Genomic DNA, 63541 nt, shown 5'->3' on the forward strand with positions numbered 1-63541 from the left:
GGGGTAGCGGTCATGTCCGGTTAGGGGCTCTGTTGGCTCTCCGGTGACTGTTTCCTCGCGGCTGCGTGCAGCGGGGCTAGGGGAGGGTCTGTGCTGACGGACGTGGGTTACTGACCTGGTAGCCTGGCTGCCCCTGGGTGGGTCCTGGGGGCGCTCCGTCTCTGGGCTGGGACCCGGACCGGGCCTCGGGGGCTTGGGTCCTGGTTGGTGTGTTGCCGGGGTTGTGGGCGGGTGGGTGCATGGGGGCCCAGCCCTGGAGCAGGGTGCCGCCGGTGCGTCGAGCCACCTGGGGGGCTCTTCAACTGGTGGGGGAGATTGTCACATCTTGCAGGAGCTTTCCTCTCCTCAGGAGCTGCCTCTGCAGGAGGGGGAGATACAGGAGAGGTGGAGGAAGATCTCAGCCTGGGTGTTTATTGTCTTATGTAGTCTGGAAGATGAGTGGATGGTGGGGTGGGTGCAGTTTTCTCTGTGGTGGGGTTGGGTGGACTGTCCCGGGCTCTGTGGGGCCGGGCGGCGCTGCTGCACTGGGCCCGGTCTGGATGGGCCTGGGCCCCCTTTCCCTGGCGGGTCGCGGAGTATGGGGGTGCCTACTGGGGTCAGCGGGGGAGCTGGCCCCAGGGAGGGGTCACCTGCCCCTCCCTTCCTTCCCTCCCCATCTCCAGCTGCCTCCCTCTTCCCGCTCCACCACAACCACCCACACATGCAGGGCCTTGGAGTAGGGGTATGTCACCAGGGTGCAGAGGAGGCTACCCCCCCCCCCCTCTGTCTCCTTCTGGCTGCCTCTGCCTCAATTTTATCCCACAACTTAGACATTCACATTACTCACACTCTCATTACACATACATATAGGATCTTGGGGGTGGGCACGATACACGGAGTCCAAAGTACCATCAGGGTGTACACCCCACCCCTGGCATCGTTGCCCACCTCTCAATTTTAAATACACGTAGACATTGAGGGCTAGCAGGAGGGACCATGCGCTTACCTGCTGCTCTCTGGCAGGTAGCTCCAAGCCCTCCTGGGTTTTAAATGCACCTTAGAACACACATGCATCAACATTACAATGAGCGGGTGGAGGGAGGTTCGGAGTCTTCTCTCACCCCCGTTCTCTGCGACCTGCTGGAGCAGGGGGGCTAGGACTAGGAGGAGGAGTTGGCCGTCCGACTGCGGTCTGGAGTGTGGAGCCTTCCTGCTGCTGCGGAGTCGGGGCGGTCTGCCTCCCCCCACCGCAGGGAAAAGGGAAACACCACCTGGGTCTGGGTGCAGTTCCCCCCTCCAGGGGCGGGGGCACCTAGACCCGGTTTGTAGAGTACGCTTGGGGAGTGTGATCGTGTGTACAACGTCTCTTTATGTCTGTCTCCACGTTGGTTGAGTGTGGAGTAAGTGCATATGAGAGCATGAGGGTGGGAATGGATGTTTGTATCTGTGTGTGCCTGTATGTCTGTGTCTATATGTCAGGTTGGGTGTCAGGCGCCACCTCTCTGGGGACATCTCAGGCCCTCCAAGGTTTGGAGGCCTATCTCCCCCTACCACCACTTCCCCTGCCAGTGGCGGACCCCCTCAGACATCGGTGCGTTGGTGGTTCTTTGTGTCCGGGGATGGGCGTCCAGGTACACACCGGCTCACTCCTTGGCGGCCGCTTATCGGGGCCTGGAGCCTGGGGCTCGCTCGGGCCACTTCGGAGGTGGGGTGCCCCCGGCCTCTCGGCCTGGGGCTCGGTCACTCAGGCGCAGCTGGCTGCCGGCGGAGCTCACGGGCGCGTCACTGCAACTCCCCCTGGCTTCTGCTCCGCGGCTGCTGAGTGAGCCCTCATCTGGGACTCTCCTCAGCTCTTTCCGGGACAGTGGCGCAGCTGCCCCTCTGTTGGTCTTCCTTGGTCTCTTGTGTTCTGGGGGCCTCTGGATGTCTGGAGTTTTGATCTCCTCCACACCTGCTTCACGCCCTGGAGGACGGGGCTGTGGCCCCCCCACACCCTCTAGCAGATTATTACATGAAGGAACCTTTTAAAAAAACAAAAAACAAGCGCGTCCATGCTCACAGGTGTACACACGGGTGATCACACCCACAAACTACACCCTTTTTGGCTCCTACCTCAAAGCACACTGTGTTCTGTTGATCTTATGTGCTGCACAATAATGTTTAACATTTAGTATTTACTGTCATATTCCCATATATCATTGTGATGTTGTTTATTCTATTACTCTTGTTCTCTTCTGCTTGCTTTCTTTTCTCTTTCTCAGCAGGTGATCCAGGTGATTGATATATGCATTTTTTTTTCTCTGCCCGTTCTGTTGGTTTTTGTCTTTTGCCCTTCTCCCCCGTCCCTCTTCTCAGCTGTTTCTCTTTCCTTCTTTCTTTCTCCCCTTCTTTCCCCCAGTCAAGTCTGTCCCGTATTCAGTAAGTGAAAATAAAATAAACAATAAAAGGTGAATCAAATGGACCATTACGGCAAGGCTGGGATGGTCAGTTTGGTAAAGTAAATCCGTTGGGCATCTTTCTTTGCCTTTAGACAATAATTCTGATGGCAAAAGAGCCAAACGGGACAGGCCAAAAAAAAAAAAAAAATGATGAAATCTGCCGCAAACAGCTCAAAGCCAATTTTATCCAAGCCAAGTCCTGTTTGTCTTGTGAGAAACAAGAAGCAGCAGATCTGACAACAGGTACCTTTAGGGGTCTCATAGGAGAGGTGGTTTTACAGATTTCTTGATTTTAATATTGATAACTAAGGCTGGAAAAAAGAAAAGTTTAGTTAAGTTGAATATCTGATGTGGATGTTATATTTTGGTGTTACCTAAGACTTCTTCACACTCTTTATTGTACTTAAATTGCAGGTCTAGATTGTAGCCTTACTTTTTTCAGGTGGAATCGTGTGAAAGGCTATCACAGTGCTGCTGGACATTCATGTAAATATAGTGCTTTTAGCAAAAAGGGTGACATCCAGTTCAAAAACTGGCATTTCAGGTACAGTTACTGCAGTGAGCTGCATTTGAGTTAAGTGGCTTTGATTATTGCCAGGTGTATTCACTATATTCCTATATTGAAGCAGCCGATCCATCCTGGCAGCAGTTGTGAGAAAACAATTCATTATATTTCTAGCTATTCTTAGTTTCAGCTTTTACTTTTATGGGATGTGATGAAATATAGCAGATCATGAAATATAATGAAAAGGTTTGATCTGTGCGAACCAAAAAGCAGAGTAGCTCATGCACAACAAAGCCTGTGAAATGAATTTAGAAGGAGGAAAATGAGGCACTTGAGGAGTGGAGAAGAGCTGATTAATGGTAGGGAACAAGTGTGATTGATTATATGATGAAGTTAATCTTTATTTCCCTCCCACTCTCCCCCACCCCTCCCATTTTCAAATAAGTGCCCCCCTTTGCTGACCTCAACACCCACACAAATGTTTGAAGCTTCTTTCTTTCTTTTTTTTTTTAACACTAATTTCACAGAAGGATGTGTGATTATCTCCAATCGCTGCACTTCAAATCAAGTGCAGTTCAACATGTGCAGCTGATCGGCACAGAGATGCACAGCTGTATCTTTTCCTTTTAGCCCCAAATCAGCGTTGCTCCCGTTATACCCCAAAAAGCAAGCATAAGTGAAAAGCACATTTTCAGAAAAACTGCTTAACTGAAAGGAGAAACTACTGGTGTAGTTTCTTTGGAATTAAAAGCTGAGATTTATTATTAAAAACAGAGAAAATGAGTTCTGAGAATGAAACATCTCACTAAATGGTCAGGTAAATATTGAAAATTTAGTATTGATCAATAACCCCATTATGAAGCCCTGCAGAAATATATGTTATGATTTTATTATACTTATTATCTAAAGACTTACTGAATTTTTTCAGCCTTTAAACTCCGGCTATTGAGCGAAGACGATTTACAACCAGGGGATGGCATATTATAGACAGCATAATGCAGTTCACACTTGACATACGAAGTGCAGGTTCTACAGATGGAGCTCCAACTGACAGAAAATTATATATTCACTCTGTGTATAAGTTGGTGGTCTAGCCTGTGTTCAAAGACAACCTATCTGTGGTGCAATCTTGTAATATCCACCAGCAAATAATGCATTATGTAGGAAGGATTTTTTTTTTTTTGCAAAGGGTACGTAGAAGTAACAGGAACTAGTTATTTCATTGAAACCGTTCAGTTTCAATACCTATAATTCGATATTCTTTTGTATCCATTCAAAGAATTTCTCCTTATACAGAAAATTGAGAGAACATAGTTTGTCAGAATTAGAATTAGTGTTTTCATAATGTCAGACTTTCAATACACTGTTTTCATGATGCATTTTAATGTTAATGTCAGTAACTGTAATCTTACACTTTGTTTTCCTGCAAGTGAATTACTCTCAAAATACAGATTTAGAGAAGACAGACTCTGTAAACAGAACTGCAGAAAGTTTACAAAACGAACAAATATATAATTATTTTAGATAATATCTTTTTTTAATTATAAACATGATGTCAGCATGTAATTATCAAATATCAGAGATTTCATCAGTAGCAGTTATTACTCGTCAAAATGAAGGCAAAAAAAAAAATGTTGGTTAATGAGTCAGTGCAAGTCCCGAGACAGCTTCAGAGCTGACTGCAAACAGAGCATCTGACACCATACTCACAGACTTATGTGGCCCTACATCATTTTTTCCCTCCTGCATGCTTTATTCAGCTCTGACTGATCGTGAAGACACATTTCCTACTCCGTGTCTCCTCTGTGTGGCTGCATTGTGCTTTCTGAGTCAAAAGTGTCAGGAGATTTTTGTTCTAAAAACCAAGTATTCTTTGAAATACCTTAAGTGAGATATGCTTTATTTCAGCAAATAAAAAGCACACTGTATAAAGCAGTAACAGAGCTGTGGCTGTAACATTACTAAGAAAAGAAAGTAATAAAAGTTAAGGGGCTTATAAAACAACAAACTTCAAAAGTAATGGACCAAAAGAGCCAAAAGACAAAGCCACTATCAATGTGGGAGAGAGAAACTAAATAACAACAAAATCTGACCGAGAACAAATGGAGTTACATTTACACTATACAGTTTTTTACAGACCTTCAGGAAACCTCACATTTCTACGTTATGTTTACAAAACACCCTTTTGAATAATTGATTCAGATTCTCACTGGAAAAATTCACCAATAATACACACAGCAGTTGATCGACACCTATAAAGCTGCCTGAACCGAAAGAGTACATTATTGCTAAAGGACATAGTCTCTCTAATCAATAGATCATCACCATCGATAAACATTGCGTCAATATTAAATGGATTCTAAAAATTTGTTTATTTGTTTTGTTTTTTTAAATTGATAATGTGTGATAGTCTGACTTAAAGAACAGAAACTGTATGGTTCTTCACATCTGTACTTATCTGGAAGCTCAGTGCTGTCAGTTATCAAAGTTATTGCCCAAAATGAACATTTGAAAAAGGAAGCTTTATCCCTCTGGATAAAATGAATACACCGCATTTCCATTGATGGATTGCAGCTGCAGATTGACAAGATTGTCTGTCAGCAGGATGTTTGATGGCGTTCCAGCTCCTCTGTATTCCCAGGAGACTGTGAATCACACACACAGATTCGCACAAACATGCTTCAAAACATAAAGAATAGTTTAAAACTGCACCGCATCAAATTACAGCGTTGTTGGGTCAAACAACAGCGAGAAAAATAGTGGCGATAAACAGAAAACGAAAACTCAATAACCCCTCTGTTTTCCTTCAGGTTGCATTTTCCTCTCGTGTTCATCTTTCGAATTTAAAACTTTTCAATGACTCCAAAGTTGTCTGCGGGCATTCGAACAAGAACACAAGAGACACACGCGCGCACACACACACAACACAGTTTCTGACTGCCGTGAACCTGAATTACAGAGGCTGTTAAGACTGTTAGTCTCCTGTTTCAAGTTGGCGATAGATGCTCCTGCACTGCTTATAAGCAAAGCCGGGCTATGACAGGTAATCACTATTACTCGTGCGTTTCCATTTGAGTTACTGATCACAGCATAAAAGCCCATAGCTCTGATTTGTGCATACTATAAAACTCGGGGAGTGAAATGAAAGAGAAAGTGAAGTGGGATGTGGGAATGGTATTGAGAAGGGTGGAAAGACAGAGAGATATAAGTGTTAGAGTAGGTGTGATAATGAAAGAATGGAAGCATGGATATATGGAGGTGGAAGGAAGGGGTATCTGAAAACTATTCTCAAATGGAGATGTGGAGATTGGACAGGAGGGTGAGAGACCGGAAGAATGACAAGTGTGTGGGCCAATCAATAAGATCCTGTCAGAAAGATGGCAAATTGGAGAGTGGCGTGACACTGAGACAAATTGACACAATCAGATCTACGAAGATGAACAGTCATTGGAGAGTATGTGTGTGTGTCCGTGTGCGCGAGCATGTGCATGTATGTGTGTGGGACATATAGCAGACAAATAGCCGAATCACCACACACATGGACAGATAAAGAAAGTGGGCGCTGGGCAGACAGGAGAAGATGATGTGAGAAATGGGAATAGAAAAGTAGGAAAAGACAGACAGCAGTCATAGCTGAAAAAGGAAATGAGAGCAGAGCAAGAAGCGAAGGTGTGTGGCTGAGAAGGCGCGCATATACCATAACCTTAAATCTGTCAGCGCTGAGACCAATATTCTCTTCCTCTGTCCTTGTGTCACTCACACATTCCCTTTCCATCTCAGGCTTGCACGCATCCCTCTTTGCAATTGCGCATTAATTTTTCAGTGTCAATCTGGCTTGTGCCCTTAGCTCTGTACTATCTTTCTCACTCTCAGCTTTTCTCATTTCTTTGCCATTTTTTTCTCAGTTCCCATATTTTTGCCTTCTCTGCCTCAGTATTTTGTTCCTCCGGATTTGTTTTCTTGTTTTTGCCGCATGCCTTTGGTTAATGTGCGTTTGTGCTCGTGTGTCTGGGCGCCTGTTTGTACCCATTCAGCTTTAGTTTATTCAGTCAGCACCATTTGTCTCTTTTGTTTGTTTGTGAGCTAGAGATAGATAAATATAATTAGACAAATGAAATAGCGTCTTCCCTGTTTTATCTCCCTTTGCTCTCCCTCTGGTGGGCATAATCCATCTCTGGCTCCTTCTTTCGTCGCCCCTTTTACCCTTCCCTGTCTTCTCCCCCTTGTTTCTCTCCCCCTCCTTCCTAGTCACTTCCTCCTTCCCTCTTCCTTTCCTCTGTCTCTTGCCCTAAACTATTTTCATTTGGGCTGTGAAAGTTGCTGTTTGAATAGGCATATTTGTCCTGCTTAATAGCATACCACCTCGCTCACTATGTGATTTAGCTCCTTGGCCTTATCTCGTGCAAACACAACCACTTCTCACTGTATCTGGAGGCTTCTCTCTCTTTCTTTGCCTGCTTTTTTTTTCTTTCCCCCTCTTGCGTGGTTCTCTCTTTCCGCCCACACCTCTGGCCATTGCAACGCCCCACAGCTTTATCGAAATAATGTTAAAAGCGACAACCATGCGTTTTGTATGACTAGATATGATAACTTTAGCATTTTGTCATTACACTAGTATAGAGAGCAGTTCAACCTTTATCTAATGAGCAGCAGGTAGCTGGCTTTATGAACTTTCTTGTGCCATTAAAAAAGCCCTGCGGCTTTGAGTTTTTGATTTCTTCAACCTAAGGCTGTAAAATGGCATATTTCATGTATACAAAGAGGAAAAATGAGCAAGCAGTTGAGGATTTGCAGTACTGCTTCAATAGTTACCACAAATTTCGAATTCATTTTTCCTCTAATGGGACATTATGCATTAATCTGAGCTCATTTGACAGCTTTTCTTACAATGTGGCGTGCTTTACTCTGACCTTTAGGGAGAATGTAGGTGGGAAACAATACAATTCTGCCCCGACCTGCTGAAATCATCTCCAAGGTTACAGTGTGTCAACCGCACCAGTGCAGCTACTTGCAGTTCAATACCAGAAGACCGCGTTTTCACTGGGGAGCTTCCTGCTGTGGCTGAGTGTAACAGTGAATGTGAATGAATATGAGTTTCACTGAGAAAGAAAATCCATGGCTCCATAGTTTTTACAAGTTATGTTTAGAAACACATGCAGCTAGTTTTCCTGTTACATATCTGCTGCACTTGCCAGTATGCCTTTTCCTAAAATAACTGATTTTATGTTGTGGTTTTCTACTGGCTTTAATTAAAGCCAATATAAACACAGATAAGCCTAAAAACAAATTGTGAATTTCTTTTGTATAATACGCCTCTAGCTTTACAGATGTCAACAAAGACCCTACAGCACTGATTAGGAATATCTGCTGTATGTGTAGTTTGTCTCATCTTAAATGTCAGCGGTTTTGCAACAGGATGCTCTTTCTGTGTCACAAATATCAAAGAGGCAAACATGGAGCCATTCCTCAGGAGAGCAACGATTCCAAAACCCAATTACATTGTCCTTCCAAACCATCAGTCAGGGATTGCGTGCATCTGCACAAACTGGGGGAACAAACCAGAGTGTTGTTCTGTAGACTGAAAGAACATACTGCATTTTTTCCCCTTAATGGGGTTTCATGAACTACAAAGAATGAAAATTCATTTAGAGCTTCTTTTGTTGTTTGTTTTCAACATTTTCCAAATACGTCCGAGGGATCTTTCCCATTCCTTCAGTTTAATACTTGTGTCATTCTGTTACGAGGCAGTGATGTCGTCTATCGGTGGGAATTTATAGACTGCAGACGTGCACCACAAGACCCGTACATTGTAAAGACATTGTAATGCATGCCCACACATGGACTCATAAACACATGTGGCCAAATGTACACTCACAAACTCACACAATGTGACCCTCATGCAAGCGAACACACATTTGCAGTTTCAAGCGGCACACAAATAAACACTTATCCTTGTAGAATTCTTATGTAAGGAGATTTACGTAATCAAAGTCTGAGACTGTGGCTCTACTGTCCGTCTTTGTCCGGTCTGTGGATCGACAGCGCTGGGAATTGCAGCTGCATTGTAGCTTTGAAAAGGCAGTGAGAAGTGGGACCTGACCTCCTTTAGCCTAATTGCACTGATCTTGGTTGAAAGTGTGAGCATAAGTGATATCATGTGCCATTGTCTTTTCCTGAGCTTCTATCAGAAAAAGTCCCCTTTTGTACTTGAGGTTAAGTTTTCACTTTTGTTTTCTTTGGACCATGCAGAGTGAAAAAGTCGTTTATAGGTTTCATGTCCTTTCATGTTTTTTTGTTGTTGTTTTATTTTAAATCAGTGCCAGACATTTCCTGGCATATCCTGTTTTAGAAGCCAGAAATCCCCTAGCTCCCCGAGCTAAAAAAACCCCCCAAAACAAAACTAGCATAATTTTAGTAAAATAAAAGTCTTTTCCATACAAAAATCCTATTTATTAAACTTTTTTCTCAGTCTATATATTTCTGTGGTCCTCTACGCCTCACCTTCAGTATGTGACAACAGAAAAAGTCACATAAATACTACAAGAAAAAAAAGGATCTTTTGATAATGACAATAACTGACATAGTGTTGAGTTACCCAAGTCCTTCACATATTATGACTGACCATGAGATTTAAAAGTCTTGCTGTGAAAGCCACAAATGTGTGAAATGATATATGTTTAATTTGAGCACTTGTAATGAATGATAAAAATGTATCACTAAAACACACTCTGTAACAGTAGATTCAACAGCACTGACAGCAGTTATTCAGTCAGACTGAAGTTGTATAGCTTGCCTGTAACCTACACAAACAGATCAAAGCAAATAAAGCCGTATGAATAAACCACTTGCATGTGCACATAGTGTAATAGAAAGGGCTTGGCTGAAGCATTTAGAGGTCAGGGATAGTGCTCGAGGTTGAAAAAGAAATCAAAAGGATGTTGTAACAGAGATGACAATAAAAGACAGTCACCTAATGACTGCCGCATATGGGTGTATTTGAGAGGCCTTAATGTTTTTATGGGATAAGGCACACCTACTATCTCAACTCTGAACTGCTGTCAGCGTTTCCTAATTCACATCGACGATTCACCATTTCCCAGAATCACGTATTTGCATGTCCGTGACACTGTGCTGCAGGTACACTGTGTGTGGGTGTCTATGTTTGGCACAGAGCTCTTTCTCTATATGCCAGCTCGCCACTGTGATTTTTCCCGGGGACAAGGCTAGGTCATGTTTGTACTTGTTAGTTTCGGGTAGCAGGCTGTGAGTGTGTGCCAAGGTGTGACTCTGGGTAATTTAGCATGTGAGCCTGTCTCTGTTATTGACAACCTGTTTCTGTTTCTCTGTCATTACGCACTGTATGTTTGTCTCCGTTTATGCCACAGCTGGTTGTATTTGAAAACGGTTTTATAAATATGGGTGAAATTTAAATCATCCGCCATCACTGATCATGACGTGATCAGTCATAGGCTACCAAATAAATTCCTGTTGTTCCTAATTATATATTTCAACACGTCTTGTGTGCTTTTGGCAGCAGTGTAACGCTTTTGATTGTTCCGTATGCCACTGCTGAATGTTAAGGAGTGAAATTGCAGTATCTGACTTGATGAAAAAGCTTAGAGATGCACATATATTTCGTTTAGACGCTGAGCTGAAACGGTGTAAAAGATTGATTTAAACGAGGTGCAACACTGTCAACAGAGGAGTTCAATCAGTCCTTCGGTGTCTGACAAACAGCCTTATGGGCTCATATTGTAGGTCGCTCTGGCATGTATTCAAATCTGCAATAACTGATGTTTTTCTGACTCAGTACCCACTGTGTAAGATGAAGTATTATATGAATTCAATCAAGTAAAAACTAAAAATTACAATAAATGTGTTCCCAAGTAGTTGCTAGACATCCAGACCAGAACGATCATCCTGGCATACCTAGGGACTTTCATTTTCTGTCCACAACAAGTGGAAATTGTAGATGTAGTGAGAATAATTTGGGAACGGAGAAGTGAATCTGTTCCACTCACGTTGCATTAACAGATGAGATGACCCTCCAGTGGGAGTGAATATGCATCTGGACATCCCCTGATGTATGCTCATGCGCATTAAGAAGGAGAATCTAGCAGTTCTGGAGAAGACACAAGCACATCATGATTCTCAACCATTATGGAGCTAAAGGGAGAGAAGCACTGGCAGCTCTTCTTGGTGCAAATATGCACTGTCACATCTGGAAGGTGCTATTGTCCATCCTTTGGTGATAGGCCAGTGGCTTTGGGTCTGGCTCCAAAAAGGTTAAGCCTGCTCTCCTGGCTGGTATGCACTATCCAAAGAGCAAGATTATTTTTCTAATATAGACGGCATTTTCAAGTCTTTTCAAATGGGCGTGGATATACCACACTGTGTCCTTGACCTTTTTTCCTGATATTGGTAGATAAGAAACTAGCTCTGCCTAGCATTATGTTGAATGTCACTACCATCTAATCTGTTATCAAGTTTTTCGGCAAGATATCCTTTTTTGCGTATCCCTTGTTTAAGTGCTTTTTTTTAAGTAGTCAGATGAATAAGACCTGCTGTGTGCTCTTTGGCGCCTCAGTGGGATTCACTCCTGATGCTGCACACTGTGGTAAAACAATTGTTCAAGCTGATAGCAGAAATCTTTCCCAAGATGCTGTCTTTAAAAAACAGTGCTCCTTTTAGAACCGATTTCAGGGAGTGAGTGACTTTTGTGTGTTATCACTTTCGTTATCTTGTTTTTCTGTCAAGGGAGACAGGACTTTTTCTACTTTACAGGCAAATTGCTCTTTTACATCTAAGAGTAAGATCAGCACCCCTTTCCCCTTGTTTCATAACGGTGAAGTAGGAGGAATCATCACACTGTATGTTCTGTTTCATCATGCTTTGCTGTATGTGGCTAAATATCAGCCACATACAGCAAATGTCCGCACACTACAGAAGATATTCACAAGGTTTGCTCCTGTCAAAACAGCATTGTACTCACTGGCTAGATGATCCTATCACACACGCCTTCATGACTGTGGGAGTAGAGCCTCTGCAGGATGGAGGTGCCTTAGCCTTAATCTCAACCACAGGCCTCCTCAAAGGAGGCATTGGCAGAACTGCACATCATGGGCCTCACTGTGCCCTTTTATTCTTTCTTGTCTTTGCAATCTGTCTGAGTCTTTGGAGACTAACCCAGTTTTAACAATTCAAGACAGTCTATGATTTATTGTCAGATCTGGCACTTTTATGCACATGCTTGAAATCTCATCATGGGTTAATGAGAATCATAAGATGTAACACCTCACTCGCCTGGTACGACAGGTTAGCTGTGGGTCTAATTTTCACTCTGTTTTTTGCCGCACACTAACTGACGTGGTAAATGAGCATGTTGTAACTCATTGCCGTATACTTTGTAGGCCTTTTTCACAGGAGGATTTTTAACGTGTTATTGTTGAGTAATTAATAATTGCACCGTTCCGTTTAAAGGGATCAGGGAGGAGGGCCGAATGAAAAGCTTAAATACACTACCAGGATGGTGCTGAAGTTATAAGGTGGCTGTCATTTATGAAGCAGTGGATGGAGTGCAACTGTAATAAAGAGAAAGAGACGGAGAGATAGAGGCCAAGATCCACACAGGCCAATAGTGCCTCTAGTGACTGATTTATTGATATTAGTTAATAAAAGGGGGAAAAAACAGCTTTACTTTGTGGTATTGGTTTAGGTATTGTCCCGGTGAGCCAGGGTTTAGTGATGCAGACTGCAAGGAAGCTACCAGCAAATCACATCAACAAAAATTTTAGATGGGCTCTGAAATCCAGTGTTTATCTGTGTTAGCGACCCCGTCTTTGAGTAGATGACAATAGGCAAAGAACAGAAGAAAGGATGTCAGTTATTGTGAGTCACGTGTCCTGCACTTCAGTGTTGAAGGGAACCACTGCAACTCTGTTCACAGTGCTTAACAAACAATACCATTTTCTAAAACGTTTAGAAAGAAAATTGCTGTTGGAAATTGAAGTCTCAGAGTTTCAGCGAGATAAAGTAAAGCGGGTGATGCAGTAATTGGAATGTGCTTCTCATACCACTAAGTTTCTGTAAGTTTTAACATGAATTTTCTTGTTTTCTTTTTGACACACTTCTTTAATGAATTCCATCTGTTAGTGCTCAACTGCTGCCTGTCAGACCCCCCCCTCCCCCCATCTTCCTGTCTCTCTGTGACTATCCCTATCCAATAAATGCATAAATATTCAATAAATAAACAAATAAATAAATGAAGTAAAACTTATTTCAAATAACTGATTAACTCCCCAAACTGATCACTAGAGACGTTACTGGCTTCATGTTACCTCTGTTCTCTTGGCTGTTGGTGTCCTCTGTCTCTCAGCAGCACTGCAGTCGCCCACTCCAAGTTGTCACACAGCTGTTGACTCAGTCTTAGTAATTTAATTTTTTTTTTATTTAAGCCTTTTGGTTTTAGAGGTTTTTTTTCTTTTTGAAAGTTTCTTTACTAAAGCTTAATATTTTTTGAACATCTTAGAGGTTGAACTAACACTGTTTACAGCTGGGGTAATTTTTCCTTATCAGTTTTTTCTCTTTTTAAAAAAAAAAAAAAAAATTATTCTTGCTGAATTCTTCCAAGACACAAAACATTTTCCTTCAGGGTAAAAAAGCTGAGCATTTGTATGACTCCACCAAGCCGCATGCCCCATGAGCTACTTCTATGTCAGGTGAAGAAAAAGCGGGTTTAGTGGAAGCAGAACTCAGGTCACGCAGGTAATACCTCCCACAGAGTCTAACCCAAAGGGGATGTGTGCAGAGAAACAAGTTGAAAAACCTCTTTAGTAATCTGGTGCTGTGGCACATATTCAACATGATATAACTGGTCATCTGAGAAAAAGCTTTTAATAGTCATAATTTTTAGATCTTTTTTTTTAGCTTTTAGTCTCCACCAACTTACAAAGGAAATATTGGCTCTCACCAATGCTAAAATGCTTCCACTTAATGCCAGCGTTTGCCTGTTGTGTCTGAAAATGACAATGATTAGCTGTAAGACTGCACCAAAACAATAATCCTGCAGACCTTAACACTGAAATGCTTTGAGCTAAAATGCTAAACTGCTCAAAAACGCTCGGTACTTATATTGTGTAATTGCACCTATGAGCAACCCTTCATAGATTAAGCATGATCCATTTTTCCATGATTAATATAAAACTATAAAATTATTGTTTTTATTTACATGAAAGTGTTGGAGCGAACCACTGCAACTCTGTTCATAGTGCTTAACAAACAATATATTGAATTATTGTTTTAAATAGGTGGAAAATGACCCAGAGCGGTGTAAACCATTTAAAAGAAATTACATACTCAGTTGTGGCTGGAATTCATTTTTCTTGCTTATTTTATTATCTTTCTGCCATGTCATTGATTCAAAATGATGTATTCACTGATTATTTAAAGGATGATTTGAGGTTAATTGTAAATCTAGGCTAAATAATAATGAGCAGTAGACTTGCTGTGGACACTGGAATAATAAAATCCCAATTGTCTGTATGTTTTTACACAGAAAGTGTGAAAACACATCATGACACCTGACAGTGCTGTTTATTTGCAGTGCTGTATGCATGCTTGCTCAGTGTGTGTGTGCGTAAGTGTGCTCCATGTGGAGTGAATGAAAGAGGGAAATTTGGGTTTCTATATCAGACTGTCTACTTGTATCAGTGCCAGAGGTGATGTCTTTCGTGTGAGATTTCTTGTGGACATGTGTTTATTTATATTGCTCTACATTTGTATCAAAGTGTCAAACAGGATTAATGTCACTAAGTTTGCAAATGTCTGGGGTGACTAAGTTAGGTCTTGAGTGTCAGAGATATGCTTTATCAAATGTCTGCTTGGATTAATGCCTTTATAGTATATTTTATAGTGCGTACGTAAGGCAACAATGTTATATTAAGCCTTATGGCTTTTTTCATGAAGTTAAGTCATTCACTTGTTGCATGTATGCACACTGTAGAGTAGGACATGAGGCTTCTTTAGCAGGCTCAGAGCCATGCGTCTCCCTGCTGTTCATAAGACTGTCTCTCCGTCTGGCTGTATGTCTCCCTGCTTGGCTAATAGGCTTTATGCTTGCTTGGATCACACTATCTGTGGGTGCTTGAAAGCCTGAGAATGCTTTAAATTGTCTAAGTGAAAATGTCCTCAATACAGTTAAGAGACTCCATTTTCCCTATGGAGTTCCTTAATGCAGAAAGAGTAAAAGAGAAAAAGACCAGTAGTGCAGTCAACATCTTTATAATTGTAACGGCATTACTAAAGCTGATTGCACTTAATGTTCCCTAACAATTCCCTGGTGCCCTTTTGTTTATATTGCTAATGTGCATTTCCAAATTATAATTTAGCTGTGCTATAAGAAAATAGGCAGTTTTTTGTTATCTTTGATTGGAATAATGTAAAAAAGAGTGGCATTAAATACATTCGCAGATAGATGGGAAGGAACAAATTCATGCAACCTTGATTGCATGTCTCCGTTTCCCTCTCTGTATATGTTTGGTCTGAGGGGATGAATAGATGGATGGACAGATGAAAAGATAGCCTCTTCCGGTCTTTGTGGCCGTCTGCATGTCCAAATAGTTTTCAGGGCTTGCTGGCAGGCTGTCTGTCTGGCATTTGCCCAGAAACATTACTTCTCAGTCCCAGTTTCCTATGTGAATGTTTAATAAGAGCAGCCTGCATGCTAATAGGGCTGCTGTAATTACGTCTCCCTCTCCTTTCTTCCCATTTCTCAGACCACAGCCGCCCAATCCCAGTGGTATTGCCAATGTTATTTTTAGATGGCAGTAGTGATAACTCTGTCACGTCACAAACATTTCCCGCACGGTAGCTTTCAGAGTCAACCCTAACCTTCACTTGTTCTCGCGTTTGGTCACCTTTTTCTTTTTGGTGTTCTCCCCCACTCTTTTTCCATATCACCAGCTCATTCCTCTTCTCTGCCCACTCTTTTCTAATCCCCTCTTTCCCTCTTTCATCTCCTCTGTGGAAAATGGGATATCAGCAAACATTCTGCCTTGCTCTCATTTCTCTTTTGCTTCCTTCACCACCCCCCTTCCCACATCTATCCTCCGCTGTACCCCTTGGCCACCCACATGTGCTTTCTCTTTCTTACCTTTCTCCTCTATTCATTCCTCACACCTTTCTTGTTGCTCTGCAGCCCTCCCTCCCATGTCCTCTGTAATAGCCCTAAGTTTTAGTGACTGCACGAATGTGTCAGCCTGAGCGATGGCCTTTTCCTTTCTCCCTCCATCTTTCTGCGTCCCTTTGATTTTACCCTATCTCTTATTTATCTTTCTTTTATTATTTCTTCCTTGTAATTCTTTGCCTCAGAGGGTGAACCTCAATATCCTATTGGATTTATTTTTTTTTAGTATGACATTCATGGCGTCAAAGGCTTTTATCACAGCACCACATCTACTCCTACCTCTTGCTTGCATCCAGTCTCTCCTCTGTATGCACACCCTCTCAAAACTTCACCACACATATTGCATTGACAAAGGGGTAAAGCCAAGCACCTGTAATACCTCTAATTCAGATACTAAAGAACCAACTTTTCTTTTGGCTCTCAACTCACCTTTAATTTTTTTCTGCACCCCTTCTCTTACTCTTCATCCATGGCCTCCACTTTTAAATCCCTGTCTGTGTCTGTTATCTCCTCTTGCGCTCTCTACTTTCTCTCAGCATGTGCTCAGATTCCATTTGGATTCCTGTCAAAATGAAGATATCCGTGTGTAATTCAAAAGTGGAATAATAGAAAAATGAAAGGCAAGCAGGCTGAATGAGTGAAAGAGGGAAAAAAAAGGCTTGTTGGAAACTTGAGTAGGGCAAACTGTCTTGTTCGTGTTCGCTGCCATTCTTTTACTCTTTCTTTCTCAGTTACCTCTATTCTCTCTGTCTCTCTCCCTCTCTCTCTCACGTTATCCAGGCCTCCAGAGGGATCCACTTTAGAGCTGCATGAAAATCAATCACTCCCAGTGTCCCATCCACCCCCCTTTCATCTTGTCGTGATGTGTGTGTGTTTTGGGGGTGGTGTGGGGGGTTCTTTCAACCTTCTTTTGTGCTTCCCTTGTTCTTTTTGGGAGGCTCAATCCCATGCATTTAAAAAACAAATCACTTGGTATTTGCTTAAGGTGGAGGGGGCTGATAAAACAAAGCAAACCCAGTTTGGCCTCTCTGTGCGCCCCTCTGAACACTTGGCTCCATGATCTGCATAGTGATTGGCTCGTAAGACGGTGGGACTCTAATTCATGTTGTTTTAAGGTGTGTCCTTTTTAATTCTTAGAGTGGCTGCCTGGTCTGTAGGACCGGTAATCCAATAGGTTGCCCTGTTTAAAGGACTAAATTAACCCCCGTCTTACCCCCAGTCTTCTTCTGTCTTCCTCGGTCTGTCTTATTCCCTCAAGCAGTGCTGGAAAGGGAGGGAGAAGAGACAGAGAGGGGGACAGACACTCCATTTCAAACAAAGTTATTGTGTTGCAGAAGGGTTTGAGCACAAGTGTGAATGTGTATGTGTTCCAGTGCTGCTATCCTTGTGTGAACCAGTCTGAGCTCGAAACCTTGGAAGCAAGGACGTCTCTGGCAAGTGAAAATGGTTTCATACAAAGTGAATTTTCAGCTCTCCACTTCAATACAGGGACGCTTTGTGATGAAGTACTGAAAATGTAAAAGTTACGTTTAAAAAAAAAGAGTGTTCTGTGAATAATGAATCGATACAATTAGATATTATAAAGTGTTTTTTCTACACTCAGGTGAACCCTGTGATATTTCTTGTTTTTTTTCCACCCATGTACGGCGCGATTGGCGGAGCATTCGTGCAATGCCTGAAACTCATCGACTGGAAGCAACTGAGCTACAGTGTCAAAACATGGCCAAGAGGAGCACCGATCCACTGATCAATAGATGGCTCTACCTTCTGAATTTTTTAAATGTCATTTTTCAATGACGTGAACATCATATGAAATCCAATTCTCCTCCACCATAAAGGGTTTGAGGCAGAAATTTTACAGATGGACATTTCACAACATAAACCCAGTAAACCCGAGGATGTCTGCCACCAGGAGAAGAGAGAAAATATGTCTTTCTAATTTTGGTGAGTTGCTCTGTCAGAGGGCAACTCTACAGAGTTACTAATCAGAGCCTGTTAACAAGTCTTGAGAAGTAGTACTGCGTGTGCAAAGAGAAGCTGATGGCGATTGAGGCTGAATGCTGCAAAGAAATATCAAAAAACTGTGGTGTATTCATAATTGTCTCTGGTACATTTGTTGTATGGGCAGTATGTGTTCACTGTCTGATTGTGTAATTACGTGTTACGCACTGGCAATGCATGCCGGTAGATGGTAATACAGGAAGTAAAAGAGATGGTCTTACCGCACACAGTGGTCCCGCGTACTTATTCAGATTCAGAGTAAGAATCACACATGGTGTCAGAAGTGCTGTGTGACTCGTAAGACTCCATACATCTGCCGAGTGTGAGGAGAAGGGGAAGGTGGAAACAAAATGCCGAATGACGACGTAGACGATCGTCCGAGGGCAGGAGTTAGCACCGCGGCTAGCACTCCCAGCGCTACGTTTAGCATCCAACCACCGGAGCCCTTTGATTTTTCCAAACCACACGAATGGACAAGATGGGTCCGTCGCTTCGAGAGATTCCGTCAGGCAAGTAATCTGTCTGCGAGCTCGGAGGAAAATCAAGTGAACACTCTCATATATTGTATGGGAGACGAAGCGGATGACGTCCTGAGAGGACTAAAGTTAAGTGATGTAGACCAACGGGACTATGCTAAAGTGAGAGATAGCTTCCACAACTTTTTCATTGTCAGGAAAAATGTTGTTTATGAGCGCGCACGTTTTAATATGCGCAAACAAGAGCCGAATGAGACTGTTGATGCATTCGTGACTGCCTTGCATGCATTAGCAGAGCACTGTAACTACGGACCGCTCCACGATGAGCTGATAAGAGACAGAATAGTAGTGGGCTTGGCCGACACGAGGCTGTCTGAGCGCATGCAGATGGAAAAAGACTTGGACTTGGATAAAGCTATAAATATGGCCAGGCAGTCAGAAGAAATCAAAAAGCAACAGTCAGCTTTGAGAAGTGAAACAAATGTAATGCATGTAAATGCGAAAACAGTTGACAGAGTGATACAAAAGCACGACAAAACAAAGTTCAACATGTTCAAAAATAAAACTGTCAAAACACAACAGCAATATAGCAAGAGACAAAGTAACAAATGCTACAAGTGCGGAGGCTCTCCACATCCGAAACCTGAGTGCCCAGCAAATGATGCAAAATGTCATTTATGTGGAAAAAAAGGTCACTACCAGCGAGTCTGCAGACAAAGCAAGACAGTGCAAAGTATTGAGGAGGAAGAGGAGCAAGGTTTCTTCCTAGGCTCAGTTTCCAGTGACGGCCAGGCGTGGACAGCCAACATACAAGTGAAAGATGCAAAAATCACTTTCAAACTGGATACTGGAGCAGATGTGACTGTAATAGCTGACTCGGACTTATCAAAGATTTTTGCTAACGAACACAGACCAGTTCTCCAGCAGCCAGAAAAACCTTTGTTAGGCCCTGGAAAAACACCACTGGACGTTGCAGGTTTTACAAAGCTACAGCTCAACTACGGAGCGAAACAGACAACAGAGAAGGTCTATGTTGTAAGAAACCTGAGCACTCCACTGCTAGGCCTGCCCGCCATTACAGCTCTTGGCCTGCTGGTGCGAGTTGACGCGGTTTCAATGGATACTCTGAAGACTACTTACCCTAAACTTTGCAATGGTCTAGGGAAAGTGCAGCGGGCCTATCACATTAAACTCAAACCGAATGCTGTGCCGTACTCACTCAAAACTCCGCGAAGGCTTCCTCTGCCTCTGATGGGAAGGGTAAAAGAGGAACTCCAACGAATGGAAGAGCTTGGTGTCATTACCCGAGTTGAGGAACCAACGGATTGGTGTGCCGGCATGGTTGTTGTTACAGCCCTAGGCTAAGACTTTGCGTAGACTTTACCGGACTAAATGAGTATGTGTGCAGGGAAAAATATGTGCTGCCATCGGTTGAACAAAGTCTCGGAATGCTCGCAGGAGCCAAAGTGTTTAGCAAACTGGATGCCAACATGGGCTTCTGGCAGATTCCCCTGTCCGATGAGTCTGCCAAACTCACCACCTTCATCACACCCTTTGGGCGGTTCCACTTTAACCGCCTACCGTTTGGGATCAACTCAGCGCCCGAACACTTTCAGCGCATGATGGCGGAGGTCATCGAGGGTCTCGAAGGAGTGGTGTGTCACATTGACGATGTGTTGGTGTGGGGACGTAACCATCAGGAGCACGATTCCCGTCTCCATGCTACACTGCAAAGACTGGAAAAAGCAGGCATAACGCTGAATGTTGAAAAATGCGAGCTCTCCCAGAGCAAGGTTGCTTTCTTGGGTCACATCATAGCGGATACAGGAATCAGTCCTGACCCGAAGAAAACGGAGGCAATTACAGAAATGACAGAGCCAACTAATGTGTCAGAGTTGCGCAGTTTTCTGGGCATGGTGAATCAAGTGGGCAAGTTCATCCCCCATTTAGCTGAAAAAGACAAAGCCCTGCGAGATCTTCTTTCCAAAAAGAACGCATGGTATTGGGGAACTGACCAAGTGAGAGCTTTCAAAACATTACGAGATGCCCTGACCTCACCCCCAGTGCTCGCAATGTATGACCCCAACAGAGACATTAAAGTATCAGCAGATGCTTCATCCTATGGTCTCGGAGGTGTTCTTTTGCAGCTGTGGGAAGAAGGATGGCGACCAGTGGCGTATGCATCGAGGTCCCTTTCTCCTACAGAACAACGATACGCACAAGTGGAAAAAGAGGCACTGGCATCTACATGGGCGTGTGAGCGTTTTCGTGATTTCCTGATTGGTAAACATTTTTGTCTTGAAACGGACCACAAACCTCTCGTTTCCTTACTGGGAGGACAAGCTCTGGATCTCTTGCCACCCAGGATCCAGCGATTCAGAATGAGACTCATGCGTTACTCGTACACTGTGCAGTACGCCCCAGGGAAATCGCTCTGGACAGCAGATACTTTGTCCCGCTCACCTCTGAAAAAACCAATGAACCTGTCAGACAAAGAGCTAATGGAAAGCACAGACATATATGTCGACAGTATTGTAGCAAACATGCCTGTCAGTTCATCATATATGCAAACACTGAAGGAACAACTGAAAAGCGACAGTGTGTGTGCTCGCGTCATGGACATGTGCACCGAAGGCTGGCCAGAACATGCAAAACAAGAGCCTTTACTGCGAAATTACTGGCCTGACCGAGCCACGCTCACTGTTGAAGACGGCCTTTTGTTAAAAGACACACGGCTTGTCATTCCTTCAGCAATGAGAAACGAGGTGCTGGAAAAACTACACGAAGGACATCAAGGTGTTGTAAAATGTAAAGCTCGTGCACGCCAAACAGTGTGGTGGCCCGGGCTGAGTCAACAAATCTCTGAGATGGTGCTCAAGTGCAAAACGTGTATTCAAGAAAGACACAATAACAGTGAGCCACTCATGCCAACAGAATACCCTGCCCGCCCATGGCAGAGAGTGGGCACAGATCTTTTCGAGCTGGGAGGGAAAACTTACCTTCTCGCTGTTGACTATCACTCTAGATTTGTTGAGATTGCTTTGTTAAACAGGACAAAATCAAACGATGTCATTACTCACCTGAAATCTTTCTTTGCCCGTCACGGCATCCCAGAGGTCCTCATGTCTGATAATGGACCACAGTATTCAGGTCAAATCTTTACAGACTTTGCAGCAGCATACGGCTTCAAACACATCACAAGCAGTCCCAAGTTTCCGCAAAGTAATGGAGAAGCAGAACGTGCTGTGCAGACTGTAAAAAATCTTCTGAAAAAAGCAGCTGATCCTTATCTAGCTCTTCTTGCCTATAGAGCTACACCACTGCAGTCCGGATACAGCCCTGCAGAGCTTTTAATGGGCAGACGTCTGCGAACCACACTGCCGATGCTTCCATCGCAGCTGGAGCCCACACTGCCGGACAACGCACTGCTCGCTCGAAAGGAAAGGGAGAAGAGGATGATGGACATGGCAAACTTCAACAGGCGCCACCGCGCAAAACCTTTATGCAGCCTGTCCCCAGGAGAGCAAGTTTGGGTGACTGATGTCAAAACTACAGGCACTGTTATCCAAAATCACTCTACACCCCGATCATACACAGTGGAGTTACCACAAGGGACTGTGAGGCGTAATCGTGTGTATTTGATTCCTTTAAGTTCACCTGTGCATGAACCTGCTAATGTGCCTGTGTTGCAGAAGCCTCAAACACCCAGTGTGATCCCTGCTACACCTGTTAACACTGATGTGGTCAGAACCAAGTCAGGGAGGCCAATAGTTAAACCTAAAAAGTTAGATCTGTAAGAAAAAAAAAAGGTTGTTGTTATGTAACTGTGTTATAAGGGTTTTGTAGAGCACAGTAAAATAAAGCTAAAAAGAGTTGTTAAGAAAAGAAAAGAACAAGAAAACAAAAACAAAAGGTTAAAAATGTAATGCAGATTGTTTGCCAGATGTTCTTGTATGGCTTTGAAAAAGAGAAGTTCTGTCCTGAGAAAAGGAATATTCTGTTTTTGTTTAAAAGGGGAGATGTGGTGTATTCATAATTGTCTCTGGTACATTTGTTGTATGGGCAGTATGTGTTCACTGTTTGATTGTGTAATTACGTGTTACGCACTGGCAATGCATGCCGGTAGATGGTAATACAGGAAGTAAAAGAGATGGTCTTACTGCACACAGTGGTCCCGCGTACTTATTCAGATTCAGAGTAAGAATCACACAAAAACCTTGCATTGCAGTGCCAGAAACCAGTCATCTTTCCAGATTTCTATAGCCCGCTCTTACCTTTTGCTCAAGATTAGTGGCTCAGCAGGCTCACTGGTTATTTTGCTTTGTGAGTAATATCGATACCAAGATTTGACAAAGAATACAGAAAATACTAACTTTAGTTTTACAATGAAATTTTATGTAAGAGGTCGTTATTAGCTCAACAAAGTTGCATTAAGTGCTTAGTATGTGTCTAGCATGGCTTTAGCTGAAGCCAAGTGATGCTAAAAATGGTTATGAATGAGTTGTGGGTGAGGGAACAATCAGCGGACAGGCTGTCGTATATTTAAAAATAAGATGACAAGATGTTTTTGTGCACCACTCCAACACTAAAATGCACTCATAGAAATACATACAGGAACACAAAGGTTTTTTTTTCTTTTTGGATATGAAAGCAGAGGCAAAATAAAATACTCTATACGCTCCCATAAATGCCTGAAGCGATGGAAGATTTATTTGTAAGACGTAGTGCCAAACCCCCTGGAGCTTTCATCGTATTAAAATTGTTGTATTCACCAGTCACACACACACACACACACACACACACACACACACACACACACACACACACACACACACACAAGGACACACTCCGTTTTGCATTCCATAAAAGAATCCGATTTTTCCCTGATTTTCACAACACTTTCTTTCTTTCTTCTTCCTTACTTTGCGGGCAGGTAGAGCAGGTCATCCACTCCCCAGCAAAGTCTGCGATGGTATCCCACTGATGTATATTTTTCTTTGTTTTTTTCATATATCAACTATTGTGTTGAAGTTTGGGGGAATACATATGAGAATACCATAAAACCTTTAAACCTATTACAGAAGAAAGTTATACGAATAATTCATAATGTTAAATATAGAGAACATACAAATAAATTATTTATAGAATCAAAATTATTAAAATTAGGAGATTTAGTGAAATTACGGACATTATTAATTATGTTTAAGGCTAAAAATAATATTTTACCTTTTAAGTTACAAAGAGTATTTTTGATGTGTTCAAGGGGAGAAGAGAATAGAAGGAAATTTTATTTTAAACATCAGTTAGCCAGGACTACACAAAGATTAATGAGCACAACGGTTAGGGGTATAAGACTGTGGAATTCACTTCATTATGATTTAAAGAATTGTATAAATTTACAATGTTTTAAAAAGTGTTATATGTTTAAAACGATAACTCAGTATGAAGAATGCGAATGAATGTGATGTTGGTTTGGGATTCGACCGGAGAGAAATGTCAATATTAGTTTGTTCCTGATTTTTGGTGCCCACCGGTGATATAAGTTCGATGGTAGATAGGGGGCAGGGTTTAATAAGAATATTTTCTTCTTCCTGCTCCTTTTCACACATGGTTGTTGTGTTTTGTTGACAGAAGATGTGGTTGTTTTGTTTGATTGTAGTACCAAGTGTGAAATAAATAAAAATGAAATGAAATGAAATGAAATGAAATGAAATGATGAAAACTGATGAACGTAGATTAGAGATGAAATGAATCTGATGTCATAAAAGTGAGCGTAAATAGGTGATTATGGTTTATACTGTTAACCAAATATATAAAAACAGTTCATTTAGTAGAATTACCACAACTGTAATCATCCTCATGTCCTCTTCCTACCCTTCCTGATGTCGCCATCTTTTTTTCTTCTTTTCGTCGTCTGTTCCCAGTAGTCATATCTAAAGTGTCCGCTGGGGATAGAGCGCTTTCATTAAAGTCATTATGCAATCGCCCATGCTCCCCCTTTTTCCGAATCATTTTATTTTTCCTTTCCAGTGGCTTCTCCCTCCTTCCTTCTCTCTATACTCTTCCTCACTACTGTCTGTCACATGCTGTAAGAAATACAGGAGATTAATATATTTTGCTCCTTCTCTGTTATTGCCATGGTGTATCTGGTTGATCTCACTAGCATCTATCACTCACTCTCTGTCTACCTTCACTTTTTATTTCACTGATACTTCTGTCTCTCTCTCTTTTGCTCCTCTCCTCACATTATAATCTCTCTATTTTCTCTGTTATCTACCTTTTCCTGCTGACACACAGCTTGCCTTCATAACATGGGATGCTACATGTAAATCCTTTACTATTCTCCACAGATTAATCTGCAACGCAGCATTCCCACCTCTGTTTTCTATCTGTTTTCCATACTTCCTTTGATCTCACTATGAATTCCCTCTTTCTCGGGCTGTCTGTCTTCTCATTTTTACCCCTTATACCTGTTACTTTGATTATTTTTTTTTGCCGCTCATCGTCATGTTCTGCTTTACTCTGTCCCTCATCTGTGCATCCCCCTCCCTTTCAACTAACTTTGTTTCTTGTCATCTTTGAATCCCCTTTTTCCCTCCCCTGGTTTCTTTTCCTGTTTAAATTCCTCACTATCCACTCTGTCATTCTTCTAGTTTCTTCAGGCTTCTTCTACGCTTTCCCTTCATCTTCCTGTTAACCACCCACTCTCCCAAAAATCCATAAAAAGGCCTCTGAGTTTATCAGAACTAGTTTTTGCTTCTTTTTTTTATTTTCTCATTCTTGCCTGACTTCTACCCTAACCCTTTCCCCATTATAACTGTATGTATACTGTGTGTGTATATATAAAAAATATATCATTGTGCCCTAGGGCTTGTCCCAAATCTAAATGGGGCCCGTGGGGAGCACACCTCCCAGCAGTCTAATATATTCAGGACCCAACATGAATATTTCAAACAGTGCCTTGTTTCTGTTTATTTAATGACACAGCTAATTCAAATGCCTCCAATGATTAAAAATTCATTTTATTTGTTAGATGCTTGCCTTTTATTTATTCCTGCCACTGCGTACATAAACAGCCAGAATGAGAGTGTGTGTGTGCGTATGTGCATATGTTTGTGAGGCTATTTGTGGGGAGTGCAGACACATGGAGACAAGTGGAGGCTTGCTTTGTGCTTCTTGCAATCCCCTTTTGAGTGGGTAACATGTGTTGCGCAGAGTGAAAGAGCACATGTGCATGTGCTTGTACTCGTGCGTCTGTGTGTGAGTGTTTGCATGGCCTAATTTTCACATTGTTTAGATTTTTCCATCTTTCCTCCAGAGGCCTCACTATCACAGCAGAACAACTTCCTTCATCACAGAGAAAAAACACAGAAACCGAACCGCTCTAATGCATTCAGACCTCTTTGTTCCATCTTCCCTTGCCTTCTCATTTATTCGAATGATTGGTGCTGTTCCATCTTTTCAACCAGCTGTTTCTATATCGCCTATCCTTCCCTGTTGTCCCATGTTGCCTTTCATTTCTCCTGGTAGAACAAGTGCCTCTTTATTCCTCTTATTGATGTTCATATGCTTGTCCCAGTCATCGACAGTCATAACACTGATCCTTTGCGCTAAAGGTGCTGATGCTGATTAGTTGTGAAAACTGTCAAAGCTTTATGTTTATGGTCTATATTTTTTGTGAACAGCATGTATGTACCAAGGTGCACATGCATGTTCACCCCACAAATTCCAAGTGACAACTGATCCATCAACGCATGTCGTCCTTTAAGTCTTCTGTTCTTTATCTCTCTTTTCTGAGTCTCCATGCGTACCTTCTCTCTGATCCTCCTCTTTGTGTCGTTTACACTCTCCATCTCCTCTCCTCTTCTCCCCTCTATTCTCTTTCCCTTTGTACCTCTTCTACATGTCGGGAAAGAAATCTCTTTCATTTGATTTTTATTTCCCCCTTCCTTCCTCATCTAATCTCGTCACAAGGCGCTGGCAAGTGAGGAAAAGAAAAGGCGCGTGTGAAAAATGGGGTCTTTATTCATGTTGTTCCACCCTTTCTTCTTCATATATGCCGCCTCTTTTGCCGGAAGGGTGAGTTTGTCGCACATATCTGAGAAAAAAAGAGTCAGGGAAAAAAGCTCAGTGGAGGAGTGAGAGATGGTACAGAACAGCAGGGAACAAAAACAGGAGAGAGAGAGTCAGGAAGGGATTTTTTTTTTGAAGGGTTGTCAGGCCATGTCGAGTGAGAGAAAAGAAGGGACATGAAGAGAGAGGAAGAATGCGGAGGTGTCAGATCTGTTTATCTCCCTAAAGAGAGTGACAGTCGTTTACCAGCTAACAATCCATTCTTGCTACTGCACTTCTCTGAGTCCTTTTGTGTGTTATTCTGTCTTTCACCCTATTTTTCTCCCTCTCTCTCCCCTAGAGCGTGCTTTCAGAAGCGGCCTTGCCAATTTACTGTAACTCTCCATCATCTTTTTTCCCTTTTCCTCATTTTCCTTTTTCATCTCCCTGCATTTCCTTTCTCAATCAAATATACATGGGCTTTTGCAGGACGCCCTGTCTTTCTCTCTTTTCTCTCTCTTTCAAACATTCTCTGATGTTTTCTTCCACCACTGTCACAGCATTTTATCTTGACATTTCAAAACCAAGGCGCTCTCTCTCTCCAGGAAAAATGTCTCAATTGTACACATGATGTTGGGCTCATTCATGTGCTCGACTGTGTGTGTGTGTGTGTTTGTTACCCTGCCTTTATTGAAGAATGTGTGTAGGCCATCTATTTCATGAAGTATTCTGGTGCCCTGAGGCGTCGCTCAGACGCACACCATTCATATCGTCTGCGCTCTGTTGTCAACTTTTAACAACAGTCATTCTGTTGTCGCGTGAATGTCTCCATTTCTATATTTGTGTGTGTTTACATGAATTTGGGATTGTTCATACGTGGACAAGGATTAATAATTGATTACGCTGAAAGTGCAGCCACTATCGTCACTAGTGGCGATAGTGGCATGTGTGTGTGGGGGGCATTGCATGTGTGTGTGTGTGTGTGTTGTTGTTTGTGTGTGTATGTGTGTGTATGTTTGCTCCCTCAAAGAGTAATTATCACTGGAAGGTTGCTGCCCTATTGGCAAATGCCAAATGTTTTGTTCTGCTCTGCTCCAGGTTAATTGGCTGATTGAAGTACAAGACTCCCACTAATGCTTTCTTGTGCTGTAATCTGTGTGAGAGAATGTACGTTTTTATCCGTGTGACGGTGCCTCCCCCTGTGTTTATTAGAAAAGAACAAGTTTTTATGCTTAAACCAAGACAAGCAGTGCAGGAGGCGATGATAAGGATAAATCCTGTTATTGTCATAGTTTCTGCTGGTTATGTTGACATTATTCTCAACAAAATTACCATCTGAGATCCGGGTCTATGCAAAAATTAGGTGTGGTGCTGCAAATAACTAAAGTGGTGTAATGTTATGGTTTAATAAAGAATTAGTGAACTCTAATGCAGCATGGAAAACAAAACACAAAGAGAATCTGGAGACGTGGACTAGATGGTATGTCAGGTCAGAGTGAGACGCTGGAATTGGTGAGTGGGCTGGTAGGCAAAAAAAAGCAGGCAGGCAGGGTCTCACAAAGTCTAGCTGGCACACGAAGGAGGTCTGAAGCACAGAGAGAGGAAAATGTGGTCAACAGAGGCAGGTCAAAAATACAAGAGCTAGAGAAAATGCTCGGGGAGCCTGGTTTGTCTACCACAATAGTTGATGGACAATCTGGCAAAGAATGGGCATAAAAGCTACGGTGTTGTAGTTGATGTGAAACAAGTGTGCCAGCTGAGGAGTAAACCATGTCCGAGAGAGAAAAAAGGACTGGGAAATAGCTCTGTAACAAGCAGCAACCTTAAAGACAGAAAAAATGAAGCCAAACTGGAAATGCCCAAAACTCAGTTTTATTTAGTAGCTCGAAAAGTGATTCAGTCCACAGAGACCTCATCTTAAAATACACACGTTTGAAGCAGAAATATACTATTTTGACAGCCTAGTACAAAACATGGCTGTGGTCTCTAAAGCTAATGTACCTCTTTCTGACAGCTGAATGGGTGATGAAATTTTATATAACTCATTCGTTTAAATTGTATTCGAGATTTAAGTTATGCACAGTTGGGCGCTTTGAGCTACAGGTTGGTGCAAATTTATCTTGTTCTAAGTTGCACAAAAATGGATCCTAAGGATGATAGAAATGTAGTTTTAAGCCTGCTGTTTGGTAGCCAATATTAGCACATCTTACAATTAGACTGGTGCCTTATGAAGCTAGGCAGTCAGTACAAGTGTTACTTGATGCTTACATAAGAGCTCTGGCCTGAATTATAGTCACTTCATATTTTAAAAAAAACCTACAAAAGGCAGCAGAAAACTGATCTCTTTAGCAAATCCTGTACACAAACCAATGCCTGGCGTGAGATTATATTTAATATCTGGATCTTTTTTTTTTGTTCGCGAGAGCTTAAAATATTTATTTCCTGAGCTTTTCAAACCAAGATACTACCAGACACCATAATAAACATATAAAATAAGGAGCAAGTTTTTGTGTTTTGTAAAAACATGATCCAAGACTTACTGAAAGCTGACAAACAGCAGACAGACTTTTAACACAATTACTCTGAGGGCCATTTGTTAAAGAGTACCTAAGCTGACCCGAGCGCTGGATTCTCTGTGGGCGATGTTATTCTGAAGCTGAAATGTCGCTTATGCTTGAAAAGAATGCATGAAAAGCTCTGGACATGTGTGCACATGAACATTGTGCGGATGTCTACGCTTTGTGTTGAGAAAGAAAGAAATTTTGATAAAGTGTAGCCTGTCAAGTTTGTGTGTGTGTGTGTGTGTGTGTGTGTGTAGTTCAGAGTGCTGGTTAAATGAGAGGGGTAATGCTATAGCTTTGTGAGAGCAACACGGGGCCTAACTCAGCATTAGTCCGACTGATCTCCATTTGTTCCACTCTTGTAGAGAGAGGCAGGGAGAGAGAGAGCAAGGGAGAGAAAAAAGGGGTACGGAGAGATAGAGGAAGCGGGATGGATTACATAACCATTTGGGGGAGAAAAAGAGGAAAAATAATAATCTGTAACAAGTGAGCCAGCTAAATTTGAATGATGTATTAGGAGAGAGTGATATTATACCCCTTTCGTCAAACTGACAGGTCATTAATTATTCATGAGCTCCGGAAGTACTTCCGGAGCTCCGGAAGTAGGAAGTAATTAAGGAAGTAATAAAAATATGATATTCATAAAAATATGATATTCATAAAAATATGATATTCATAAAAATATAATTGATTATTTAGAAAGTTTCTTATATATCAAAATAGCATTCTTTTATTTCTTTAAGCAATTACATTTTTTTTTTTTTTTTTATGCTCAAAAAACGCCATCTGGTGGCGGGTCAGTGTGTGTGTGCGCGCGCGCCCGCGCGCGCCCGAGGCTGTGTGTCTGGGCGTGCGGGGGCGCGCCCGTGTCTCCGGACCGTGCTCTCTCGCTCGGGCTCCGTGCTCATGTGTTTAAAAATGTATTAAACCATATTAAAATTGTTTAGTTAAACTTGTGCTTTTGTAACGTTCAGTATGGCCACAAACACATGCTGCATGCCTTGGGGGAAAACTTTATTTCGATTTATATGCATTTGTAGATTTAGAATAAAACTCATACTGATGTGACAATAAAAGTGATTTGATTTGATACTCAGAAAAAACTCGCGATCCCCTAACCCTAACCCTCCTTAGAAACATAAGCAGGGAAAACTCCTTAAAAAACCCTCCGCGTTTTCTCCAAAACCCTACAATAACTTGTTAGGGTACCCCCTCTATTCCCAAAACCTTATATTCGATAACAGGGGAAATCCTGAAAAAATCCTTAGTCTTTTTTCTCAAATTCAGCGCCCCGCGGCTCCCTTCATGCTCAGCCAAACAAAGCCAAAACTCCTTTAAAAAAAAATTTCTCCGCGATTTCTCCAAATCCCTAGAATAACTTGTTAGCTACCCCTCTATTCCCAAAACCTTATATTCGATAACAGGGAAAATCCTTAGTCTTTTTTCTTCAAAAACTTCCCTCTTACTAGCAACCTCTAAAATTCAACGCACACTCTAAGTTCTACCTCGCTCTTAATCTCCGATCCACAACTTCTTGCAGAGCACAATTTTTTCCTGCTTGTTCGCTCCCCGCTCTGCTCCCGAATGCGCTGCTTACCTCGTTCGAAATTTGCGCCGGAGACCAACTCCCCCCCTTACTTCGCCCCGCTGCCAATCACATAACTATTGCACCGCTCCCTTCGCACCCCGGTTAGCCAATCCGCTCCAGGTTCGATTTTTATGATCTCCCGCTCAGGTTAAGACTACCCCCGAGCTCCCAGAAGACCCCTGCCTTCAGCCATATCAACAACTGGAACCGCTCAGACTGCTTGCGAGTTCGCATAGGGAGCGGCCGATTTCAACAGCAACTTGCGTCTCTTTCCTTATCCGCATATCATTCGGTAAGTGTTAATCTTCCTCTCTAACTACATTTTTGCATTTTCCTTTTTACCATTCTGTCAATCCTTTCATTTAAAAAAATAAATAAATATCACAATGGTTTGTAACAGGTACAATACACCATCCATCCATCCATTCGCCTCCACTTATCCTTTTCTCAGGCTCGCGCGGTGCGCTGGAGCCTATCCCACGTACAATACACTTTAAAATATATATAAGCTCCACTTTTAACTCCCGTAAAAGTTTATACATTACATGTCTACATCACCTATCATGGCCTCATCGGGTATCTCATATCATCATGTTATTGTTATGTTATGCTCCTTTGATATTTTGCTAGTTTGCGTGTTTTAAAACTCTTTTTGTTTTTCTTTATATTTTTAGACCCAGATGTGTTAACCTGATCCCTGCGAAACACCAGCTCTGCGTGGATTTTGACCGCGAGTGACCGGATGTTGTTTCCGGCCTGAGGTTGCCTGAAATGCCTTGAGGCTCGTTTGAAAGATTGCGCCCGAGACCAACTCCGCCTCCAAGGCATGCCTACCTTTAGCTGCCACCAGTGAGATATCAGAGCCGGGCTCCACATATCCAATCAGGAGCACGAGCAAGACAGCTTTTGCAGACTCTCCAGAAATATACAAGTCCTTACCAACTGCTCTGCAACCCAGTGTTTCTGGTCCCCTCACTAACATCGCTTTTTGAGATATTTTTTATGAACCACCAAAAAAGCAATTTTACCCCACAGACTGGGTCTGAGGGCAGCAGCGGGGACAAATGATTGTAATGAAGCGACGGACATTTCATGGCTGGTCTTGCATAATCGTGAGTTATTATGTCATATGGTGATAAGTACATAGTTTTGCAAGAGGCATACAAGCACTGTGGAAAAAGTAATCATAAAACTGTTTTTGTGAACACCCTACGTTATGCTTTAAAAAATGTGATACATGTAATGTGATCATCAAAGAACATGATTTTTAAAAAAAAAAAACTTTTATTCTTATGCTTTTAAAGTATGTCAGATTATCTTAAAACACTTATTTGTATGTTATAATGTTTTTCTTACACCATGTGTAATTTTTATAGACACCTTATTCATTGTATCAATGTGTAATTATGTATCTTTGATAAATAAATAAAATATTTAATCTTGTATTTGTGTACTTTCTGGTGATTCAATAAAAAATTAGTCACATATCGCTCTGATAAACACAGATGGCTGAAAGAAATGTTTGATGGAACAAAGGAAACAAGTGTCTTGCTGCTAAACTTTTAAGTCACCATGGTTTAAATGAGAAAGTCTGTATGTAAAACATGAAAAACTCCATATCAGTGATATCTACAAAGGTGTACTCATTTCTTTGTAATGGTACTTTACTGTTCCAATGAAACAAAAAGAAAATCTCATTTTTAAAGTACATTTTTCGGCCACCCTGACCTATTTTCAGGGGCAAGAATGTTGATGTTAGACTGTGTTTTAAATCAGGTTGTGATCTTAAACTAACTATCACAGCACTGATTTCAGTTGTAATGTCAATTAGAATCCCAATTTGGCTTTTCTCCAGTCAGTGTTATGGTGAAATTTAACTTGTTCTTTTGTGTAATTGCACATGGCCCAGCAAAGGACCCCTTAGTAAACTGTACAGCATAAGTTTTCAATTCACTTTTGTCAGAAAACTTCACAGTATGAGAAGTTACAGCACAGTTTCTCCAAACGTGTGGTTCTTTTTCAGCCAGCGTGCTTTTAGAGCATCTACATTAGCTCATGTAGTAAAAGTACAATCAGTAAGTGTACTTTAACATTTGAGATTCCGAGTCACTCTTGCTTAGATCATGTGAACTATATCATGAACCTTTTTTTGTATAATGCATCAAACGTGTTCAAATCAGTTTATTTTCAATTTATTTTAACTAATCTAGAGACAAGCAACTCCTTTTTAGCTTCTGTTATGTATTTACCTCTCACACCTTAATCTAGATGTTAGTGTTCTCAGAGTTAACATGTCTCATGTTGCCATGTTGTATTTCTAATACCCAGCCTCAGTGTTCGCCCTGTTGACCCTCAAATCCAAACACCAATGATCTAGATATTCACAAAATTCATAAGGAGATTCTTAAGGTCTTAAGTTTTGTTGTTTTTATGTTTTACAAAAAAAAACTTCACATTTTTTATATTTTTAAACGAAAGTGACATGCAAGGATATTTTTCTTTAGTGATGTTGCTTCAGCAATCTCAAATACTAATTATTCTGGGAATTTTTATGGTCAAACTATGTGATTTTCCAAATGTGTGTGTGTGGAGTAAAATGACCTTGTTCTTATGATGTTGTCACCGTGAATCATTCAGGATTAACAACACAAATTGTATCGATAGCAGAAACAATCTTATAACTTATAATTCTCACACGTTACCGCTAGTTTTACAAACGCAGTCTTCTTCAGCTCTGTTTATGTAGCTTTTATGAAACTGATTTTCCATAGTACAAGTAGAATTTAATTTTTCTTTGCTCTCCAGTATAAATGCAATAATTTGCAGGCTTTTTACTGAAACTCTCACAATGCAACACTCAATGCTCAGAGCTTCATATATCAACAGCTCTGAAAATATCTTCTTTTTTAAAGTAATGTAGGACAGGATCTCTCACTCTCTGTGTCTCAAAAAAACCCCAACTAAACTGGCAATCACCACTAAACAAATGAAAGTAGTTTATGGCTTTTTTATCAGCTGCATTTCTTTCATTTATGTATTGATCCCATTGTTTATTGGTAATGCTTTTAGGTCACTGTTTTAGCATGTCTGCCTCACACTCCATTTAAACAGTTTAACAGATAGTGGGGTCTGGTAAGGAAGTTGGGGGGAAGCAGACAACTCCACAGGAAGAGTCTTTTTGTCTTTTCTCCACTGTAAAAGATAGCAAGGCAGTGTGAAACTTTCTTTGCGGGAAAGACAAAACTGAGAGCCATGCTAGGCTCAGTGAGAGACTCTGCTCACCCTCTGCCCCAGCGATGCCAGTCCCTCACCAAGCTTGATTTCTGTTCTTTGTCTTGATTAAAGAATGTTAGCTACCGCTCATCGCTTGTCTGCAGGCTTTATTAAACGGAAAACTTCCACAACAACCTCTAAACAGTGGTTTATGGCTTTTTGTCACCTGCAACACCATGTAACACTTGGATGTTAGATTCTTTTACCAGTCAGTGTTGTTAGCCCCAACCCCCAGGCTCCAGGTGTCTGAGCTCTAACCCTGGCTGCCAAATGTCCCCCTGAGGCCTTTGTGCCTTTTACCACCAGACTAAGTTTGTAGTCCTATCTACTAATATTATTTTATTTTTTTATTATAGCACAAGTTTCAGTTAGGTTACTACTTTGACTTCCTCAATTTGAGCACATTTCTGACCCGATACTTTATCAAGCTTTTACTCGAGTGTTTTTGACACTAGCAGCTGTACTTCTACTTAAGTGAAAATTGCCTGCAATTTTGCCACCTCAGTTGCCACTTTTCTGGAGTTTGTACACTTTTTATATTGAAACGTTCAACGTTTTACGTGTTATCCTTGATCACAGTTCTAAACAAGTTAACTTTCTTCACTTCAAAGTAACCCAAAAAAGAAACTATATGTCCAGTTCTCTTTACTCCAAACCTGGTTTAAGGCTATGCTGTTGTTGTGATATGGCCATACAAATAATATTAAGTTTAATTAATCTTTTAAAAAAATGGCTGCTTCATGGCTACCTGTTCAGAGAATTTGCAGACTTTTATGGAAACTGTCACAATGTAACACTCTCACTGTCAAAACAGGGTTGATCCATGTTTCTATGAACACTGATTAATATATCAACAGCTCTGAAAATCCTTTTTTTTTTTTTAAGTAAAGCAGAACAGGATCTCTGTATCTCTAAAAATCCCAACAAAACTGGCAATCACCTCTAAACAAATGGAAGTAGTTTATGGATCTTTATCACCTGCAACACCATGTAACACCTAGATGTTAGACTCTTTTACCATCACATTTGCAAGGGTTTATGTGTTATCCTTGATCACAGTTCTAAATAAGTTAACTTTCTTGACATAAAAGTAGCCCAAAGAAGACAAATATATGTCCAGTTCTTTTTTACTCCAAACCTACTGATCGGAAAACATTATGTGATGCTGGAAGTTTTCATCCTATCCATCTGCAAAACAAGTTTACCTGTAAGCCAACACATTAGACGTAAGCAAATTTGTGAAATTCCTGAACAATGTGCTTTGTGGAGTAGCAGTAGTACTAGAACTAGTACTAGTAGTCCTAGTATTCTGCAGCAACCAGGCTTCAAGAGTGATCACTCTTCTGGCTTTCAAATGGTGAAAACATGTCACAGTCTTAACCGCAAATCAGAAATGTTGGTAAATTTAAAAAGGAATTTAAACGTCAGCTTTGACATAGACACAGACTTTATTAATGCCACACTCAGGAAATTCACATGTTACACATGATTTAGTTCACCTGCTAAATCCCCAGAGCAATAACCACATCAGCATCATTAGCCTGAGTGTTGATCCTCCAGGTGAGTGAGTGGAGTTGAGTGTGTGTGTGTGTGTGTGTGTGTGTGTGTGTGTGTGTGTGTGTGTGTGTGTGTGTGTGTGTGTGTGTGTGTGTGTGTGTGTGTGTGTGTGTGTGATCAGAGGTGAAGCTGCTTTCTGCAAAGTCTCATCAACAACCAGGAAGAGTCTAAAAGCACTAAATATGAAACAGACCATTTACCATACCCAACACTGAGCTCCTGCACAGTCAGATGGAGTGAAACATAATGTCCCAGTGGTGTTCTGTTGGATTTAGCAGGTGAGCGTTGTTGCCAGTCAAAACCTTTTTGGAAACTCTTTACAAGAATCAATGTAATTATTTGTTTTACTTGAATCAAATGTATTGGTTTATATACCTGAAATAAAACTTTTTTTTGGAAACCCGTTACATCAAATAAAACTTTCTTGGAAAAGCATTGCAAGAATCAATCGAGTTATTTGTTTTACCCCATTCAAATCTATTGGTTTCATTACATCAAATTAAATAATTTTGGAAACCCGTTACATCAAATAAAACTTTCTTGGAAAAACTTTACAAGAATCAATGTAATTATTTGTTTTACTTGAATCAAATGTAATGGTTTATATACCTGAAATAAAACTTTTTTGGAAACCCTGTACATGAAGTAAAAGGTTTTTGATCTTGTAAGTTCTGGCTTTAATATTTTCAGCTGATAAAGTGAACTTCATACAAACTCTGTGTTAGAAAAAGGGGATAGTTTACTACATGCTATAAAAACACAATCCTTAATCTTTTATTTTGCAACTTTATCTTTCTGTTCTGGTTTTTAGAGTGATTGTTTTATTGACTGGTACTTTGGGAATCACCCTGTTGTGAGAAAAGGATAAGCTGGGAGAGAATACAGCATTATACAAGCAGAGTGTTTTAGCTGTATCCGTAGATCTAAGACATAAACCTGTTGTTAAAAAAGAATAGTTAACTGAAGTGCAGATTTAATTTTAAATTATTTCACGAACTGTCCAGGAATTACAGAGAGCTTTATACTGATATGGTAAAATTCTCTGAGTGTATTGGTTGTATATGACAAGTATTTGTAAATCATTAGTAGTTACTCTTGCATAGGTGTTTTGCTTGTTTTAAATTTGTGCACTATTTATTTTTATTTTTTGTATTTTGTAATGAATCTCTAATTCACTTTTTCTTGTTGGCCTTGTTGTGTGTACCTCACAAGTCAAATTATACATTGTGATGGAGCAGTCACAATACACCCGCACGAGACACAGTTTGATTTTTCTAACACAGAGTTTGTATGAAGTTCACTTTATCAGCTGAAAACATTAAAGCCAGAACTTACAAGATCAAAAACCTTTTACTTCATGTACAGGGTTTCCAAAAAAGTTTTATTTCAGGTATATAAACCATTACATTTGATTCAAGTAAAACAAATAATTACATTGATTCTTGTAAAGTTTTTCCAAGAAAGTTTTATTTGATGTAACGGGTTTCCAAAATTATTTAATTTGATGTATTGAAACCAATAGATTTGAATGGGGTAAAACAAATAACTCGATTGATTCTTGCAATGCTTTTCCAAGAAAGTTTTATTTGATGTAACGGGTTTCCAAAAAAAAGTTTTATTTCAGGTATATAAACCAATACATTTGATTCAAGTAAAACAAATAATTACATTGATTCTTGTAAAGAGTTTCCAAAAAGGTTTTGACTGGCAACAACGCTCACCTGCTAAATCCAACAGAACACCACTGGGACATTATGTTTCACTCCATCTGACTGTGCAGGAGCTCAGTGTTGGGTATGGTAAATGGTCTGTTTCATATTTAGTGCTTTTAGACTCTTCCTGGTTGTTGATGAGACTTTGCAGAAAGCAGCTTCACCTCTGATCACACACACACACACACACACACACACACACACACACACACACACACACACACACACACACACACACACACACACACTCAACTCCACTCACTCACCTGGAGGATCAACACTCAGGCTAATGATGCTGATGTGGTTATTGCTCTGGGGATTTAGCAGGTGAACTAAATCATGTGTAACATGTGAATTTCCTGAGTGTGGCATTAATAAAGTCTGTGTCTATGTCAAAGCTGACGTTTAAATTCCTTTTTAAATTTACCAACATTTCTGATTTGCAGTTAAGACTGTGACATGTTTTCACCATTTGAAAGCCAGAAGAGTGATCACTCTTGAAGCCTGGTTGCTGCAGAATACTAGGACTACTAGTACTAGTTCTAGTACTACTGCTACTCCACAAAGCACATTGTTCAGGAATTTCACAAATTTGCTTACGTCTAATGTGTTGGCTTACAGGTAAACTTGTTTTGCAGATGGATAGGATGAAAACTTCCAGCATCACATAATGTTTTCCGATCAGTAGGTTTGGAGTAAAAAAGAACTGGACATATATTTGTCTTCTTTGGGCTACTTTTATGTCAAGAAAGTTAACTTATTTAGAACTGTGATCAAGGATAACACATAAACCCTTGCAAATGTGATGGTAAAAGAGTCTAACATCTAGGTGTTACATGGTGTTGCAGGTGATAAAGATCCATAAACTACTTCCATTTGTTTAGAGGTGATTGCCAGTTTTGTTGGGATTTTTAGAGATACAGAGATCCTGTTCTGCTTTACTTAAAAAAAAAAAAAAAGGATTTTCAGAGCTGTTGATATATTAATCAGTGTTCATAGAAACATGGATCAACCCTGTTTTGACAGTGAGAGTGTTACATTGTGACAGTTTCCATAAAAGTCTGCAAATTCTCTGAACAGGTAGCCATGAAGCAGCCATTTTTTTAAAAGATTAATTAAACTTAATATTATTTGTATGGCCATATCACAACAACAGCATAGCCTTAAACCAGGTTTGGAGTAAAGAGAACTGGACATATAGTTTCTTTTTTGGGTTACTTTGAAGTGAAGAAAGTTAACTTGTTTAGAACTGTGATCAAGGATAACACGTAAAACGTTGAACGTTTCAATATAAAAAGTGTACAAACTCCAGAAAAGTGGCAACTGAGGTGGCAAAATTGCAGGCAATTTTCACTTAAGTAGAAGTACAGCTGCTAGTGTCAAAAACACTCGAGTAAAAGCTTGATAAAGTATCGGGTCAGAAATGTGCTCAAATTGAGGAAGTCAAAGTAGTAACCTAACTGAAACTTGTGCTATAATAAAAAAATAAAATAATATTAGTAGATAGGACTACAAACTTAGTCTGGTGGTAAAAGGCACAAAGGCCTCAGGGGGACATTTGGCAGCCAGGGTTAGAGCTCAGACACCTGGAGCCTGGGGGTTGGGGCTAACAACACTGACTGGTAAAAGAATCTAACATCCAAGTGTTACATGGTGTTGCAGGTGACAAAAAGCCATAAACCACTGTTTAGAGGTTGTTGTGGAAGTTTTCCGTTTAATAAAGCCTGCAGACAAGCGATGAGCGGTAGCTAACATTCTTTAATCAAGACAAAGAACAGAAATCAAGCTTGGTGAGGGACTGGCATCGCTGGGGCAGAGGGTGAGCAGAGTCTCTCACTGAGCCTAGCATGGCTCTCAGTTTTGTCTTTCCCGCAAAGAAAGTTTCACACTGCCTTGCTATCTTTTACAGTGGAGAAAAGACAAAAAGACTCTTCCTGTGGAGTTGTCTGCTTCCCCCCAACTTCCTTACCAGACCCCACTATCTGTTAAACTGTTTAAATGGAGTGTGAGGCAGACATGCTAAAACAGTGACCTAAAAGCATTACCAATAAACAATGGGATCAATACATAAATGAAAGAAATGCAGCTGATAAAAAAGCCATAAACTACTTTCATTTGTTTAGTGGTGATTGCCAGTTTAGTTGGGGTTTTTTTGAGACACAGAGAGTGAGAGATCCTGTCCTACATTACTTTAAAAAAGAAGATATTTTCAGAGCTGTTGATATATGAAGCTCTGAGCATTGAGTGTTGCATTGTGAGAGTTTCAGTAAAAAGCCTGCAAATTATTGCATTTATACTGGAGAGCAAAGAAAAATTAAATTCTACTTGTACTATGGAAAATCAGTTTCATAAAAGCTACATAAACAGAGCTGAAGAAGACTGCGTTTGTAAAACTAGCGGTAACGTGTGAGAATTATAAGTTATAAGATTGTTTCTGCTATCGATACAATTTGTGTTGTTAATCCTGAATGATTCACGGTGACAACATCATAAGAACAAGGTCATTTTACTCCACACACACACATTTGGAAAATCACATAGTTTGACCATAAAAATTCCCAGAATAATTAGTATTTGAGATTGCTGAAGCAACATCACTAAAGAAAAATATCCTTGCATGTCACTTTCGTTTAAAAATATAAAAAATGTGAAGTTTTTTTTTGTAAAACATAAAAACAACAAAACTTAAGACCTTAAGAATCTCCTTATGAATTTTGTGAATATCTAGATCATTGGTGTTTGGATTTGAGGGTCAACAGGGCGAACACTGAGGCTGGGTATTAGAAATACAACATGGCAACATGAGACATGTTAACTCTGAGAACACTAACATCTAGATTAAGGTGTGAGAGGTAAATACATAACAGAAGCTAAAAAGGAGTTGCTTGTCTCTAGATTAGTTAAAATAAATTGAAAATAAACTGATTTGAACACGTTTGATGCATTATACAAAAAAAGGTTCATGATATAGTTCACATGATCTAAGCAAGAGTGACTCGGAATCTCAAATGTTAAAGTACACTTACTGATTGTACTTTTACTACATGAGCTAATGTAGATGCTCTAAAAGCACGCTGGCTGAAAAAGAACCACACGTTTGGAGAAACTGTGCTGTAACTTCTCATACTGTGAAGTTTTCTGACAAAAGTGAATTGAAAACTTATGCTGTACAGTTTACTAAGGGGTCCTTTGCTGGGCCATGTGCAATTACACAAAAGAACAAGTTAAATTTCACCATAACACTGACTGGAGAAAAGCCAAATTGGGATTCTAATTGACATTACAACTGAAATCAGTGCTGTGATAGTTAGTTTAAGATCACAACCTGATTTAAAACACAGTCTAACATCAACATTCTTGCCCCTGAAAATAGGTCAGGGTGGCCGAAAAATGTACTTTAAAAATGAGATTTTCTTTTTGTTTCATTGGAACAGTAAAGTACCATTACAAAGAAATGAGTACACCTTTGTAGATATCACTGATATGGAGTTTTTCATGTTTTACATACAGACTTTCTCATTTAAACCATGGTGACTTAAAAGTTTAGCAGCAAGACACTTGTTTCCTTTGTTCCATCAAACATTTCTTTCAGCCATCTGTGTTTATCAGAGCGATATGTGACTAATTTTTTATTGAATCACCAGAAAGTACACAAATACAAGATTAAATATTTTATTTATTTATCAAAGATACATAATTACACATTGATACAATGAATAAGGTGTCTATAAAAATTACACATGGTGTAAGAAAAACATTATAACATACAAATAAGTGTTTTAAGATAATCTGACATACTTTAAAAGCATAAGAATAAAAGTTTTTTTTTTTTTTTAAACTCATGTTCTTTGATGATCACATTACATGTATCACATTTTTTAAAGCATAACGTAGGGTGTTCACAAAAACAGTTTTATGATTACTTTTTCCACAGTGCTTGTATGCCTCTTGCAAAACTATGTACTTATCACCATATGACATAATAACTCACGATTATGCAAGACCAGCCATGAAATGTCCGTCGCTTCATTACAATCATTTGTCCCCGCTGCTACCCTCAGACCCAGTCTGTGGGGTAAAATTGCTTTTTTGGTGGTTCATAAAAAATATCTCAAAAAGCGATGTTAGTGAGGGGACCAGAAACACTGGGTTGCAGAGCAGTTGGTAAGGACTTGTATATTTCTGGAGAGTCTGCAAAAGCTGTCTTGCTCGTGCTCCTGATTGGATATGTGGAGCCCGGCTCTGATATCTCACTGGTGGCAGCTAAAGGTAGGCATGCCTTGGAGGCGGAGTTGGTCTCGGGCGCAATCTTTCAAACGAGCCTCAAGGCATTTCAGGCAACCTCAGGCCGGAAACAACATCCGGTCACTCGCGGTCAAAATCCACGCAGAGCTGGTGTTTCGCAGGGATCAGGTTAACACATCTGGGTCTAAAAATATAAAGAAAAACAAAAAGAGTTTTAAAACACGCAAACTAGCAAAATATCAAAGGAGCATAACATAACAATAACAAGATGATATGAGATACCCGATGAGGCCATGATAGGTGATGTAGACATGTAATGTATAAACTTTTACGGGAGTTAAAAGTGGAGCTTATATATATTTTAAAGTGTATTGTACGTGGGATAGGCTCCAGCGCACCGCGCGAGCCTGAGAAAAGGATAAGTGGAGGCGAATGGATGGATGGATGGTGTATTGTACCTGTTACAAACCATTGTGATATTTATTTATTTTTTTAAATGAAAGGATTGACAGAATGGTAAAAAGGAAAATGCAAAAATGTAGTTAGAGAGGAAGATTAACACTTACCGAATGATATGCGGATAAGGAAAGAGACGCAAGTTGCTGTTGAAATCGGCCGCTCCCTATGCGAACTCGCAAGCAGTCTGAGCGGTTCCAGTTGTTGATATGGCTGAAGGCAGGGGTCTTCTGGGAGCTCGGGGGTAGTCTTAACCTGAGCGGGAGATCATAAAAATCGGACCTGGAGCGGATTGGCTAACCGGGGTGCGAAGGGAGCGGTGCAATAGTTATGTGATTGGCAGCGGGGCGAAGTAAGGGGGGGAGTTGGTCTCCGGCGCAAATTTCGAACGAGGTAAGCAGCGCATTCGGGAGCAGAGCGGGGAGCGAACAAGCAGGAAAAAATTGTGCTCTGCAAGAAGTTGTGGATCGGAGATTAAGAGCGAGGTAGAACTTAGAGTGTGCGTTGAATTTTAGAGGTTGCTAGTAAGAGGGAAGTTTTTGAAGAAAAAAGACTAAGGATTTTCCCTGTTATCGAATATAAGGTTTTGGGAATAGAGGGGTAGCTAACAAGTTATTCTAGGGATTTGGAGAAATCGCGGAGAAATTTTTTTTTAAAGGAGTTTTGGCTTTGTTTGGCTGAGCATGAAGGGAGCCGCGGGGCGCTGAATTTGAGAAAAAAGACTAAGGATTTTTTCAGGATTTCCCCTGTTATCGAATATAAGGTTTTGGGAATAGAGGGGGTACCCTAACAAGTTATTGTAGGGTTTTGGAGAAAACGCGGAGGGTTTTTTAAGGAGTTTTCCCTGCTTATGTTTCTAAGGAGGGTTAGGGTTAGGGGATCGCGAGTTTTTTCTGAGTATCAAATCAAATCACTTTTATTGTCACATCAGTATGAGTTTTATTCTAAATCTACAAATGCATATAAATCGAAATAAAGTTTTCCCCCAAGGCATGCAGCATGTGTTTGTGGCCATACTGAACGTTACAAAAGCACAAGTTTAACTAAACAATTTTAATATGGTTTAATACATTTTTAAACACATGAGCACGGAGCCCGAGCGAGAGAGCACGGTCCGGAGACACGGGCGCGCCCCCGCACGCCCAGACACACAGCCTCGGGCGCGCGCGGGCGCGCGCGCACACACACACTGACCCGCCACCAGATGGCGTTTTTTGAGCATAAAAAAATAAAAAAATTTTAATTGCTTAAAGAAATAAAAGAATGCTATTTTGATATATAAGAAACTTTCTAAATAATCAATTATATTTTTATGAATATCATATTTTTATGAATATCATATTTTTATGAATATCATATTTTTATTACTTCCTTAATTACTTCCTACTTCCGCAGCTCCGGAAGTACTTCCGGAGCTCATGAATAATTAATGACCTGTCAGTTTGACGAGAGGGGTATAATATCACTCTCTATTAGGTCATTGTGACAAAAATCCTCATCCACTCAAAAATCCCGCTTACACACAGTGAAGCACAAATTCTTCTTCTTCATAAATTTATAACCTAGACCAAAAGTCAGGGATGCAAAATGACTTGTGTATATTACCTTATGTGGAACACAGAGAACCATTCGAAAAAGAAAGTCAGATTGTCCATTTTTTTTTTAGCTTTTTCTTTCTTCAAAAAACGTAATCTTTTGTGGATCCAGGGCCAAAACAAAGAAAATGTGCATTTATAAATTTGGTCTAGTGAGCGGTTACTCTAAAAGAGGGAGGCAAGTAATTTTAAAGGAGAGAAAATGATAGTAAAGATAGATAGGGGAGAAGAGGACTCTAGAGCCTTCTCCCTTTTCTTTCCCCCAACATTGCAGTCCTTTGGTCTGAGCTCATGCCAAATTTAGAGATGTGGTTTAGCCCTAACCTTTCGTCATCTCTCTCACTTTTCTCTCTCTCGTACATAGAAACACTCGTTGAAAAGGCTCTCTCTCTCTCTCTCTCTCTCCTACCCTGTGTTTCTCTCTCTCTTTAACACACACAGCACAAATCCATGCATTCACATGGCTTCATGCTGTTATAATTTGGATTCCGCGTGAGTGGGTGCATAACGATGACAGCTAGAGGACGGCATGAAAGAACTGCCACCCAGTCCTCGAACTGAGACAAGCTCATATACCCAAACCCAGCCTATCTGCTTAACCAGCACCGGATCACATTATAACCAAGTCCCAAAAGCCTAACACTGATGCCTCGGGCCTTTTTTTCTCCTTCTTCAGATGTAATTATCATTAACACTAGAAATCACTCCTGCTCCAACGCTGCTACTTTGAAAAAAATATTCATTTATTTTTCTTTTCGACATTCACAAAGCTCAGGGACTGTAATCTGTTTTCTGGAATGGAGAAGTTATGCATAGTCAAAAACCAAGAATGCATGAAAGGTGGTAATTAGAAATGGAAAAAAAAGTTCTGATGTTATCATCAAACCAAGGTTATCTCAGTAAGGAAAAAAAAAACAACGGAAAACTGAAAAACCTAAAGTTAAAAACAAACTAAAATATTAAAAAAAATAAATATATGTAGAATTTTTTGGTCCATGACAAAAGCCTCTTAAAACGAAGGAAAGGAAAAAATGTTAGGAGGTTAAAAACACGTATTGCACTCATAATTTCTTTCACTGACCTTGTCAGCAGGCTAAAGCATAAATCCTAATTGTGTTGATGGCTGTCTTATGACTGAGGTATTCATATTTCATTTAGATTAAATACACTTACATATGAAATAAATGTATACATTTTTCATTTTATTTCATTACAGTTCACATACAAAACACACACACTTGATTCCAGTCTGGGTTGAACCTAAAGAGAAGCAGTGAAAACATTTAAAAATATGTAGTTTTGGAAGCATTTATCCTGTGAAGTAATTGTATTTATCATTACTAAAAATCTCACATGATGTCACACCATTTGTTTGATAGCAGGACTTTTTTATTGATTTCATACCCCAGTCCCACATGCATTTTTTTTAGAGCTGTTCTAAAACACTGACATTTGTTGAGTTATTGGTCTTTGCGATAAATCTTTCAAAGAAATCTAAACCATTTTTTTGATATGTACACAGAATATAGATTCAGAAGCTTTGCTACATAAAGATTAAATAAAATGAAATATGCTGGAAGCTATATAAATTCAATTAAGTGAAATAAAAAATAGAAAAGCTGTAGGATTTGAAAATTAAATTATATCCATATATTTCCCTCTACTTATCCAATTATGGTTCACAGGGAGTGGCTGGATCCCATCCCAGGCAGGGTGCACCCAGGACAGGTTACTAGCCTGTCACAGGGGCTAACACTGGGAGGCAGGCGACCATTCACACTCACACTTACAATTTGACTAATTTACATAACATGCCTGTTTTTGAATTGTGGGAGAAATATAGAGTGAAACACACACACACACACACACACACACACACACACACACACACACACACACACACACACACACACACACACACACACACACACACACACACACACACGAGTCCCAAATGGGTGTTGGCTCTGAACCCAGGACCTTCCTGCTGTGAGGTGACCAGTGCTAACCACTGCGGCACCCCTAGATGAAAATCCTATTCTATAACGCTGTCTGTGTTGTACACACCTGGTCACATTTACTCTGGTTTGGGCCAGCGCAAAACCCTCTTTTGGCATTAAAAAATGATTTGCTGGGGAGGTGAAGTGATAAGTTTGGGAATGAAATGCTTAGACATTTATTTTTGGTGTGTGTATTGCATATTTGGAGGAGTATTTGCAGGCATTTCCTTTGTAGAGTGCTGAATTTGGGGAGGAAGGTATTTAAATATACTCATACAGTGTGATTTACTAAAGTTTGCAGAAGGAAATTTGCTTCAAATCCTGTCATTATTTAACACAGGAAAAAAAAAGCATCTCTTGTTTTGCACTTTACCTGCCTGTGATAATAGCAGCTAGGAGGAGAACACTGTGTGAAGTAGAAAAGAGAGAGTTTTCTCCATTTGTGTTAATCTATTTGGAAGGCCAGAAGGCCATTGCAAGGTATCAGTTGGTCAGTCAGGTTATTCTTAATTTTATGGAGAAAATCAAAGATCATCTTGAAACCTCAACTAGACGAAATCACAAAATAAGCCACAACCAGACAAGCTTTTCTATCTGCTGTGGTTTGTGTAGTGCACATTTTTGTCCCTGGCCCTCAGGTTGCTGATGTCAAGAGCACATATAATATTTCCAAACTGCCAAGAGGCTCTTCAAAACGTGAAGCAGTTTCAGCCACAGAAGATTTCCCAAATGTCCTATGAGCAATTAGGAAACTCATGTTTAGTTGATTTGCCCATTTGAAGCCAAGCATGTGTTCTGCATGAGAAGGCAAACACACACTGCATAAATATCCGGGTAGTGTGTAACCCCACCACACTTATTGCCAGTGTCGTGGCTAAACACCCATGATCCATCGATGATTCATTTACTGTCTGTAATAGCTGCCTTTTTCAAAAAAGTAAAGAATAAAGATTAAGTTTATATTTTCACGATTTGTTTTCTTACAGCTGGTAAACTTTAATGCATCGATAACCGCCTCACTGTCTCTATTTTAGAAGTGACCATGCCAGCCCCTTCTAAGGTTTGATAGTCACATCAGTCCAGAGGTCACTCCTCCGAGGTCAGCATCAGAGGAGTGCTATGATAGGCTGACATCAGTCCTCAAACTGAAATTAAGTCCATAATCAATGTATTCAGTCTGTTTCCCTGTTCTAAATCGAACCGGATGGGCACGCCTCCACAGCCTCAATAAGGCCTGCCACATTGCACTGTGCAATGGGATGCCTGTTATGATGGTGGAAGAGCCCAATGATGGATTTAGCCCTTGAACCACTTCTGATCTCATGCAGGCTGTAGATGGATAAAAGACATGGGAACTGAATATTAATGATGATTATTATTTATTTTTTTGGTAAAATTTTCATATTGCTGTTTCTGTCGAGCATACAGAAAGCTACATGTGATCTTTAACTTAATGACATTCAGTTTTCAGATAATGTTGAATGCTTCAGTTCCATGAACAGCGAAGTTATATTTCCCACAGAGATGTCAGTGGGGTAAATTAGCCTCTGTTTTCTGCCAAACTGCTTCCGGGAAGTTAGGCAAGTTAGCGTGGGAGAAAAAAAAGTCCTTGCAGTGGTAATGAAATGAACACGGGTGAGTCGGGTTACTGCCTGATGTGAAGCTTTCTGCAAGAAAGAATCAACTGAAACTTTTTTTTACTAACCAAATATAGCAGATTAATGATTTATAAAAGGAGGCGACGCAGAAATCAGAGTGTTTTTGGTGTGCAGTTGCACATGCTGGTGTCATTTAGACAAATGAAACCCAAGTATCAGCTTAGAAACAATCAATCCAAATTGTGCACAAGATTGTGAAAATACAACCTTCGAAAATAAAAAAATAAAACGTTGCCAGATTCTGATATCAGCCCAAGCTCACACACTAGGCTTGTCAGTGCTGCTGTGATTGTAACAGTTTGCATATTGTGTTCTTCAAGTCACTGCAAGTCTATGTCACAGACAAGTAGTTGCTGGGATGAGAGAGTGTGTTCCAGTCTTGAACCACGAAAAACAACAAGACCCAGTTAATCACTGGCATAAACTCTGGTTCTGAGAATAGACAGCTGTTGAGGTTGTTAAAACAATAATCTGAGTCTTTAACGGCTTAACAGGTGCATTGTTGTGTACTTCAATTTATGCTGCACTTCCCATTACGCACAACATTATCATTTACCTTGTGCAGAACTCTCCTGAAACGCTGGCGTCATTGAGCTTTGCACTGAAAGGCTGCTGCGTCAAAAGGATATTTGCTCAGCAGGGTCCCGACGCATCTTCTCCAAGGCTTTATTAAATGAAACATTTTCTTTTGGACATGTCATCAAATTATGTCATCGTTTCCATCTGTTCAACACGAATCTCCCCACCCCACGCATTAATTTTTCTCACAATGTTGCTCCAGATTCATATAGATTGAACATTCATTTTACTGTATTTGTTACATGTCTCCTCATCACTTATTGGAAAGTTGCTTTTCTCCCTTGCCCGTCCTTAGTCTACACTCCACTGCATAAAACATATGCTGCACTGTAATATGTTTGTCACAGTACAAGTAACAATCTGTGCCTATGTGTTAGTTGATTGGCCTCATAATCATCATGTCTGGTTCTTTACGACAGAGCTCTGATTTGTGCTGCGCTTGTTAGATTGTGCTTGTCATTACTGAAACGAGCAGGTGGGGTCGGCGTTCACAAATTGTACCTGCAAAACTTTACACTAACTTTGTAAATCTTGTTTTGGTTAGAGATGAGGTTTAACAAGACGTCGTTCAAATAGCTGTTTCATATTACCCTTTTATCAGTTAGGCAAAATGAAAGAAACAATCTTGCTGGTGAAAATAGTAAAAAACTCACAAAGAGTTCAAATACACCATCAGGAAAACTTGTGACCTCTCACTCCGGAGGCCTTTTTTTTTATCCTACTGAGATTACTGAGATAAGGTGCAGAGCCACAATGCTGATGTGAGAAGATGGTGCTGATTGGAGTCGAGACAAGTAAGTTCACAATGCAATAGTGAGCCAATCATATCATATATACATTTATGTCTTCCTATATCGCAACACTGAACAGACAAGTGGAAGAGGGTGGACGGACGGATGGATGGATGGTCTGACTGGGCCACTCCAGTCTGTGGAAACTATATCAGCATCTAAATGTTTATTTTTCCATTGTATTGAAGTCAGTGTTGACTGTGAAAATAAAATCAGCATTTGCAGTGAATAGAAGGTGATTTTTTTCTTTCCAATTGGTTTTAGCTCATACAAATATCAATAGGGCTATGTCTATGTGGGGAATTAAGTCAACAGCTTTCTCTCCATAAATGAAACAACCTAAGGGCTTCAAACTGCTGGTGTGTCAACACAAATTCTGCTCTGTCAAGTAAGACAAGTAAGACCTAAAGTGAAGATAAACCTGAAGCTGTCAGCAGAGTCTCATCTATGTCAGATGCATTCCCACCACTGTTTAACCTTCATATTTTCACTGAAGGATGGTGCCTAGGTGGAGCATGGAGGAAGCAGGAAGCACGACACCTCACTGAATATTTTGGATGATTATCTGTTCTGTTCTCACATGGGCTCAATTATATTGATTTCAACCAGGGAAACAGCAGGTTAAAATTACCAGCATGGCTGATTCAGACATTTGCGTTCTTATATACAGCGCCGCAGGGTAATGTCTAGAAAAGTTCAGGGTTGCAGTGCATGTGTGAAAACAGCTACAGTATATTACACTCGGCTTGACCTTGCTAATGGCATGCTTCCAATTTGAGTTGGTGGCCTACAGTGAAGGTGTATTAGGAGCGAAGCAGCAACAGAACTAGAGTCTATGTCAGAATGAGCTTGCTGGTGGTGCACTGTCTGAGCCTGCGGGGTCGACCATTACCTGCGTTCATGGGGTTTTATTGAGAGATTTTGTGTGTGTTTGTGCCAAAGCAGATTGCACATGTGTTCATGCGATTTTGGGTGAGTGGTGAGTTGATGTGCAGTTTATTGTTTGTGTGTGTGCAGGTGCTGCTGCGGGGTTATGTGGCGTGTTATGTGAAACTGAAGGTTCAAGCAGCATTTTTAGATGAATAATGAGCAGTTTTGGTAAGTTTGGGGACCACCGTGTAGATTGTTACACATGGGTATGGGGACGTCGTGTGTTCTATCTTGTGGGCAATGTACCGTGTGTCATGTGTGCAGTGTTTTCTCTTGCTGTGACTGGTGAGAGGTCTGGATAGCACAGAACAACAAAGAAGAGAGAGAGAAACAGCAGGTGAGGTCAGTTAGAAAGCTATGCTGGCCAGCACTTTCTAATGAGACTTGGAACCTTCCCTGTAGCAAGGAGCTTGGCAGGCATAGAAATGAGGTAGGATGGTGGGGAAAAGGGGTTAATTACAGAGGGAGATGTGAAGAAGGTTATTTTCCATAATCACCTTTGTTATATTATTCTCTCTTTTTTGCATTAATTTTCTGTGTGATGGCATGAAAATAAATTGATTTTCAGTTGTGTGTGTGAACATCCTCATCTGTTATAATCACAGGGAACGAGTAGCAAGGGTGGGAAGAAGAAAAGGAGAGAAGAAGTCAGTAGGCTAGTTGCAGATGAGGGAGATGAAGGAAAAAATGGCTAAAGGCAGATGAGAAAAAAATTAAATGAAGAGAGAGAAAAAATACAGCTGAAGAGGCATGTAAACAAGTATTGTCTTCAAGGCTTAAACAGATCTGGAGCAAAGACACAAGAAGGAAAGGAAGCTGGGAAGGAAAGGAAGGATTAAATAACGAAAGAGATTTGAGCGATGCCTGAAGTGGCAGAGAACGGGACTTTGGAAAAAAGGAAGGAGGAGCTGGAAGATGGGAAAGTGAGAGGAGAACAAGTTCAGAGTCTTAGTATCAAAACATTTCCCTCCGCCTGCCACTATATTTCTTTATAATGACTTTTCTCATTCAACCTCCAGTCTTATTATCGGTGCTATTCAGCCGGCCTGCCCACATGGGTCAAGTGATGTTGACCTGAATCCTAAGTACCTTGTAGCACCTCAGACCCATCTCTCTAAGTCATTCATTAACAACCACGACGAGAGCTCAGGGGTGATGGCGAGTCGGTTGATTTCCTGAGCTCTATTTTTTGAGCTTTAGTGTAGAGCATACAGAATTGCAGTGCCAAGTTGTTCTGAAAACTCAAAGCAGTTGTTGAAAGATGTTATAGTTTGCAGAGTTACTGTAAATCACAGAGTTGATGAATGAGCGCTTTCAAGCAAGCGGGGTCAAACATCAGTTTAGACATTGATTGTTGGTACAATTGTGCTTTTTCATTTGCTGAGTGAGCGTTCCTGAGCCAGCACAATCAGCCAGTGGTTGTAGAGATCCAAGAAGTTCATGCTTAGAAATGTCTGGCAATCCAGTGGGCTCGAGATGCATATACGTGTAAATATGCTGACTGAGACTGGGTAAAGCATATTCACAGTCTAATTCCTCTGTGAATTGTTTGTGCAGAATTTGTGAAGAAAAATCTGTAATGAGGGATGGCAGCACAAAAGCCAGCATGGTTCAACTTTTGTCATCAGATCGCTTGGATTAGATAATGACATTAGGAGGTGTTAGGCCAAATTACAGCTCATATACACTAATTAGCAGAATGCTACTATTACACAAAAATGTAAAGTGCTGATAAAAGCTCTGTGGATCGTGAGCCAAAACAAGAAGCCATCAGTTAAAATGTGTTTCTATGAATAAGGTGAGAGAGATGTACACACTACAAAGCAAAAGAATAAAATAATATCACAGTGTAATGAAGGGGATAATTGTAGCAATGATACAGTGTGTTTGTGTCCATGAAGCTGTTTACCTGACTGCATACTGAACACCGGCTTACTTTAAGTGTTCACTGTAATTCTGTTTGCATTAAAGTGCCGTGCAAATTAAGGATAATTTGTAACCCCTTGCTACACGATGATGTAAACGCAAGCAAACATGTAGGGTGCTTTAAAAAAGCGGTATTATTTTTTTAAGATTCAAATAAAGTAGAGAGCCGTACAAATCCATTAAGAGGAGCTGAACATTTGTACACTTGCCTTTCTTTTTTTAGCAATGCAAGCCGTCAAACCACCTCCTGCCTCCATGTCTCCTCCATTAATTACAGCTTCCGTTCTCCTCTCCACCTCCCACCTCTCATCACTCCATCATTGGAAAGGGGTAAAAATATCACACCATAAGATCTCCTTACCAACGTCCCCCCCACCCCACTCCCCACCAACACCTTCATCCCATCTTTAAACAGTCACCCTCATTCTTTCATCTTGCCACATTACCCCCTCCCTCCACTTACATCTGCCTTCCTCGCTCCGACGTTATTGTCACATTCCTTTTTTTTGCCTCTATCTTTCCATCTATCTACCCCTCCAGAATAGCCATCTCGCCATCTCTTTTCCTCTCTATTACGCTGTTGGTTTTACCTTCTAGCTTCCCTCATCTCTCACTCTCCCTTCCTTTTTTCTGAGGCGCAGCCTGCTCTTTCTCTTTTTGTCAGTAGAATGAAAGATAAAAATCTTTAATTAATCAATCCACATACTGTTGCCGACAGTGTCTCGCAGTCCTATGTCTGTGGCTCTGCCGCTGTAAAAAAAAAAGCCCTTTTTTAACCTTTTCTATAATTCATCTTTCCTCTAAGAATACAGCAGTATTATTATTTTTTTTTCCTGATACGTTCCGAGGTCTGACCCTTTCGCACCTGGATGAGATTCTGCACAGGAATTATGATGAAAGTTTTCCTTAATTTTTAACCTGAAGTATAAGAAAATAGTTGATGTCTTTTTTATGATGTCTTTTTTGTATGACAGTTTAAGTACAAGTACTTCAAATTCAGTTTTAGTATTTTTGGTCTGTTGCGCATTTCTTTTTTTTCATGTCAGTTTGAGAAGCAACCATTAAAACTCTTCTTTTTCCAGGAAATTCAACTCGGTAAAATTCACTCAGTGTCAAAATGAATGGGTCCTCGTGGCTAAGTAAAATTGTATTGTAAGGGCCCCTTTATTTCGTTCATTCTTGGTGCCTTTGTCCTGCAAGCCTAATCAGTAATTAGCCCCAAGCTGGCAACTGGTGTATACCAGGTTCTTAAAGTCAGACAATGGAAAAGTTTTGATGAAGAGCAGGTGGGCTAGAAATGTTACAGCTACCAAGCTGCAATAAAGAGGTAAAACTGGATTTTTGCAGTATGGAAGCGATTTTTGTAAATGTGCTTTTTAAATGTTTTTGGGTCGAACGCCTGACCTTTTTTGGTATGGATGTGCTTTTTTCCATCTCATGCACTGCAGTGTGAAACGCCCTTATATTAACCTTTGATGTGTACTGAATCTGATCATATGCATCTGTGTATTCTGATTTGTCTGACTTATGACACCTAGAATGAAAGCAATTTTGATGGAAATTGCAGTTCACTCCGAGGATCTTTTCGCTAGATGGGCCAACATCCTCATTTTATTTTTGGCAACATTTTTTGGTAGATAAAGGCAAATGGCTTAATCAAGAATTGAGCTGCGGTTTGGGAAATGCCTCAAAGGGGACTGGTGGTGACTCCCGGGCCTGGCAGATCCCCATGTACTAATGAGAGTAGTAGTAGTAGTAGTGAAGAAGTGAAAGAATTGAAAAAAGGGGACGAAGTGTGGGACACGAAAATGAGAATGAACAGCTTGTAGAACTGGGAGGTCATATATAGATAAGACCCAGAAGGGGCGTGTTCGGAGATATGGTCCTGCTCCTGAAAGAGCTGGAGCATAGAGCTGCCTCTATGTCGCAGCTACAGTTGCAGCCCCAACTGCTGACAGTATTGATAAGCAGACCAAATCAGAGCTAACTTCCTGTTGTTCTTTGAACACCGACTGTCCGCATGCACCTGTCCGCTTACTCGTATGTAGCATCTTTTCCTCACGTCTCTCCATCTCAGCTCTCCCTCTACCACGTCAGTTCTCCCCTTCCCTGCTGGAGGGATGAATTTATGGATGCTTGGAAAGTTTTCTGCTTGTCACTCACTGCCTTCCCTTTCACTTTACTGCACCATACAAAAATCCTACTTGATGTGAAAAAAATTTGCCCTTTGTTTTTTTCAAAAGTTGTTGCGCCAAGAGCAAACAATGTGCCTGCCTCGCGCTGCTGGCTTCCTTCCATCAGAGTATATGTGTCTTTTTTAGCAGTCTAGGCATATTCACTCTAAGTTACGCTGTACGAGAGCCTTGATCAGATGCCTAAAATGTAAATGTCAGCTTCTGTACAATGTCTCTTTCTCTGATTTATAGCTGCTGCACAACACCATATTGTTCCTTTCCTTGGCTGTTGTCATGCTTTCTTAGCCTTTCCCTTCATGCCTACTGTTCCTTGTGGTGAGAACAGAGCTGTCAACAAACACATACACATTCACACAGATGTGTGCACATTACACCATCACACATACAGACTCACTGTGAGCCATGATTGTCTTCTACAGACAATGAGCGCCAAGTGTGACCTCTTGCAGCATCCCTGTGTCTTACACTATCACTCTGTAATCCCTCATCTGTCCCTGTCCTCATCTACACCTGCTTCTCTTCACAGTCCTCCTCACGCTGCTCATTCCTTACAGTTGTTTTCTTTGTTCACACCCTTGTCTTTGCTAATATTTTTCTTTCTTCCTCCATTCTGCATCCCCTTAAGTTTCAATTTGATCTCTCCTCTTAAAAATACAAAAAAACCAATGTTGTTTTATCTCTGGTTTTCCTTTCAGCAAACTAAGCTCTGAGCTCTCATCCCACCATCCGATTATCTTGACCTGTTAGCTTGATCACTATTGACCCTGGCGCTGTCCCACGATCCTTTCATTTCCTTTCATCTCATGCTGTCCTTTGCCAAATCTATTTTGGGCTGTCTGTTTACCTCTCCATTTGAATTAAATTTAAATGAATCAAAATTAGCCCTAATTACTCTTCCTATACTGGCAAGCATGGAAAATGACTTAATGTTACAAGGGCATACTTCACTTGTATAACAAAACTGCAAGACACTCGGGCGATATGTCTAACTGGATAAACACTAATTAAATAGTGTAATTAAAAGACAGTGCAAAGACGGAAAGAAGGTCATGCACAATTTAGCACAGCCTGCTACGCCACAAAACCCATTTGACAGGTTTGTTTGAAGTTTGTATGATTGACGTTGATACGTAGCTTTTTATTTTTTCCAACACTGACAAATTTTAGTTGATGGTTCAAGTTCAGTATAAGACAAAAATCGATAGAATTTCCTAGCGAGTAGCATATCTAAAAACGTCTATTTTACAAGCAGGTATAGTTTGTGATAGTGTGTGTTGTGTTTTTCATTTTCTTGTTATCAAAAAAGCCTTGGGTGAACAACAACTTCTCCATTAGATCACTAAAGCTCGGTCTTCAATAGCAGATGACTCTGATAAATTGTCATGAATTTGCAGCTATTCACTTTTTTTCTCCCCTGCAGACATTAAAATGATGGTTTGAATTTCGTTATTACCCATATAGATTCTTCTGCTGACACTGACATTAAATGATTGTATTCTCCAGAACAGCAATTAGATGAACTTTGTGGTGAGTGATGAGTGAGCGATAATGACTTTGAACATTACAGATTTCATACTTTTAGGATCATGTTATTTTAAATGAGTTGGAATGCAAATGTAACCCGCGTGAACTCGTCTTACTCCGTAACACTGCATAGATATTTCCAAACTGTAATGTTGTGAGCTGACACGCAAAGTGCAGTGTCGCATAAATGCCTCACTCGCTGTACAAGTAGACGACTTTAGACATCTGTCACAGAAACATAGATTGTATGTAACAGTAGAATAACCTTTGATCACTTCCCTCTCAAAAATACAAAGTGCTGAAAAAAGAGCTACGGCAGGGAAGAACTTTTGTTCCTTTAAATCTTGAGTCAGTGTCAGTCAGCCACTCCTGTCTCAACTGCAGGAAATCGCTTTTCAGACTTAAGTATTTTTGAATGTCTTATTTCACCAACAGCTCAACAAAATATATTGGCTGCCACTGTATTAAACAATGAATGTCAAAATGAAGGCGTAGTGTATATTAAAGATGTGGACTTCATGTTTTATGCATCAATCTGATTAATTATCCTTTCTGAGAGTGTGACGTGTTGAAACTGATTTGGCAGCCGGGGACTGCACCACCTCTACCCCTCCTCGGTGAGGAGGGGTCTGAGTATTACAGAAGGAGAATGAGATGAATGAGCTTGCAGTTACACATGAGAATCAAGTTTATTTTTCCATCATATTTGTAACATAAAAATAAAATAGTCTCTTGTGTCTCTTTTTGTTTTCCTCTCTGTCTCACTCCATCTCTGCTGTGCTTTCCACCGTCTCTCATTTAGCTCTCTCATTCTCTCCCCCTCCGCAAGCGTGTCCACTATCTGTGGTGAGAGACAATTATTTAAAAGATTAATTGCAACCTACTGTACTGTGGTTACTGTCAGAGGCCCCACTGGACCATACGGGAAAAGAAAAAAAGACAAAAGGAGAGAGTGAGAAAGGGAGTAAATGCAACGAGGGAGCTGTTAACAGACTGAGATTGAGAGCGAAGAAAGAAAATAAGAGGTAGCGTATATGAGATGAGAGAGAGAGGGGAATATAAAGGTGGAGGAAAAGACGCAGAGAGGGAGAGGAGAGAAAGTGGCAACGAGTGCGAGACGGGGACAGGGAGGAAGGTAGCGAGGGAGGGGTCGAGTGAGAGCCAGCAGAGTAAATGGAATTTGAGGCTACTGTAGCGTTACTCTATCTCGATGGGAAACTAAGGATATAGGTGGATTCAACACTGTTGTGTGTGAGAGAGAGGCTATATGCTTTTTTGTGATAAGTTTGTGGGCCCCCGTGTGCAATTGCTTCCATGCACTTCTTTCATGTCAGCGTGTGTCCTGGTGGGAATAAGAGACTGCAGTATCGTTGTGCTTCTCTGAGGGGAGGTAGCACTGAGTAGCTCACAAATAAAGCTCGATGTAGGCACACACTGACAATCCCAGCATGGACAGCGTGAGCGTGTGAGCACCTGATGTACCACTCATTATGGAGACTAAGCCCTCATTGCTCCTACCTTGATCTTATCGTGCTCTCAAATGAAAATAGGGCATTTTCCATTTCCTGACAAGATTTTTTTTTTTCTAATTTAGCGTCGTGTTTACTTATGTAAACCCAGCTTTACACTAAATTTGATTAGATCACTCGTGTTAATAGTTTGGAGATTACTCTGTGTTTGCAGTGATTCTGCATGAGTAGCTTTAGATTATTTTTACGAAAGCCTTCCTTTTTTTCCCCCACCTGCACTTTGAATCATTTCAATAAAATATAGGGCCGGTAATGGTTGCGGTAATGGCAATGGCATTAAAATATATGCAGTTTCACTTTGCATACTGCTTAACATTAGCCATAGCTTGAAGCTGTCAGTGTCCTCAAGGATTCTCCTGGCACTGCCTCATTAATTACCTTGCTACTCAATAACTACTGGTAGACTCAAGTACAACAGTAAATGAGATTCTTACATAATACAACATGGACCACTGTAAGCTCACTGCATGCATTAAGTTTGGAGGCCATGTAGTGCAGTTAAATTAAATTAAAACTCACAAAAGATGTTCTGTGTTTTTTGTAACGTATGTCTCAGTTTTTGTCTCACTGATATGAATATAAGAGTCAGGGACGTGAATAATAAACATGTTGCCAGTGCTTGAAATATTTTGAGCACAACCTATGCTTTTTCAGGAGACAGTGCAGTTGAAATAACGGGTGAAATATGGTGAGGTAGCACTCGCGTGGTTATACACAGCCACATAAACACCTGTAAAACAATACTTCCACCACAGATTTCATTGTTGGTGTTTGCAGAAACAGGCAACAGATAAATTACCACATAAATTTTTACTGAGCTAAGGGCAGAGATGTCCAAGTTAGGTAATCAATGTAACATATAGACTTCCTTTTGCTATCGTACAGGTATTATGCAGAGACCTTAAAAACAGCGCCGAGTTGTTGTGAGAACCCATGATACAAGTCGATTCCGGATCAACTCTGCCCTCTCTGCAACATGTCCACGAGACAGATCTATATGTGTTGAAAGTTTTGAGAATTAACTGGAAGCAGCTTCCCTACTTCACTCCAGTTTTCCATTTTACCTGGACGTTACTTCATGGCAAAACTTTATACTGATGTTAGCACACCGAATTGCACTGAAAGTTTACTGTGTAACGCACAATACAAGGGTTGAATTTGAACCAAAAGTAGCATTCGCTTACTACAGCAAACGCACCAAGCAGAACAGAAAACAATAGGACCCTACATGTGACAATTTGAGTGATGGGTGGCCAGTAGTGATATACAAAGCAATATTATGCACCACAGATTGCTGAGGTGTTGAGAAGTCAGGGAAAGTGAGCTGCAAGTGAAAAGAAAAAAAAAACTATAATGGAAACTCTGAAAAATAAGCAACCCGGTGCAATGGCCATGTAACATGCTACTTTTGTGCAACCTGTAATGTTTAATCTGTATTGACACGGTGTCAGATCAGTGTTCATTTAACTCTGGTACTGCTGATGTTGAGCTTTCAGAATTGGTGGAGCTATGGGAATGTGTGTAAAAGCTTAAAACCTTTACAAATGTAGCATGAATAATTGCAGCGGGCCTTCTTATGTTTCGTCTTTGCCTTTAGCGGTCTGACACGCAGGCGAGGAGAGGGCTTGTGAAACCACACAGACGGTCAGCATTTGGTTGCTTTTAGCAAGTGTTGGTCAGTTTATAAATGTGTTACAATCTGTTACATTCTGATGCTCCAACCAGCCCACACACTGAATACTAAGATTTATTTCTCTTGTTCAGTCTGTCCACACGGTATGTGTCTATGCATGGTGTCTGTGAGAGCTGATGCATGCGTCTATATTTTCTGCTTGTGTGCCTCTGTGTGCCCTTTAAGTGCATAAACTGGTCTTTCGTTTGTTTATAATGTCCTGTGTGTATATTGCATTTACATGTCTATATTTGTCAATGCACATGTCATGTCTGTGTGAGGCTGTCTGCGTGTGTCCTTTGAAATGTGCAGAGGGGGTTGTCATTGTTCGTCTGTCAGTCTTCCTGTCAAGACCATCAGAGAGCAAAGCCAAGGAGGGAGGAGTGTGAAAAGCGCTGGAGAGGAGGACGGATGAGAACAAGAGAGAATGAGAGACAGCAAGGCAGTTGCCGGGAGAGAATTAAAGAATTGTTTCAGGCGCTACACGTTATGTTTAGTCCCGCGCTGTTCCACATGACAATGAACACAATCTACACTTATGGAATGAGATGGAGTCCTTACAATGATAGAGAAAAAAAACCCCAACTCATGATCAATTTCCCAATTATGGGATACGCATCCACACCTAAAGAGAGACAAGGGCTTGTGCGAGGGCACAAGAATTCATTACTTTATTAATAATGAAACGCAGACACACAAAGACACTGACGCAAACACAGAAATCCCAGCCAGACAGGAGTCAAACATCCTTTTTAGAGATAGTTGGATTCACACAAATGCAGTAATGAGCTCTTCAAGCTTTGCCTACACACAGGCTGGCTCTCCCATGTGTATTCACCCAACTCAAACATTAACAGGGTAAAAGATTAAGTGCAGACACGCACACACTTACACGACACACATAAACCTCCCGACTCTCGCTTTCTCCTTCTCTCACCCACACAGACAAACACACACACACACATTAACAACAGGTCTGATAAGCATGCCCCTGTATCTCCAATGAAGTGTCAACTACACTTTAATTGGGCTTGAATCTGATGGCTGCATGTACGATTTTATAACCAAGTCTGTGTGCGTATGTGTTTTTTATGCTGAGCTCTATGTTCGTCCTCTGTTAGCTGTCGCTGTATTTGGCCACCCTCGATGGATGCTTTGGCCCTGATCTCTCAGGTCCTCAGTATCGTTCTCTGGGGGAAATCTTCCTCATGCAGCTTAAATTATGGCCTTGTTCCATCATAAGCTGGCAGTTTAAAACCCAAAAATAAGTTTTAATAAAAGTTTTTCAGTGGATAAATGAAACACTGCTGGCATCAAGTTTTGGTTTGGACAGCGAAAATCAAATCGACAGTTTTTCTCTTGTTCTGTGGCAGTAAAGTAAGGAAGGAAACTTTCTGTCACCCCCGATCCCACTCTGTGATCACTCACTTTAAATGTCAAGTCTATCTCACAAAGTACATACTGTATTTATTTGAAAGCCATCTCCTTCACACAATAGTGATCTGATTGATAATTCTGAGCGGCACAGAGTGGGCCTGCTTTTTTGCTTGTCAGATATTTGACAGCAGAAATTGATAAATATATGAATAAAAATGGCTAAATTGTAACTTTGTCTGCAGAGAACAGTGTCTAAGGTGGCCACCGCCCAGAAGAAACAGGGTGAATGAGTGCAACTGTTTTATTTGCAGAGGAAGAAAACATTTAGTTTTTGTTCTGTTGCTCGCATTTAAAATGCATTTTCATTTTTTAGTGGGCTTAGTGTTGATGTATTTTAAGGGCAGTGCAGGAAGAAAAGACAAGAAGGAGAAAGCAGAAATGTATGCCATTTGTGGGATTTCTCTGTTTGTGTCTTCTGCATTATAACAAATAGGATATATTTGTGCCTGTGGGAGGCCTGTTTGTGTCCTTTTCTAGGTGTGTATTTGCACCTGAATGCGGGTGCTCTTATCTACATATAACAACGTTGGTGATGGGAAGCAATCAATCGTCCAACTATCCCATTAGGAGCAGAAGCTCGAGAAAGGATATGTGTGTGTTGGTGGTGATGGTGTGGGTGTAGGCGGTCCTCTCTGTTAATTTGTGTCAGGCTATTTGCATTCACAACACAGCTAGAAGAGGACAGAAGGAGAGAGAGAGAGAGAGAGAGACGAACAGGAGAACCGACTGAAAGGGACAGGAAACAAATGGAGTGGAAGGAAAAACGAGACCCGTGGCAGAGAGAAAGAGGGACAGATTAGATGGTAGAGGACAAGACAAAATGAGGAAAGTGTCAGAGAAGGCCTAAGAAAATGAGTCAGTGTTTAAACCCTTAGGCTGCTTACAGGTGAATAAGGCAGAAATTGACTTCACTAGAAGTTACCCATCACATACAGTACAAGTAGTGTTTCTACAATTCAATTCCATTCAATTCCATTTTATTTATATAGCAACAAATTACAACAACAGTTGCCTCCAGGCACTTTACACTGTAAGGTAGAGACCCTAGAATAATACAGAGACATCAGAGAAAACCCCAACAATTATATGACTATGACTGGAGACGGTGGGAAAGAAAAACTCCCTTTTAACTGGAAGAAACCTCTGGCAGAACCAGGCACATTGAGAAGTGGCCATCTGCTGCGCCTGGTTGGGGGCGAGGGAGGGGAGGCTAATAATAACTAATGATTAAATGCATTAATGTGAAAAATGTGAGTGAAGAAGAATGACGGATTCATCTCTGAGACATTGACATCTCTCATTTTTGAGATGAGAGGTCAGCATGTACAAACCACTGCCTACTGACCAATTAAAAATAATATTCCTCACCGGGCAACAAGAGGGTCACCAATAGTTATTCCTTTTTTGAACTGCAACAAATGTTAAAGCCAACTGGCTGTTGTGTAACGCTAACAGCTAATTTAGACTTCTGTGTAGAGCCCTACGACATAACCTACGTAAGTGGCTGACGTCGTCACCAGATTCATTCTTGTGCCTGGGGTTTTACGTGATAATTACCTTGTTGTCATGTCCCAGTGTGTCATATGTGGTGTCAACCATACAGACACAAATACATTTTTCTGACTTTTTCAAGATCTTTACCATTTGTTGTTATTTATTTATTTATTTATTTATTTTTGCTTTGTTTCGTTTTGAAGGCAAAGATTCTTCTCCCATATTTTAAAAACTGAAAACAGTTGACAAAATAGATGGAAATGCACAGGAAGAATTGTCTGTGAAGGTTCTCAGTCATCCAGGTCATCGTAGTCAAAGGAGCTTGCAAAGAAAAGCGTCTGGACTTCTTTAAGTTGCTTGAAGACGTTTCACCTCTCATCCGAGAAGCTTCTTCAGTTCTAAGGTCAAATGGTGGAGAGTCCCAGATATAAACCTAGTGGGAGTGACCCCCCACAGAGGGACAAAAGGACCCCCTGATGATTCTCTAATCGCCTGAGCCAAGGTGTGAAACTGGGTGTGGGTCCCAATCAGCCAAAGTTTCGGGTGTGTTCATTAGGGCTGCCACAAACAATTATTTTGATAGTCGACTAGTCACCGATTATTTATGCGATTAGTCGACTAATCAGATCATCATCCACTGGACGTAAAACTACAGCTTATTGCACCAGCAGCATCTGCGCTTATATAACTATCATTAGCTTACAGCTTTAAGTGTTTAAGGTGCTAACTAAAAATAAAGACAAGATGATAGTTTATTCAATTTTAATGAAATTTGCAGATTGTTTTGGTGAAGTTTAATGAACTCCTTGCTATCTAAAATATAACAGGACAACGGAGTATATTCTCCAGCATCTCACACTTTTGATAATCAGCTGTCTGCTTGACGTTTATTCAGCTGTGTAAAAACTATAACTTTAATCTCAGACAAACCGATTTACTCAGGAACAAATAAAATACAAAAAAAAAAGCCAAACAACAACATTTTTAATTTATTTATATATTTAACCTGAGTAGCGAAAGACGGCGGTGGGTTAGAAAACAATTTGCCGGGAGTCCGGTGTTCTCACCGCGCTAGTGACCTAGCCCCCGGCTAGCTATCGAGCTGGTGGGTAACAGACGTCTCCGAAAACGTCGGAGTGCTTTTGAAAATATGTGGTGTCCTGATAAACTGAGCCGATATTTGAGGTTTACACAGCAAAATACGTTAAACGTTTATTTTCTGACCCAGAAAGAATAATAAGAGTAATATTAAAACTAACTAGCTGCCGCCATTGTTGGAAACTAAGCTGGGCCGCGCTATGATTTCTGGGACACAGCTGCTTCTTCTTCTTCTTCTTCGGGGTTTAACGGCAGCTGGCATCCTTGTACATGCAGTGCTGCCATCTTCTGTTTCAGTCCGTTATTACACTCTTAAATCCTGCTACTTATTCCTGCGTCTTTTGGGATCTTACAAAGCTTCAAACGACGCGTCGACTATTAAATCAGTCGTCGACGATTTTGATAGTCGACGTAATCGTGACTAGTCGACAAATCGTGGCAGCCCTAGTGTTCATTGTGAAACCTGGCCCCACCTTATCATGCGAATTCCTGAGGTCAGATGGCCCAGGATGTGAGTGGGCGTTAAGGCGTCTGGGAAGGGATCTCAAAACTGGATTATAGATGGCAGAGAGTTGGTGTCGTAAACCCCCGCCTCTGTTCAAAGATGGTCGCTCACAGTGGACATAGATGGCTTCTTTCACTCCTCTTTCAAACCATCTGTCCTCTCTGTCCAAAATGTGAACATTGGCATCCTCGAAAGAGTGTCCTTTATCCTTAAGATGCAGATGGACTGCTGAGTCTTGTCCTGTGGAGGTGGCTCTTCTGTGTTGTGCCATGCGCTTGTGAAGTGGCTGTTTGGTCTCTCCAATGTAGAGGTCTGAGCATTCCTCGCTGCACTGTACAGCATACACCACATTGTTAAGTTTGTGTTTTGGCGTTTTGTCTTTCGGGTGAACCAGTTTCTGTCTGAGCGTGTTGCTGGGTCTGAAATGCACCAGGATGTCATGCTTGGAGAAAACTCTCCTGAGTTTCTCTGATACACCGGCTACATAGGGGCAGTGTTGGGGAGTAACGGAATACATGTACCGCCGTTACGTATTTAAAATACAAAATATGAGTAACTGTATTCTGATACCAGTTACCTTTT

At 40.8% G+C, this 63541-nt stretch overlaps 2 long non-coding RNA genes across 2 annotated transcripts; one reads left to right on the forward strand and one right to left on the reverse strand.

Moving 5' to 3' along the window:
- The first annotated feature begins 30914 nt into the window (after nucleotides 1-30914).
- On the forward strand, nucleotides 30915-32226 carry LOC308391468. Its single transcript, XR_013970629.1, has 2 exons — nucleotides 30915-31075; nucleotides 31458-32226. It is a non-coding gene; the product is annotated as an uncharacterized lncRNA (long non-coding RNA).
- Nucleotides 32227-40983: 8757 nt separating this feature from the next.
- On the reverse strand, nucleotides 40984-42291 carry LOC308391469. The gene is made up of 2 exons (XR_013970630.1): nucleotides 42137-42291; nucleotides 40984-41754 (listed from the first exon to the last, which is right to left on the reverse strand). It is a non-coding gene; the product is annotated as an uncharacterized lncRNA (long non-coding RNA).
- Nucleotides 42292-63541: the final 21250 nt, after the last annotated feature.

Source organism: Rhamphochromis sp. 'chilingali' (assembly GCF_963969265.1).
Source record: "Rhamphochromis sp. 'chilingali' genome assembly, contig: SCAFFOLD_109, whole genome shotgun sequence".
Lineage (NCBI taxonomy): Eukaryota > Metazoa > Chordata > Actinopteri > Cichliformes > Cichlidae > Rhamphochromis > Rhamphochromis sp. 'chilingali'.